Source organism: Chiloscyllium plagiosum, unplaced genomic scaffold, assembly GCF_037043375.1.
Source record: "Chiloscyllium plagiosum isolate Xiang-an unplaced genomic scaffold, Cpla_swu_hap1 HiC_scaffold_51, whole genome shotgun sequence".
In the NCBI taxonomy this organism is placed as follows: Eukaryota; Metazoa; Chordata; class Chondrichthyes; order Orectolobiformes; family Hemiscylliidae; genus Chiloscyllium; species Chiloscyllium plagiosum.
In genome coordinates this window covers 39,317,664-39,378,909 of record NW_028270189.1, presented here as the reverse complement: position 1 = coordinate 39,378,909, position 61,246 = coordinate 39,317,664, and the positions used below count along the sequence as shown (strand labels likewise).

Sequence of the window (61,246 nt, the reverse complement as noted above, 5' to 3'; positions counted from 1 at the left end):
TGTAGTTACCGCTTTCTGATCCTTCCACGAAAAGCAGTACCGCATTTGCATTCCTTGCGCACGCTGCTCGGTTCAAAGACAGGGAAGAAACTGATGCTCAGGTGTCACAGCGCACCACGAATTCCTGAACTTGTCTGCCTGTCAAATATACCCCAAGGTCGTCTCTGAAAGACCTCATTTGGAAGCTGTCTGTCCTTCTTCAACGTGCGAGAATTGGCACCAGAGGTCCTGAATCATGTTTTGGAGCAGTTCGCACGTCAGTGACTCATTCAATTAGCAACAGCAATGAAAGAAATTACACTCTCAGAGGAACCTCCGGACCTGTGCTTTCATAGCGTCGCTAGGATTAAGGTCCGCCCCGAGATCTAAGTCATGTTGGAACTGAAACAGAGGAATCGACAGAGAGGCTACAGAATGACATCGCATCCATTTGGTTTTCTTTAAAACACTGACGAGCAGGAAAATGTAAACGGGGAGGGCGAGTGGGGAAGTGAGGCAGTTGCAGCTCTGGTGAAATCCCTTCTTTGTGATTCACTCAGCAACCAGAGACGTGAAAGTGACTCAGGCGGGAGAGCTCTTCACATCGAGAACAAAAAACACTCAAGTGTAGTTAACACCTCTTCCGGAGTGGGGGTGGGGTGAGGTAATTACCTTTTGACTTCTGTTACTATGTTCAGAAACTGCATTTTAGATCGAAGTGAACAGAAAAATACATTTCTAAAAAGCACCATGGAATTTAGCAAAATTTATTGAGTCGCTTCTCGTCGATTCCCACACAGATTTCCAACTCAGTTGGTATCCATGTGGCTCATGTCCAGGAGTGAACATCTCTGCAGCAAATTGCACGGTTAAGGTAAAAGGCAAGGAAAGTGGCATCTCGAACTGGCTCCGAGGTCAGAGTATCCACACAATGTGATCTGTCGTTCTCGGATTGTAATGCTACCGCCGGTTTAAGGGTGGAGAACATTCTTTGGGACACTTATTCTGCAAAACAGACACAGTGACTGAAACTATGCTGCACGGTATGATGTAGAACACGGCCTGTTCAGCTTTGTGCATTTTCCCTGTCGTCCGGTGTGTTTCATGTTCCGTGTAAACGTGAAAGTCGCCCTGTTTCGAGCAATGGGTGAAATCATTGAGCAAAGCAAGAGTCGAAATTGCAGTAAGGTCAAGCAGATCATATTTACTTGACCAAATCATAAGCGAATATATATTCTCACGCCCTCACAGATACATTTGTAGCTGAAAAGGGTCTGAGAAGATAGACTCAGCTTACCATTGATTTTCGTCTGGATTGATGGGCTATCATTATCTGCTGCGAAAATGACATTGCAGCCGGGCACATCCCAGCAGCTGTGCGAGTCGGAGAGGGATCCCTTGGAACCCTTTTCATGTGACTTTGCATCTGTTGTTATGCAGCAGCACAATTGGAAATGCAATAAAATGGGAGCGCGCGGCCGGCTGGTCGTGTGGCCGAGCGGTCTAAGGCGCTGGATCCACGTTCCAGTCTCGGAAAGGTCGAGGGCTCGAATCCCACCACTGTCATTTCAGCTGATCAACTCCGACGCTGCAGCTCGGTAAAATGCGGTTTCCGTCCCCATTGTATATTAATGTTGAAAACGAAAGTAAAGTGGGTTTGCTTCCCAGGGAATTAACTGTGGTGTGGGATAGTGCCAAATATTTCAAAGTGTCTGTGCGGTCATGAGCATGTTCGCCTCCCGCGAGGAAAATCGCAAGCAGTTCTGCCGTTCCAGGCAAGTTGAGCTTTTACTGGAACCGAATGGAGACTGTTATTTCATCGGTGTTGTGATACAAAGTCCTACGGTCACTCTACTCGTCGTTATTTGGCTTTCTGGCTAATGGGAAAATCGTTCAAATGAATTGCGATGTGGTATGTTATTGAATTTCTCCCATTTCCTTCATTTCTGTCCTGGAGACATCGGAAGGGAAAGGTTACCTAATCGAGACTGTGATTGGTGAAATTCACTTTTTATGGCCAATTCTTATTATGTTCGTTCTTTCTCTCTTTTCAGCATTGTCTGGGAAGTGGTGGTGCATTAAGGCTGCAGTATGTTTGAAACAGGAGTTTGGAATTTCCCTGTTGTTAGTTGTGAGATTACTTTATGACTCATGCCCTCGGACTGTCTCACATTTAGTATTCATGCATCCCTGTGTCTAAAAATGCATTTGGTTTGCCAGTTTTGTTTGTTTTCCGTGTTAAATGCTTTCTGTTTTGCGATTCGCTCAATACATTTCGAGTTTAAAGGGTTTCTGAGGTAACTTCCAGCAGCAAAAATCCTCAACTGAGGATCTGGGCAAATTTCAAAGAGTATGGTCAGTCGGAGCAAAAGTGAGGAAGTCGTTCGTTTCTGCAGTGTTTCACAATACTACCTTTCCCGTGAGCAGTCGAACGGACTAAATGATTGTGCCACAGACTGCGACGGCAAACTCCGCTAAAAAGTGATCCTTTAAAGCCGGTGTAAGCAACACAATGTTATTGGGCACACCGCGTGGAAACAGATACTTCGGTGTATCTCGTCCATGCTCACCACATAGCCAAAATTAAACAAGTCCCGTTCCCCAGCATTTGGCCCCAATCCCTCTAAACCCATCCAATCCATAAACTCATCCGATTATCTTTGCAATTTTCTGAGTGTAATAGCCTCCTCCACTTCCTCTGGTAGCTCATTCCAAACACGCACAACTTTCTGCGTGGGAAATGTGCCTCAGATCCTTTGTCAATTTCAGTCCACTCACCTTAAACCTATGCTCTCGAGTTTACAACTCACACAAATTTGGGTAAAACACGTAAATACTCAGTTTACCACGCTTCCATAAGATCAAATCGCAGCCGTTACGCTGCAGGGAAAGTCGTCCCAGCCTATTCCACCTCGCCCTACGGATCCAAACATTGACGACATTCTTGTCTATATTTTGTCATCAATTTCACGTGTCTTTTTTTTTAATGTTTTCAAGATGTCAGTTACGCTGGACAACAACGAGCTCTGTGAAACAGAAAGGTGAAACGGAGAATGGCTTCAACTTTCAGTGCTGGATGCCACTGAGCCGCCGCGCGGGAACTAGTGGCTTGTTTCTGTAGTGTAGTGGTCATCACGTTCGCCTCACACGCGAAAGGTCCCCAGTTCGAAACTGGGCAGAAACTGCTTTGTTCTTCAACTGCTGCCTTTTCCATGGACAAGAACGGAGCTTCCTTGCTTGCTTTCCCATTTGCAAACCTGCCTTCGAATTTGCTGGAACAAATCTGTTCTCGTAGTGAAATGTAATGCAATTCCATTTCATGACTGTGCAGAGCATTGTCAAGTTTTTCTGCAACCTGGTTCTGATCATATGCCATTCTGTTTGAGAGTGTAGTTACCGCTTTCTGATCCTTCCACGAAAAGCAGTACCGCATTTGCATTCCTTGCGCACGCTGCTCGGTTCAAAGACAGGGAAGAAACTGATGCTCAGGTGTCACAGCGCACCACGAATTCCTGAACTTGTCTGCCTGTCAAATATACCCCAAGGTCGTCTCTGAAAGACCTCATTTGGAAGCTGTCTGTCCTTCTTCAACGTGCGAGAATTGGCACCAGAGGTCCTGAATCATGTTTTGGAGCAGTTCGCACGTCAGTGACTCATTCAATTAGCAACAGCAATGAAAGAAATTACACTCTCAGAGGAACCTCCGGACCTGTGCTTTCATAGCGTCGCTAGGATTAAGGTCCGCCCCGAGATCTAAGTCATGTTGGAACTGAAACAGAGGAATCGACAGAGAGGCTACAGAATGACATCGCATCCATTTGGTTTTCTTTAAAACACTGACGAGCAGGAAAATGTAAACGGGGAGGGCGAGTGGGGAAGTGAGGCAGTTGCAGCTCTGGTGAAATCCCTTCTTTGTGATTCACTCAGCAACCAGAGACGTGAAAGTGACTCAGGCGGGAGAGCTCTTCACATCGAGAACAAAAAACACTCAAGTGTAGTTAACACCTCTTCCGGAGTGGGGGTGGGGTGAGGTAATTACCTTTTGACTTCTGTTACTATGTTCAGAAACTGCATTTTAGATCGAAGTGAACAGAAAAATACATTTCTAAAAAGCACCATGGAATTTAGCAAAATTTATTGAGTCGCTTCTCGTCGATTCCCACACAGGTTTCCAACTCAGTTGGTATCCATGTGGCTCATGTCCAGGAGTGAACATCTCTGCAGCAAATTGCACGGTTAAGGTAAAAGGCAAGGAAAGTGGCATCTCGAACTGGCTCCGAGGTCAGAGTATCCACACAATGTGATCTGTCGTTCTCGGATTGTAATGCTACCGCCGGTTTAAGGGTGGAGAACATTCTTTGGGACACTTATTCTGCAAAACAGACACAGTGACTGAAACTATGCTGCACGGTATGATGTAGAACACGGCCTGTTCAGCTTTGTGCATTTTCCCTGTCGTCCGGTGTGTTTCATGTTCCGTGTAAACGTGAAAGTCGCCCTGTTTCGAGCAATGGGTGAAATCATTGAGCAAAGCAAGAGTCGAAATTGCAGTAAGGTCAAGCAGATCATATTTACTTGACCAAATCATAAGCGAATATATATTCCCACGCCCTCACAGATACATTTGTAGCTGAAAAGGGTCTGAGAAGATAGACTCAGCTTACCATTGATTTTCGTCTGGATTGATGGGCTATCATTATCTGCTGCGAAAATGACATTGCAGCCGGGCACATCCCAGCAGCTGTGCGAGTCGGAGAGGGATCCCTTGGAACCCTTTTCATGTGACTTTGCATCTGTTGTTATGCAGCAGCACAATTGGAAATGCAATAAAATGGGAGCGCGCGGCCGGCTGGTCGTGTGGCCGAGCGGTCTAAGGCGCTGGATCCACGTTCCAGTCTCGGAAAGGTCGAGGGCTCGAATCCCACCACTGTCATTTCAGCTGATCAACTCCGACGCTGCAGCTCGGTAAAATGCGGTTTCCGTCCCCATTGTATATTAATGTTGAAAACGAAAGTAAAGTGGGTTTGCTTCCCAGGGAATTAACTGTGGTGTGGGATAGTGCCAAATATTTCAAAGTGTCTGTGCGGTCATGAGCATGTTCGCCTCCCGCGAGGAAAATCGCAAGCAGTTCTGCCGTTCCAGGCAAGTTGAGCTTTTACTGGAACCGAATGGAGACTGTTATTTCATCGGTGTTGTGATACAAAGTCCTACGGTCACTCTACTCGTCGTTATTTGGCTTTCTGGCTAATGGGAAAATCGTTCAAATGAATTGCGATGTGGTATGTTATTGAATTTCTCCCATTTCCTTCATTTCTGTCCTGGAGACATCGGAAGGGAAAGGTTACCTAATCGAGACTGTGATTGGTGAAATTCACTTTTTATGGCCAATTCTTATTATGTTCGTTCTTTCTCTCTTTTCAGCATTGTCTGGGAAGTGGTGGTGCATTAAGGCTGCAGTATGTTTGAAACAGGAGTTTGGAATTTCCCTGTTGTTAGTTGTGAGATTACTTTATGACTCATGCCCTCGGACTGTCTCACATTTAGTATTCATGCATCCCTGTGTCTAAAAATGCATTTGGTTTGCCAGTTTTGTTTGTTTTCCGTGTTAAATGCTTTCTGTTTTGCGATTCGCTCAATACATTTCGAGTTTAAAGGGTTTCTGAGGTAACTTCCAGCAGCAAAAATCCTCAACTGAGGATCTGGGCAAATTTCAAAGAGTATGGTCAGTCGGAGCAAAAGTGAGGAAGTCGTTCGTTTCTGCAGTGTTTCACAATACTACCTTTCCCGTGAGCAGTCGAACGGACTAAATGATTGTGCCACAGACTGCGACGGCAAACTCCGCTAAAAAGTGATCCTTTAAAGCCGGTGTAAGCAACACAATGTTATTGGGCACACCGCGTGGAAACAGATACTTCGGTGTATCTCGTCCATGCTCACCACATAGCCAAAATTAAACAAGTCCCGTTCCCCAGCATTTGGCCCCAATCCCTCTAAACCCATCCAATCCATAAACTCATCCGATTATCTTTGCAATTTTCTGAGTGTAATAGCCTCCTCCACTTCCTCTGGTAGCTCATTCCAAACACGCACAACTTTCTGCGTGGGAAATGTGCCTCAGATCCTTTGTCAATTTCAGTCCACTCACCTTAAACCTATGCTCTCGAGTTTACAACTCACACAAATTTGGGTAAAACACGTAAATACTCAGTTTACCACGCTTCCATAAGATCAAATCGCAGCCGTTACGCTGCAGGGAAAGTCGTCCCAGCCTATTCCACCTCGCCCTACGGATCCAAACATTGACGACATTCTTGTCTATATTTTGTCATCAATTTCACGTGTCTTTTTTTTTAATGTTTTCAAGATGTCAGTTACGCTGGACAACAACGAGCTCTGTGAAACAGAAAGGTGAAACGGAGAATGGCTTCAACTTTCAGTGCTGGATGCCACTGAGCCGCCGCGCGGGAACTAGTGGCTTGTTTCTGTAGTGTAGTGGTCATCACGTTCGCCTCACACGCGAAAGGTCCCCAGTTCGAAACTGGGCAGAAACTGCTTTGTTCTTCAACTGCTGCCTTTTCCATGGACAAGAACGGAGCTTCCTTGCTTGCTTTCCCATTTGCAAACCTGCCTTCGAATTTGCTGGAACAAATCTGTTCTCGTAGTGAAATGTAATGCAATTCCATTTCATGACTGTGCAGAGCATTGTCAAGTTTTTCTGCAACCTGGTTCTGATCATATGCCATTCTGTTTGAGAGTGTAGTTACCGCTTTCTGATCCTTCCACGAAAAGCAGTACCGCATTTGCATTCCTTGCGCACGCTGCTCGGTTCAAAGACAGGGAAGAAACTGATGCTCAGGTGTCACAGCGCACCACGAATTCCTGAACTTGTCTGCCTGTCAAATATACCCCAAGGTCGTCTCTGAAAGACCTCATTTGGAAGCTGTCTGTCCTTCTTCAACGTGCGAGAATTGGCACCAGAGGTCCTGAATCATGTTTTGGAGCAGTTCGCACGTCAGTGACTCATTCAATTAGCAACAGCAATGAAAGAAATTACACTCTCAGAGGAACCTCCGGACCTGTGCTTTCATAGCGTCGCTAGGATTAAGGTCCGCCCCGAGATCTAAGTCATGTTGGAACTGAAACAGAGGAATCGACAGAGAGGCTACAGAATGACATCGCATCCATTTGGTTTTCTTTAAAACACTGACGAGCAGGAAAATGTAAACGGGGAGGGCGAGTGGGGAAGTGAGGCAGTTGCAGCTCTGGTGAAATCCCTTCTTTGTGATTCACTCAGCAACCAGAGACGTGAAAGTGACTCAGGCGGGAGAGCTCTTCACATCGAGAACAAAAAACACTCAAGTGTAGTTAACACCTCTTCCGGAGTGGGGGTGGGGTGAGGTAATTACCTTTTGACTTCTGTTACTATGTTCAGAAACTGCATTTTAGATCGAAGTGAACAGAAAAATACATTTCTAAAAAGCACCATGGAATTTAGCAAAATTTATTGAGTCGCTTCTCGTCGATTCCCACACAGGTTTCCAACTCAGTTGGTATCCATGTGGCTCATGTCCAGGAGTGAACATCTCTGCAGCAAATTGCACGGTTAAGGTAAAAGGCAAGGAAAGTGGCATCTCGAACTGGCTCCGAGGTCAGAGTATCCACACAATGTGATCTGTCGTTCTCGGATTGTAATGCTACCGCCGGTTTAAGGGTGGAGAACATTCTTTGGGACACTTATTCTGCAAAACAGACACAGTGACTGAAACTATGCTGCACGGTATGATGTAGAACACGGCCTGTTCAGCTTTGTGCATTTTCCCTGTCGTCCGGTGTGTTTCATGTTCCGTGTAAACGTGAAAGTCGCCCTGTTTCGAGCAATGGGTGAAATCATTGAGCAAAGCAAGAGTCGAAATTGCAGTAAGGTCAAGCAGATCATATTTACTTGACCAAATCATAAGCGAATATATATTCCCACGCCCTCACAGATACATTTGTAGCTGAAAAGGGTCTGAGAAGATAGACTCAGCTTACCATTGATTTTCGTCTGGATTGATGGGCTATCATTATCTGCTGCGAAAATGACATTGCAGCCGGGCACATCCCAGCAGCTGTGCGAGTCGGAGAGGGATCCCTTGGAACCCTTTTCATGTGACTTTGCATCTGTTGTTATGCAGCAGCACAATTGGAAATGCAATAAAATGGGAGCGCGCGGCCGGCTGGTCGTGTGGCCGAGCGGTCTAAGGCGCTGGATCCACGTTCCAGTCTCGGAAAGGTCGAGGGCTCGAATCCCACCACTGTCATTTCAGCTGATCAACTCCGACGCTGCAGCTCGGTAAAATGCGGTTTCCGTCCCCATTGTATATTAATGTTGAAAACGAAAGTAAAGTGGGTTTGCTTCCCAGGGAATTAACTGTGGTGTGGGATAGTGCCAAATATTTCAAAGTGTCTGTGCGGTCATGAGCATGTTCGCCTCCCGCGAGGAAAATCGCAAGCAGTTCTGCCGTTCCAGGCAAGTTGAGCTTTTACTGGAACCGAATGGAGACTGTTATTTCATCGGTGTTGTGATACAAAGTCCTACGGTCACTCTACTCGTCGTTATTTGGCTTTCTGGCTAATGGGAAAATCGTTCAAATGAATTGCGATGTGGTATGTTATTGAATTTCTCCCATTTCCTTCATTTCTGTCCTGGAGACATCGGAAGGGAAAGGTTACCTAATCGAGACTGTGATTGGTGAAATTCACTTTTTATGGCCAATTCTTATTATGTTCGTTCTTTCTCTCTTTTCAGCATTGTCTGGGAAGTGGTGGTGCATTAAGGCTGCAGTATGTTTGAAACAGGAGTTTGGAATTTCCCTGTTGTTAGTTGTGAGATTACTTTATGACTCATGCCCTCGGACTGTCTCACATTTAGTATTCATGCATCCCTGTGTCTAAAAATGCATTTGGTTTGCCAGTTTTGTTTGTTTTCCGTGTTAAATGCTTTCTGTTTTGCGATTCGCTCAATACATTTCGAGTTTAAAGGGTTTCTGAGGTAACTTCCAGCAGCAAAAATCCTCAACTGAGGATCTGGGCAAATTTCAAAGAGTATGGTCAGTCGGAGCAAAAGTGAGGAAGTCGTTCGTTTCTGCAGTGTTTCACAATACTACCTTTCCCGTGAGCAGTCGAACGGACTAAATGATTGTGCCACAGACTGCGACGGCAAACTCCGCTAAAAAGTGATCCTTTAAAGCCGGTGTAAGCAACACAATGTTATTGGGCACACCGCGTGGAAACAGATACTTCGGTGTATCTCGTCCATGCTCACCACATAGCCAAAATTAAACAAGTCCCGTTCCCCAGCATTTGGCCCCAATCCCTCTAAACCCATCCTATCCATAAACTCATCCGATTATCTTTGCAATTTTCTGAGTGTAATAGCCTCCTCCACTTCCTCTGGTAGCTCATTCCAAACACGCACAACTTTCTGCGTGGGAAATGTGCCTCAGATCCTTTGTCAATTTCAGTCCACTCACCTTAAACCTATGCTCTCGAGTTTACAACTCACACAAATTTGGGTAAAACACGTAAATACTCAGTTTACCACGCTTCCATAAGATCAAATCGCAGCCGTTACGCTGCAGGGAAAGTCGTCCCAGCCTATTCCACCTCGCCCTACGGATCCAAACATTGACGACATTCTTGTCTATATTTTGTCATCAATTTCACGTGTCTTTTTTTTTAATGTTTTCAAGATGTCAGTTACGCTGGACAACAACGAGCTCTGTGAAACAGAAAGGTGAAACGGAGAATGGCTTCAACTTTCAGTGCTGGATGCCACTGAGCCGCCGCGCGGGAACTAGTGGCTTGTTTCTGTAGTGTAGTGGTCATCACGTTCGCCTCACACGCGAAAGGTCCCCAGTTCGAAACTGGGCAGAAACTGCTTTGTTCTTCAACTGCTGCCTTTTCCATGGACAAGAACGGAGCTTCCTTGCTTGCTTTCCCATTTGCAAACCTGCCTTCGAATTTGCTGGAACAAATCTGTTCTCGTAGTGAAATGTAATGCAATTCCATTTCATGACTGTGCAGAGCATTGTCAAGTTTTTCTGCAACCTGGTTCTGATCATATGCCATTCTGTTTGAGAGTGTAGTTACCGCTTTCTGATCCTTCCACGAAAAGCAGTACCGCATTTGCATTCCTTGCGCACGCTGCTCGGTTCAAAGACAGGGAAGAAACTGATGCTCAGGTGTCACAGCGCACCACGAATTCCTGAACTTGTCTGCCTGTCAAATATACCCCAAGGTCGTCTCTGAAAGACCTCATTTGGAAGCTGTCTGTCCTTCTTCAACGTGCGAGAATTGGCACCAGAGGTCCTGAATCATGTTTTGGAGCAGTTCGCACGTCAGTGACTCATTCAATTAGCAACAGCAATGAAAGAAATTACACTCTCAGAGGAACCTCCGGACCTGTGCTTTCATAGCGTCGCTAGGATTAAGGTCCGCCCCGAGATCTAAGTCATGTTGGAACTGAAACAGAGGAATCGACAGAGAGGCTACAGAATGACATCGCATCCATTTGGTTTTCTTTAAAACACTGACGAGCAGGAAAATGTAAACGGGGAGGGCGAGTGGGGAAGTGAGGCAGTTGCAGCTCTGGTGAAATCCCTTCTTTGTGATTCACTCAGCAACCAGAGACGTGAAAGTGACTCAGGCGGGAGAGCTCTTCACATCGAGAATAAAAAACACTCAAGTGTAGTTAACACCTCTTCCGGAGTGGGGGTGGGGTGAGGTAATTACCTTTTGACTTCTGTTACTATGTTCAGAAACTGCATTTTAGATCGAAGTGAACAGAAAAATACATTTCTAAAAAGCACCATGGAATTTAGCAAAATTTATTGAGTCGCTTCTCGTCGATTCCCACACAGATTTCCAACTCAGTTGGTATCCATGTGGCTCATGTCCAGGAGTGAACATCTCTGCAGCAAATTGCACGGTTAAGGTAAAAGGCAAGGAAAGTGGCATCTCGAACTGGCTCCGAGGTCAGAGTATCCACACAATGTGATCTGTCGTTCTCGGATTGTAATGCTACCGCCGGTTTAAGGGTGGAGAACATTCTTTGGGACACTTATTCTGCAAAACAGACACAGTGACTGAAACTATGCTGCACGGTATGATGTAGAACACGGCCTGTTCAGCTTTGTGCATTTTCCCTGTCGTCCGGTGTGTTTCATGTTCCGTGTAAACGTGAAAGTCGCCCTGTTTCGAGCAATGGGTGAAATCATTGAGCAAAGCAAGAGTCGAAATTGCAGTAAGGTCAAGCAGATCATATTTACTTGACCAAATCATAAGCGAATATATATTCTCACGCCCTCACAGATACATTTGTAGCTGAAAAGGGTCTGAGAAGATAGACTCAGCTTACCATTGATTTTCGTCTGGATTGATGGGCTATCATTATCTGCTGCGAAAATGACATTGCAGCCGGGCACATCCCAGCAGCTGTGCGAGTCGGAGAGGGATCCCTTGGAACCCTTTTCATGTGACTTTGCATCTGTTGTTATGCAGCAGCACAATTGGAAATGCAATAAAATGGGAGCGCGCGGCCGGCTGGTCGTGTGGCCGAGCGGTCTAAGGCGCTGGATCCACGTTCCAGTCTCGGAAAGGTCGAGGGCTCGAATCCCACCACTGTCATTTCAGCTGATCAACTCCGACGCTGCAGCTCGGTAAAATGCGGTTTCCGTCCCCATTGTATATTAATGTTGAAAACGAAAGTAAAGTGGGTTTGCTTCCCAGGGAATTAACTGTGGTGTGGGATAGTGCCAAATATTTCAAAGTGTCTGTGCGGTCATGAGCATGTTCGCCTCCCGCGAGGAAAATCGCAAGCAGTTCTGCCGTTCCAGGCAAGTTGAGCTTTTACTGGAACCGAATGGAGACTGTTATTTCATCGGTGTTGTGATACAAAGTCCTACGGTCACTCTACTCGTCGTTATTTGGCTTTCTGGCTAATGGGAAAATCGTTCAAATGAATTGCGATGTGGTATGTTATTGAATTTCTCCCATTTCCTTCATTTCTGTCCTGGAGACATCGGAAGGGAAAGGTTACCTAATCGAGACTGTGATTGGTGAAATTCACTTTTTATGGCCAATTCTTATTATGTTCGTTCTTTCTCTCTTTTCAGCATTGTCTGGGAAGTGGTGGTGCATTAAGGCTGCAGTATGTTTGAAACAGGAGTTTGGAATTTCCCTGTTGTTAGTTGTGAGATTACTTTATGACTCATGCCCTCGGACTGTCTCACATTTAGTATTCATGCATCCCTGTGTCTAAAAATGCATTTGGTTTGCCAGTTTTGTTTGTTTTCCGTGTTAAATGCTTTCTGTTTTGCGATTCGCTCAATACATTTCGAGTTTAAAGGGTTTCTGAGGTAACTTCCAGCAGCAAAAATCCTCAACTGAGGATCTGGGCAAATTTCAAAGAGTATGGTCAGTCGGAGCAAAAGTGAGGAAGTCGTTCGTTTCTGCAGTGTTTCACAATACTACCTTTCCCGTGAGCAGTCGAACGGACTAAATGATTGTGCCACAGACTGCGACGGCAAACTCCGCTAAAAAGTGATCCTTTAAAGCCGGTGTAAGCAACACAATGTTATTGGGCACACCGCGTGGAAACAGATACTTCGGTGTATCTCGTCCATGCTCACCACATAGCCAAAATTAAACAAGTCCCGTTCCCCAGCATTTGGCCCCAATCCCTCTAAACCCATCCTATCCATAAACTCATCCGATTATCTTTGCAATTTTCTGAGTGTAATAGCCTCCTCCACTTCCTCTGGTAGCTCATTCCAAACACGCACAACTTTCTGCGTGGGAAATGTGCCTCAGATCCTTTGTCAATTTCAGTCCACTCACCTTAAACCTATGCTCTCGAGTTTACAACTCACACAAATTTGGGTAAAACACGTAAATACTCAGTTTACCACGCTTCCATAAGATCAAATCGCAGCCGTTACGCTGCAGGGAAAGTCGTCCCAGCCTATTCCACCTCGCCCTACGGATCCAAACATTGACGACATTCTTGTCTATATTTTGTCATCAATTTCACGTGTCTTTTTTTTTAATGTTTTCAAGATGTCAGTTACGCTGGACAACAACGAGCTCTGTGAAACAGAAAGGTGAAACGTAGAATGGCTTCAACTTTCAGTGCTGGATGCCACTGAGCCGCCGCGCGGGAACTAGTGGCTTGTTTCTGTAGTGTAGTGGTCATCACGTTCGCCTCACACGCGAAAGGTCCCCAGTTCGAAACTGGGCAGAAACTGCTTTGTTCTTCAACTGCTGCCTTTTCCATGGACAAGAACGGAGCTTCCTTGCTTGCTTTCCCATTTGCAAACCTGCCTTCGAATTTGCTGGAACAAATCTGTTCTCGTAGTGAAATGTAATGCAATTCCATTTCATGACTGTGCAGAGCATTGTCAAGTTTTTCTGCAACCTGGTTCTGATCATATGCCATTCTGTTTGAGAGTGTAGTTACCGCTTTCTGATCCTTCCACGAAAAGCAGTACCGCATTTGCATTCCTTGCGCACGCTGCTCGGTTCAAAGACAGGGAAGAAACTGATGCTCAGGTGTCACAGCGCACCACGAATTCCTGAACTTGTCTGCCTGTCAAATATACCCCAAGGTCGTCTCTGAAAGACCTCATTTGGAAGCTGTCTGTCCTTCTTCAACGTGCGAGAATTGGCACCAGAGGTCCTGAATCATGTTTTGGAGCAGTTCGCACGTCAGTGACTCATTCAATTAGCAACAGCAATGAAAGAAATTACACTCTCAGAGGAACCTCCGGACCTGTGCTTTCATAGCGTCGCTAGGATTAAGGTCCGCCCCGAGATCTAAGTCATGTTGGAACTGAAACAGAGGAATCGACAGAGAGGCTACAGAATGACATCGCATCCATTTGGTTTTCTTTAAAACACTGACGAGCAGGAAAATGTAAACGGGGAGGGCGAGTGGGGAAGTGAGGCAGTTGCAGCTCTGGTGAAATCCCTTCTTTGTGATTCACTCAGCAACCAGAGACGTGAAAGTGACTCAGGCGGGAGAGCTCTTCACATCGAGAACAAAAAACACTCAAGTGTAGTTAACACCTCTTCCGGAGTGGGGGTGGGGTGAGGTAATTACCTTTTGACTTCTGTTACTATGTTCAGAAACTGCATTTTAGATCGAAGTGAACAGAAAAATACATTTCTAAAAAGCACCATGGAATTTAGCAAAATTTATTGAGTCGCTTCTCGTCGATTCCCACACAGATTTCCAACTCAGTTGGTATCCATGTGGCTCATGTCCAGGAGTGAACATCTCTGCAGCAAATTGCACGGTTAAGGTAAAAGGCAAGGAAAGTGGCATCTCGAACTGGCTCCGAGGTCAGAGTATCCACACAATGTGATCTGTCGTTCTCGGATTGTAATGCTACCGCCGGTTTAAGGGTGGAGAACATTCTTTGGGACACTTATTCTGCAAAACAGACACAGTGACTGAAACTATGCTGCACGGTATGATGTAGAACACGGCCTGTTCAGCTTTGTGCATTTTCCCTGTCGTCCGGTGTGTTTCATGTTCCGTGTAAACGTGAAAGTCGCCCTGTTTCGAGCAATGGGTGAAATCATTGAGCAAAGCAAGAGTCGAAATTGCAGTAAGGTCAAGCAGATCATATTTACTTGACCAAATCATAAGCGAATATATATTCTCACGCCCTCACAGATACATTTGTAGCTGAAAAGGGTCTGAGAAGATAGACTCAGCTTACCATTGATTTTCGTCTGGATTGATGGGCTATCATTATCTGCTGCGAAAATGACATTGCAGCCGGGCACATCCCAGCAGCTGTGCGAGTCGGAGAGGGATCCCTTGGAACCCTTTTCATGTGACTTTGCATCTGTTGTTATGCAGCAGCACAATTGGAAATGCAATAAAATGGGAGCGCGCGGCCGGCTGGTCGTGTGGCCGAGCGGTCTAAGGCGCTGGATCCACGTTCCAGTCTCGGAAAGGTCGAGGGCTCGAATCCCACCACTGTCATTTCAGCTGATCAACTCCGACGCTGCAGCTCGGTAAAATGCGGTTTCCGTCCCCATTGTATATTAATGTTGAAAACGAAAGTAAAGTGGGTTTGCTTCCCAGGGAATTAACTGTGGTGTGGGATAGTGCCAAATATTTCAAAGTGTCTGTGCGGTCATGAGCATGTTCGCCTCCCGCGAGGAAAATCGCAAGCAGTTCTGCCGTTCCAGGCAAGTTGAGCTTTTACTGGAACCGAATGGAGACTGTTATTTCATCGGTGTTGTGATACAAAGTCCTACGGTCACTCTACTCGTCGTTATTTGGCTTTCTGGCTAATGGGAAAATCGTTCAAATGAATTGCGATGTGGTATGTTATTGAATTTCTCCCATTTCCTTCATTTCTGTCCTGGAGACATCGGAAGGGAAAGGTTACCTAATCGAGACTGTGATTGGTGAAATTCACTTTTTATGGCCAATTCTTATTATGTTCGTTCTTTCTCTCTTTTCAGCATTGTCTGGGAAGTGGTGGTGCATTAAGGCTGCAGTATGTTTGAAACAGGAGTTTGGAATTTCCCTGTTGTTAGTTGTGAGATTACTTTATGACTCATGCCCTCGGACTGTCTCACATTTAGTATTCATGCATCCCTGTGTCTAAAAATGCATTTGGTTTGCCAGTTTTGTTTGTTTTCCGTGTTAAATGCTTTCTGTTTTGCGATTCGCTCAATACATTTCGAGTTTAAAGGGTTTCTGAGGTAACTTCCAGCAGCAAAAATCCTCAACTGAGGATCTGGGCAAATTTCAAAGAGTATGGTCAGTCGGAGCAAAAGTGAGGAAGTCGTTCGTTTCTGCAGTGTTTCACAATACTACCTTTCCCGTGAGCAGTCGAACGGACTAAATGATTGTGCCACAGACTGCGACGGCAAACTCCGCTAAAAAGTGATCCTTTAAAGCCGGTGTAAGCAACACAATGTTATTGGGCACACCGCGTGGAAACAGATACTTCGGTGTATCTCGTCCATGCTCACCACATAGCCAAAATTAAACAAGTCCCGTTCCCCAGCATTTGGCCCCAATCCCTCTAAACCCATCCAATCCATAAACTCATCCGATTATCTTTGCAATTTTCTGAGTGTAATAGCCTCCTCCACTTCCTCTGGTAGCTCATTCCAAACACGCACAACTTTCTGCGTGGGAAATGTGCCTCAGATCCTTTGTCAATTTCAGTCCACTCACCTTAAACCTATGCTCTCGAGTTTACAACTCACACAAATTTGGGTAAAACACGTAAATACTCAGTTTACCACGCTTCCATAAGATCAAATCGCAGCCGTTACGCTGCAGGGAAAGTCGTCCCAGCCTATTCCACCTCGCCCTACGGATCCAAACATTGACGACATTCTTGTCTATATTTTGTCATCAATTTCACGTGTCTTTTTTTTTAATGTTTTCAAGATGTCAGTTACGCTGGACAACAACGAGCTCTGTGAAACAGAAAGGTGAAACGGAGAATGGCTTCAACTTTCAGTGCTGGATGCCACTGAGCCGCCGCGCGGGAACTAGTGGCTTGTTTCTGTAGTGTAGTGGTCATCACGTTCGCCTCACACGCGAAAGGTCCCCAGTTCGAAACTGGGCAGAAACTGCTTTGTTCTTCAACTGCTGCCTTTTCCATGGACAAGAACGGAGCTTCCTTGCTTGCTTTCCCATTTGCAAACCTGCCTTCGAATTTGCTGGAACAAATCTGTTCTCGTAGTGAAATGTAATGCAATTCCATTTCATGACTGTGCAGAGCATTGTCAAGTTTTTCTGCAACCTGGTTCTGATCATATGCCATTCTGTTTGAGAGTGTAGTTACCGCTTTCTGATCCTTCCACGAAAAGCAGTACCGCATTTGCATTCCTTGCGCACGCTGCTCGGTTCAAAGACAGGGAAGAAACTGATGCTCAGGTGTCACAGCGCACCACGAATTCCTGAACTTGTCTGCCTGTCAAATATACCCCAAGGTCGTCTCTGAAAGACCTCATTTGGAAGCTGTCTGTCCTTCTTCAACGTGCGAGAATTGGCACCAGAGGTCCTGAATCATGTTTTGGAGCAGTTCGCACGTCAGTGACTCATTCAATTAGCAACAGCAATGAAAGAAATTACACTCTCAGAGGAACCTCCGGACCTGTGCTTTCATAGCGTCGCTAGGATTAAGGTCCGCCCCGAGATCTAAGTCATGTTGGAACTGAAACAGAGGAATCGACAGAGAGGCTACAGAATGACATCGCATCCATTTGGTTTTCTTTAAAACACTGACGAGCAGGAAAATGTAAACGGGGAGGGCGAGTGGGGAAGTGAGGCAGTTGCAGCTCTGGTGAAATCCCTTCTTTGTGATTCACTCAGCAACCAGAGACGTGAAAGTGACTCAGGCGGGAGAGCTCTTCACATCGAGAACAAAAAACACTCAAGTGTAGTTAACACCTCTTCCGGAGTGGGGGTGGGGTGAGGTAATTACCTTTTGACTTCTGTTACTATGTTCAGAAACTGCATTTTAGATCGAAGTGAACAGAAAAATACATTTCTAAAAAGCACCATGGAATTTAGCAAAATTTATTGAGTCGCTTCTCGTCGATTCCCACACAGGTTTCCAACTCAGTTGGTATCCATGTGGCTCATGTCCAGGAGTGAACATCTCTGCAGCAAATTGCACGGTTAAGGTAAAAGGCAAGGAAAGTGGCATCTCGAACTGGCTCCGAGGTCAGAGTATCCACACAATGTGATCTGTCGTTCTCGGATTGTAATGCTACCGCCGGTTTAAGGGTGGAGAACATTCTTTGGGACACTTATTCTGCAAAACAGACACAGTGACTGAAACTATGCTGCACGGTATGATGTAGAACACGGCCTGTTCAGCTTTGTGCATTTTCCCTGTCGTCCGGTGTGTTTCATGTTCCGTGTAAACGTGAAAGTCGCCCTGTTTCGAGCAATGGGTGAAATCATTGAGCAAAGCAAGAGTCGAAATTGCAGTAAGGTCAAGCAGATCATATTTACTTGACCAAATCATAAGCGAATATATATTCCCACGCCCTCACAGATACATTTGTAGCTGAAAAGGGTCTGAGAAGATAGACTCAGCTTACCATTGATTTTCGTCTGGATTGATGGGCTATCATTATCTGCTGCGAAAATGACATTGCAGCCGGGCACATCCCAGCAGCTGTGCGAGTCGGAGAGGGATCCCTTGGAACCCTTTTCATGTGACTTTGCATCTGTTGTTATGCAGCAGCACAATTGGAAATGCAATAAAATGGGAGCGCGCGGCCGGCTGGTCGTGTGGCCGAGCGGTCTAAGGCGCTGGATCCACGTTCCAGTCTCGGAAAGGTCGAGGGCTCGAATCCCACCACTGTCATTTCAGCTGATCAACTCCGACGCTGCAGCTCGGTAAAATGCGGTTTCCGTCCCCATTGTATATTAATGTTGAAAACGAAAGTAAAGTGGGTTTGCTTCCCAGGGAATTAACTGTGGTGTGGGATAGTGCCAAATATTTCAAAGTGTCTGTGCGGTCATGAGCATGTTCGCCTCCCGCGAGGAAAATCGCAAGCAGTTCTGCCGTTCCAGGCAAGTTGAGCTTTTACTGGAACCGAATGGAGACTGTTATTTCATCGGTGTTGTGATACAAAGTCCTACGGTCACTCTACTCGTCGTTATTTGGCTTTCTGGCTAATGGGAAAATCGTTCAAATGAATTGCGATGTGGTATGTTATTGAATTTCTCCCATTTCCTTCATTTCTGTCCTGGAGACATCGGAAGGGAAAGGTTACCTAATCGAGACTGTGATTGGTGAAATTCACTTTTTATGGCCAATTCTTATTATGTTCGTTCTTTCTCTCTTTTCAGCATTGTCTGGGAAGTGGTGGTGCATTAAGGCTGCAGTATGTTTGAAACAGGAGTTTGGAATTTCCCTGTTGTTAGTTGTGAGATTACTTTATGACTCATGCCCTCGGACTGTCTCAGATTTAGTATTCATGCATCCCTGTGTCTAAAAATGCATTTGGTTTGCCAGTTTTGTTTGTTTTCCGTGTTAAATGCTTTCTGTTTTGCGATTCGCTCAATACATTTCGAGTTTAAAGGGTTTCTGAGGTAACTTCCAGCAGCAAAAATCCTCAACTGAGGATCTGGGCAAATTTCAAAGAGTATGGTCAGTCGGAGCAAAAGTGAGGAAGTCGTTCGTTTCTGCAGTGTTTCACAATACTACCTTTCCCGTGAGCAGTCGAACGGACTAAATGATTGTGCCACAGACTGCGACGGCAAACTCCGCTAAAAAGTGATCCTTTAAAGCCGGTGTAAGCAACACAATGTTATTGGGCACACCGCGTGGAAACAGATACTTCGGTGTATCTCGTCCATGCTCACCACATAGCCAAAATTAAACAAGTCCCGTTCCCCAGCATTTGGCCCCAATCCCTCTAAACCCATCCTATCCATAAACTCATCCGATTATCTTTGCAATTTTCTGAGTGTAATAGCCTCCTCCACTTCCTCTGGTAGCTCATTCCAAACACGCACAACTTTCTGCGTGGGAAATGTGCCTCAGATCCTTTGTCAATTTCAGTCCACTCACCTTAAACCTATGCTCTCGAGTTTACAACTCACACAAATTTGGGTAAAACACGTAAATACTCAGTTTACCACGCTTCCATAAGATCAAATCGCAGCCGTTACGCTGCAGGGAAAGTCGTCCCAGCCTATTCCACCTCGCCCTACGGATCCAAACATTGACGACATTCTTGTCTATATTTTGTCATCAATTTCACGTGTCTTTTTTTTTAATGTTTTCAAGATGTCAGTTACGCTGGACAACAACGAGCTCTGTGAAACAGAAAGGTGAAACGTAGAATGGCTTCAACTTTCAGTGCTGGATGCCACTGAGCCGCCGCGCGGGAACTAGTGGCTTGTTTCTGTAGTGTAGTGGTCATCACGTTCGCCTCACACGCGAAAGGTCCCCAGTTCGAAACTGGGCAGAAACTGCTTTGTTCTTCAACTGCTGCCTTTTCCATGGACAAGAACGGAGCTTCCTTGCTTGCTTTCCCATTTGCAAACCTGCCTTCGAATTTGCTGGAACAAATCTGTTCTCGTAGTGAAATGTAATGCAATTCCATTTCATGACTGTGCAGAGCATTGTCAAGTTTTTCTGCAACCTGGTTCTGATCATATGCCATTCTGTTTGAGAGTGTAGTTACCGCTTTCTGATCCTTCCACGAAAAGCAGTACCGCATTTGCATTCCTTGCGCACGCTGCTCGGTTCAAAGACAGGGAAGAAACTGATGCTCAGGTGTCACAGCGCACCACGAATTCCTGAACTTGTCTGCCTGTCAAATATACCCCAAGGTCGTCTCTGAAAGACCTCATTTGGAAGCTGTCTGTCCTTCTTCAACGTGCGAGAATTGGCACCAGAGGTCCTGAATCATGTTTTGGAGCAGTTCGCACGTCAGTGACTCATTCAATTAGCAACAGCAATGAAAGAAATTACACTCTCAGAGGAACCTCCGGACCTGTGCTTTCATAGCGTCGCTAGGATTAAGGTCCGCCCCGAGATCTAAGTCATGTTGGAACTGAAACAGAGGAATCGACAGAGAGGCTACAGAATGACATCGCATCCATTTGGTTTTCTTTAAAACACTGACGAGCAGGAAAATGTAAACGGGGAGGGCGAGTGGGGAAGTGAGGCAGTTGCAGCTCTGGTGAAATCCCTTCTTTGTGATTCACTCAGCAACCAGAGACGTGAAAGTGACTCAGGCGGGAGAGCTCTTCACATCGAGAACAAAAAACACTCAAGTGTAGTTAACACCTCTTCCGGAGTGGGGGTGGGGTGAGGTAATTACCTTTTGACTTCTGTTACTATGTTCAGAAACTGCATTTTAGATCGAAGTGAACAGAAAAATACATTTCTAAAAAGCACCATGGAATTTAGCAAAATTTATTGAGTCGCTTCTCGTCGATTCCCACACAGGTTTCCAACTCAGTTGGTATCCATGTGGCTCATGTCCAGGAGTGAACATCTCTGCAGCAAATTGCACGGTTAAGGTAAAAGGCAAGGAAAGTGGCATCTCGAACTGGCTCCGAGGTCAGAGTATCCACACAATGTGATCTGTCGTTCTCGGATTGTAATGCTACCGCCGGTTTAAGGGTGGAGAACATTCTTTGGGACACTTATTCTGCAAAACAGACACAGTGACTGAAACTATGCTGCACGGTATGATGTAGAACACGGCCTGTTCAGCTTTGTGCATTTTCCCTGTCGTCCGGTGTGTTTCATGTTCCGTGTAAACGTGAAAGTCGCCCTGTTTCGAGCAATGGGTGAAATCATTGAGCAAAGCAAGAGTCGAAATTGCAGTAAGGTCAAGCAGATCATATTTACTTGACCAAATCATAAGCGAATATATATTCTCACGCCCTCACAGATACATTTGTAGCTGAAAAGGGTCTGAGAAGATAGACTCAGCTTACCATTGATTTTCGTCTGGATTGATGGGCTATCATTATCTGCTGCGAAAATGACATTGCAGCCGGGCACATCCCAGCAGCTGTGCGAGTCGGAGAGGGATCCCTTGGAACCCTTTTCATGTGACTTTGCATCTGTTGTTATGCAGCAGCACAATTGGAAATGCAATAAAATGGGAGCGCGCGGCCGGCTGGTCGTGTGGCCGAGCGGTCTAAGGCGCTGGATCCACGTTCCAGTCTCGGAAAGGTCGAGGGCTCGAATCCCACCACTGTCATTTCAGCTGATCAACTCCGACGCTGCAGCTCGGTAAAATGCGGTTTCCGTCCCCATTGTATATTAATGTTGAAAACGAAAGTAAAGTGGGTTTGCTTCCCAGGGAATTAACTGTGGTGTGGGATAGTGCCAAATATTTCAAAGTGTCTGTGCGGTCATGAGCATGTTCGCCTCCCGCGAGGAAAATCGCAAGCAGTTCTGCCGTTCCAGGCAAGTTGAGCTTTTACTGGAACCGAATGGAGACTGTTATTTCATCGGTGTTGTGATACAAAGTCCTACGGTCACTCTACTCGTCGTTATTTGGCTTTCTGGCTAATGGGAAAATCGTTCAAATGAATTGCGATGTGGTATGTTATTGAATTTCTCCCATTTCCTTCATTTCTGTCCTGGAGACATCGGAAGGGAAAGGTTACCTAATCGAGACTGTGATTGGTGAAATTCACTTTTTATGGCCAATTCTTATTATGTTCGTTCTTTCTCTCTTTTCAGCATTGTCTGGGAAGTGGTGGTGCATTAAGGCTGCAGTATGTTTGAAACAGGAGTTTGGAATTTCCCTGTTGTTAGTTGTGAGATTACTTTATGACTCATGCCCTCGGACTGTCTCACATTTAGTATTCATGCATCCCTGTGTCTAAAAATGCATTTGGTTTGCCAGTTTTGTTTGTTTTCCGTGTTAAATGCTTTCTGTTTTGCGATTCGCTCAATACATTTCGAGTTTAAAGGGTTTCTGAGGTAACTTCCAGCAGCAAAAATCCTCAACTGAGGATCTGGGCAAATTTCAAAGAGTATGGTCAGTCGGAGCAAAAGTGAGGAAGTCGTTCGTTTCTGCAGTGTTTCACAATACTACCTTTCCCGTGAGCAGTCGAACGGACTAAATGATTGTGCCACAGACTGCGACGGCAAACTCCGCTAAAAAGTGATCCTTTAAAGCCGGTGTAAGCAACACAATGTTATTGGGCACACCGCGTGGAAACAGATACTTCGGTGTATCTCGTCCATGCTCACCACATAGCCAAAATTAAACAAGTCCCGTTCCCCAGCATTTGGCCCCAATCCCTCTAAACCCATCCTATCCATAAACTCATCCGATTATCTTTGCAATTTTCTGAGTGTAATAGCCTCCTCCACTTCCTCTGGTAGCTCATTCCAAACACGCACAACTTTCTGCGTGGGAAATGTGCCTCAGATCCTTTGTCAATTTCAGTCCACTCACCTTAAACCTATGCTCTCGAGTTTACAACTCACACAAATTTGGGTAAAACACGTAAATACTCAGTTTACCACGCTTCCATAAGATCAAATCGCAGCCGTTACGCTGCAGGGAAAGTCGTCCCAGCCTATTCCACCTCGCCCTACGGATCCAAACATTGACGACATTCTTGTCTATATTTTGTCATCAATTTCACGTGTCTTTTTTTTTAATGTTTTCAAGATGTCAGTTACGCTGGACAACAACGAGCTCTGTGAAACAGAAAGGTGAAACGTAGAATGGCTTCAACTTTCAGTGCTGGATGCCACTGAGCCGCCGCGCGGGAACTAGTGGCTTGTTTCTGTAGTGTAGTGGTCATCACGTTCGCCTCACACGCGAAAGGTCCCCAGTTCGAAACTGGGCAGAAACTGCTTTGTTCTTCAACTGCTGCCTTTTCCATGGACAAGAACGGAGCTTCCTTGCTTGCTTTCCCATTTGCAAACCTGCCTTCGAATTTGCTGGAACAAATCTGTTCTCGTAGTGAAATGTAATGCAATTCCATTTCATGACTGTGCAGAGCATTGTCAAGTTTTTCTGCAACCTGGTTCTGATCATATGCCATTCTGTTTGAGAGTGTAGTTACCGCTTTCTGATCCTTCCACGAAAAGCAGTACCGCATTTGCATTCCTTGCGCACGCTGCTCGGTTCAAAGACAGGGAAGAAACTGATGCTCAGGTGTCACAGCGCACCACGAATTCCTGAACTTGTCTGCCTGTCAAATATACCCCAAGGTCGTCTCTGAAAGACCTCATTTGGAAGCTGTCTGTCCTTCTTCAACGTGCGAGAATTGGCACCAGAGGTCCTGAATCATGTTTTGGAGCAGTTCGCACGTCAGTGACTCATTCAATTAGCAACAGCAATGAAAGAAATTACACTCTCAGAGGAACCTCCGGACCTGTGCTTTCATAGCGTCGCTAGGATTAAGGTCCGCCCCGAGATCTAAGTCATGTTGGAACTGAAACAGAGGAATCGACAGAGAGGCTACAGAATGACATCGCATCCATTTGGTTTTCTTTAAAACACTGACGAGCAGGAAAATGTAAACGGGGAGGGCGAGTGGGGAAGTGAGGCAGTTGCAGCTCTGGTGAAATCCCTTCTTTGTGATTCACTCAGCAACCAGAGACGTGAAAGTGACTCAGGCGGGAGAGCTCTTCACATCGAGAACAAAAAACACTCAAGTGTAGTTAACACCTCTTCCGGAGTGGGGGTGGGGTGAGGTAATTACCTTTTGACTTCTGTTACTATGTTCAGAAACTGCATTTTAGATCGAAGTGAACAGAAAAATACATTTCTAAAAAGCACCATGGAATTTAGCAAAATTTATTGAGTCGCTTCTCGTCGATTCCCACACAGATTTCCAACTCAGTTGGTATCCATGTGGCTCATGTCCAGGAGTGAACATCTCTGCAGCAAATTGCACGGTTAAGGTAAAAGGCAAGGAAAGTGGCATCTCGAACTGGCTCCGAGGTCAGAGTATCCACACAATGTGATCTGTCGTTCTCGGATTGTAATGCTACCGCCGGTTTAAGGGTGGAGAACATTCTTTGGGACACTTATTCTGCAAAACAGACACAGTGACTGAAACTATGCTGCACGGTATGATGTAGAACACGGCCTGTTCAGCTTTGTGCATTTTCCCTGTCGTCCGGTGTGTTTCATGTTCCGTGTAAACGTGAAAGTCGCCCTGTTTCGAGCAATGGGTGAAATCATTGAGCAAAGCAAGAGTCGAAATTGCAGTAAGGTCAAGCAGATCATATTTACTTGACCAAATCATAAGCGAATATATATTCTCACGCCCTCACAGATACATTTGTAGCTGAAAAGGGTCTGAGAAGATAGACTCAGCTTACCATTGATTTTCGTCTGGATTGATGGGCTATCATTATCTGCTGCGAAAATGACATTGCAGCCGGGCACATCCCAGCAGCTGTGCGAGTCGGAGAGGGATCCCTTGGAACCCTTTTCATGTGACTTTGCATCTGTTGTTATGCAGCAGCACAATTGGAAATGCAATAAAATGGGAGCGCGCGGCCGGCTGGTCGTGTGGCCGAGCGGTCTAAGGCGCTGGATCCACGTTCCAGTCTCGGAAAGGTCGAGGGCTCGAATCCCACCACTGTCATTTCAGCTGATCAACTCCGACGCTGCAGCTCGGTAAAATGCGGTTTCCGTCCCCATTGTATATTAATGTTGAAAACGAAAGTAAAGTGGGTTTGCTTCCCAGGGAATTAACTGTGGTGTGGGATAGTGCCAAATATTTCAAAGTGTCTGTGCGGTCATGAGCATGTTCGCCTCCCGCGAGGAAAATCGCAAGCAGTTCTGCCGTTCCAGGCAAGTTGAGCTTTTACTGGAACCGAATGGAGACTGTTATTTCATCGGTGTTGTGATACAAAGTCCTACGGTCACTCTACTCGTCGTTATTTGGCTTTTTGGCTAATGGGAAAATCGTTCAAATGAATTGCGATGTGGTATGTTATTGAATTTCTCCCATTTCCTTCATTTCTGTCCTGGAGACATCGGAAGGGAAAGGTTACCTAATCGAGACTGTGATTGGTGAAATTCACTTTTTATGGCCAATTCTTATTATGTTCGTTCTTTCTCTCTTTTCAGCATTGTCTGGGAAGTGGTGGTGCATTAAGGCTGCAGTATGTTTGAAACAGGAGTTTGGAATTTCCCTGTTGTTAGTTGTGAGATTACTTTATGACTCATGCCCTCGGACTGTCTCACATTTAGTATTCATGCATCCCTGTGTCTAAAAATGCATTTGGTTTGCCAGTTTTGTTTGTTTTCCGTGTTAAATGCTTTCTGTTTTGCGATTCGCTCAATACATTTCGAGTTTAAAGGGTTTCTGAGGTAACTTCCAGCAGCAAAAATCCTCAACTGAGGATCTGGGCAAATTTCAAAGAGTATGGTCAGTCGGAGCAAAAGTGAGGAAGTCGTTCGTTTCTGCAGTGTTTCACAATACTACCTTTCCCGTGAGCAGTCGAACGGACTAAATGATTGTGCCACAGACTGCGACGGCAAACTCCGCTAAAAAGTGATCCTTTAAAGCCGGTGTAAGCAACACAATGTTATTGGGCACACCGCGTGGAAACAGATACTTCGGTGTATCTCGTCCATGCTCACCACATAGCCAAAATTAAACAAGTCCCGTTCCCCAGCATTTGGCCCCAATCCCTCTAAACCCATCCTATCCATAAACTCATCCGATTATCTTTGCAATTTTCTGAGTGTAATAGCCTCCTCCACTTCCTCTGGTAGCTCATTCCAAACACGCACAACTTTCTGCGTGGGAAATGTGCCTCAGATCCTTTGTCAATTTCAGTCCACTCACCTTAAACCTATGCTCTCGAGTTTACAACTCACACAAATTTGGGTAAAACACGTAAATACTCAGTTTACCACGCTTCCATAAGATCAAATCGCAGCCGTTACGCTGCAGGGAAAGTCGTCCCAGCCTATTCCACCTCGCCCTACGGATCCAAACATTGACGACATTCTTGTCTATATTTTGTCATCAATTTCACGTGTCTTTTTTTTTAATGTTTTCAAGATGTCAGTTACGCTGGACAACAACGAGCTCTGTGAAACAGAAAGGTGAAACGTAGAATGGCTTCAACTTTCAGTGCTGGATGCCACTGAGCCGCCGCGCGGGAACTAGTGGCTTGTTTCTGTAGTGTAGTGGTCATCACGTTCGCCTCACACGCGAAAGGTCCCCAGTTCGAAACTGGGCAGAAACTGCTTTGTTCTTCAACTGCTGCCTTTTCCATGGACAAGAACGGAGCTTCCTTGCTTGCTTTCCCATTTGCAAACCTGCCTTCGAATTTGCTGGAACAAATCTGTTCTCGTAGTGAAATGTAATGCAATTCCATTTCATGACTGTGCAGAGCATTGTCAAGTTTTTCTGCAACCTGGTTCTGATCATATGCCATTCTGTTTGAGAGTGTAGTTACCGCTTTCTGATCCTTCCACGAAAAGCAGTACCGCATTTGCATTCCTTGCGCACGCTGCTCGGTTCAAAGACAGGGAAGAAACTGATGCTCAGGTGTCACAGCGCACCACGAATTCCTGAACTTGTCTGCCTGTCAAATATACCCCAAGGTCGTCTCTGAAAGACCTCATTTGGAAGCTGTCTGTCCTTCTTCAACGTGCGAGAATTGGCACCAGAGGTCCTGAATCATGTTTTGGAGCAGTTCGCACGTCAGTGACTCATTCAATTAGCAACAGCAATGAAAGAAATTACACTCTCAGAGGAACCTCCGGACCTGTGCTTTCATAGCGTCGCTAGGATTAAGGTCCGCCCCGAGATCTAAGTCATGTTGGAACTGAAACAGAGGAATCGACAGAGAGGCTACAGAATGACATCGCATCCATTTGGTTTTCTTTAAAACACTGACGAGCAGGAAAATGTAAACGGGGAGGGCGAGTGGGGAAGTGAGGCAGTTGCAGCTCTGGTGAAATCCCTTCTTTGTGATTCACTCAGCAACCAGAGACGTGAAAGTGACTCAGGCGGGAGAGCTCTTCACATCGAGAACAAAAAACACTCAAGTGTAGTTAACACCTCTTCCGGAGTGGGGGTGGGGTGAGGTAATTACCTTTTGACTTCTGTTACTATGTTCAGAAACTGCATTTTAGATCGAAGTGAACAGAAAAATACATTTCTAAAAAGCACCATGGAATTTAGCAAAATTTATTGAGTCGCTTCTCGTCGATTCCCACACAGATTTCCAACTCAGTTGGTATCCATGTGGCTCATGTCCAGGAGTGAACATCTCTGCAGCAAATTGCACGGTTAAGGTAAAAGGCAAGGAAAGTGGCATCTCGAACTGGCTCCGAGGTCAGAGTATCCACACAATGTGATCTGTCGTTCTCGGATTGTAATGCTACCGCCGGTTTAAGGGTGGAGAACATTCTTTGGGACACTTATTCTGCAAAACAGACACAGTGACTGAAACTATGCTGCACGGTATGATGTAGAACACGGCCTGTTCAGCTTTGTGCATTTTCCCTGTCGTCCGGTGTGTTTCATGTTCCGTGTAAACGTGAAAGTCGCCCTGTTTCGAGCAATGGGTGAAATCATTGAGCAAAGCAAGAGTCGAAATTGCAGTAAGGTCAAGCAGATCATATTTACTTGACCAAATCATAAGCGAATATATATTCTCACGCCCTCACAGATACATTTGTAGCTGAAAAGGGTCTGAGAAGATAGACTCAGCTTACCATTGATTTTCGTCTGGATTGATGGGCTATCATTATCTGCTGCGAAAATGACATTGCAGCCGGGCACATCCCAGCAGCTGTGCGAGTCGGAGAGGGATCCCTTGGAACCCTTTTCATGTGACTTTGCATCTGTTGTTATGCAGCAGCACAATTGGAAATGCAATAAAATGGGAGCGCGCGGCCGGCTGGTCGTGTGGCCGAGCGGTCTAAGGCGCTGGATCCACGTTCCAGTCTCGGAAAGGTCGAGGGCTCGAATCCCACCACTGTCATTTCAGCTGATCAACTCCGACGCTGCAGCTCGGTAAAATGCGGTTTCCGTCCCCATTGTATATTAATGTTGAAAACGAAAGTAAAGTGGGTTTGCTTCCCAGGGAATTAACTGTGGTGTGGGATAGTGCCAAATATTTCAAAGTGTCTGTGCGGTCATGAGCATGTTCGCCTCCCGCGAGGAAAATCGCAAGCAGTTCTGCCGTTCCAGGCAAGTTGAGCTTTTACTGGAACCGAATGGAGACTGTTATTTCATCGGTGTTGTGATACAAAGTCCTACGGTCACTCTACTCGTCGTTATTTGGCTTTCTGGCTAATGGGAAAATCGTTCAAATGAATTGCGATGTGGTATGTTATTGAATTTCTCCCATTTCCTTCATTTCTGTCCTGGAGACATCGGAAGGGAAAGGTTACCTAATCGAGACTGTGATTGGTGAAATTCACTTTTTATGGCCAATTCTTATTATGTTCGTTCTTTCTCTCTTTTCAGCATTGTCTGGGAAGTGGTGGTGCATTAAGGCTGCAGTATGTTTGAAACAGGAGTTTGGAATTTCCCTGTTGTTAGTTGTGAGATTACTTTATGACTCATGCCCTCGGACTGTCTCACATTTAGTATTCATGCATCCCTGTGTCTAAAAATGCATTTGGTTTGCCAGTTTTGTTTGTTTTCCGTGTTAAATGCTTTCTGTTTTGCGATTCGCTCAATACATTTCGAGTTTAAAGGGTTTCTGAGGTAACTTCCAGCAGCAAAAATCCTCAACTGAGGATCTGGGCAAATTTCAAAGAGTATGGTCAGTCGGAGCAAAAGTGAGGAAGTCGTTCGTTTCTGCAGTGTTTCACAATACTACCTTTCCCGTGAGCAGTCGAACGGACTAAATGATTGTGCCACAGACTGCGACGGCAAACTCCGCTAAAAAGTGATCCTTTAAAGCCGGTGTAAGCAACACAATGTTATTGGGCACACCGCGTGGAAACAGATACTTCGGTGTATCTCGTCCATGCTCACCACATAGCCAAAATTAAACAAGTCCCGTTCCCCAGCATTTGGCCCCAATCCCTCTAAACCCATCCAATCCATAAACTCATCCGATTATCTTTGCAATTTTCTGAGTGTAATAGCCTCCTCCACTTCCTCTGGTAGCTCATTCCAAACACGCACAACTTTCTGCGTGGGAAATGTGCCTCAGATCCTTTGTCAATTTCAGTCCACTCACCTTAAACCTATGCTCTCGAGTTTACAACTCACACAAATTTGGGTAAAACACGTAAATACTCAGTTTACCACGCTTCCATAAGATCAAATCGCAGCCGTTACGCTGCAGGGAAAGTCGTCCCAGCCTATTCCACCTCGCCCTACGGATCCAAACATTGACGACATTCTTGTCTATATTTTGTCATCAATTTCACGTGTCTTTTTTTTTAATGTTTTCAAGATGTCAGTTACGCTGGACAACAACGAGCTCTGTGAAACAGAAAGGTGAAACGGAGAATGGCTTCAACTTTCAGTGCTGGATGCCACTGAGCCGCCGCGCGGGAACTAGTGGCTTGTTTCTGTAGTGTAGTGGTCATCACGTTCGCCTCACACGCGAAAGGTCCCCAGTTCGAAACTGGGCAGAAACTGCTTTGTTCTTCAACTGCTGCCTTTTCCATGGACAAGAACGGAGCTTCCTTGCTTGCTTTCCCATTTGCAAACCTGCCTTCGAATTTGCTGGAACAAATCTGTTCTCGTAGTGAAATGTAATGCAATTCCATTTCATGACTGTGCAGAGCATTGTCAAGTTTTTCTGCAACCTGGTTCTGATCATATGCCATTCTGTTTGAGAGTGTAGTTACCGCTTTCTGATCCTTCCACGAAAAGCAGTACCGCATTTGCATTCCTTGCGCACGCTGCTCGGTTCAAAGACAGGGAAGAAACTGATGCTCAGGTGTCACAGCGCACCACGAATTCCTGAACTTGTCTGCCTGTCAAATATACCCCAAGGTCGTCTCTGAAAGACCTCATTTGGAAGCTGTCTGTCCTTCTTCAACGTGCGAGAATTGGCACCAGAGGTCCTGAATCATGTTTTGGAGCAGTTCGCACGTCAGTGACTCATTCAATTAGCAACAGCAATGAAAGAAATTACACTCTCAGAGGAACCTCCGGACCTGTGCTTTCATAGCGTCGCTAGGATTAAGGTCCGCCCCGAGATCTAAGTCATGTTGGAACTGAAACAGAGGAATCGACAGAGAGGCTACAGAATGACATCGCATCCATTTGGTTTTCTTTAAAACACTGACGAGCAGGAAAATGTAAACGGGGAGGGCGAGTGGGGAAGTGAGGCAGTTGCAGCTCTGGTGAAATCCCTTCTTTGTGATTCACTCAGCAACCAGAGACGTGAAAGTGACTCAGGCGGGAGAGCTCTTCACATCGAGAACAAAAAACACTCAAGTGTAGTTAACACCTCTTCCGGAGTGGGGGTGGGGTGAGGTAATTACCTTTTGACTTCTGTTACTATGTTCAGAAACTGCATTTTAGATCGAAGTGAACAGAAAAATACATTTCTAAAAAGCACCATGGAATTTAGCAAAATTTATTGAGTCGCTTCTCGTCGATTCCCACACAGGTTTCCAACTCAGTTGGTATCCATGTGGCTCATGTCCAGGAGTGAACATCTCTGCAGCAAATTGCACGGTTAAGGTAAAAGGCAAGGAAAGTGGCATCTCGAACTGGCTCCGAGGTCAGAGTATCCACACAATGTGATCTGTCGTTCTCGGATTGTAATGCTACCGCCGGTTTAAGGGTGGAGAACATTCTTTGGGACACTTATTCTGCAAAACAGACACAGTGACTGAAACTATGCTGCACGGTATGATGTAGAACACGGCCTGTTCAGCTTTGTGCATTTTCCCTGTCGTCCGGTGTGTTTCATGTTCCGTGTAAACGTGAAAGTCGCCCTGTTTCGAGCAATGGGTGAAATCATTGAGCAAAGCAAGAGTCGAAATTGCAGTAAGGTCAAGCAGATCATATTTACTTGACCAAATCATAAGCGAATATATATTCCCACGCCCTCACAGATACATTTGTAGCTGAAAAGGGTCTGAGAAGATAGACTCAGCTTACCATTGATTTTCGTCTGGATTGATGGGCTATCATTATCTGCTGCGAAAATGACATTGCAGCCGGGCACATCCCAGCAGCTGTGCGAGTCGGAGAGGGATCCCTTGGAACCCTTTTCATGTGACTTTGCATCTGTTGTTATGCAGCAGCACAATTGGAAATGCAATAAAATGGGAGCGCGCGGCCGGCTGGTCGTGTGGCCGAGCGGTCTAAGGCGCTGGATCCACGTTCCAGTCTCGGAAAGGTCGAGGGCTCGAATCCCACCACTGTCATTTCAGCTGATCAACTCCGACGCTGCAGCTCGGTAAAATGCGGTTTCCGTCCCCATTGTATATTAATGTTGAAAACGAAAGTAAAGTGGGTTTGCTTCCCAGGGAATTAACTGTGGTGTGGGATAGTGCCAAATATTTCAAAGTGTCTGTGCGGTCATGAGCATGTTCGCCTCCCGCGAGGAAAATCGCAAGCAGTTCTGCCGTTCCAGGCAAGTTGAGCTTTTACTGGAACCGAATGGAGACTGTTATTTCATCGGTGTTGTGATACAAAGTCCTACGGTCACTCTACTCGTCGTTATTTGGCTTTTTGGCTAATGGGAAAATCGTTCAAATGAATTGCGATGTGGTATGTTATTGAATTTCTCCCATTTCCTTCATTTCTGTCCTGGAGACATCGGAAGGGAAAGGTTACCTAATCGAGACTGTGATTGGTGAAATTCACTTTTTATGGCCAATTCTTATTATGTTCGTTCTTTCTCTCTTTTCAGCATTGTCTGGGAAGTGGTGGTGCATTAAGGCTGCAGTATGTTTGAAACAGGAGTTTGGAATTTCCCTGTTGTTAGTTGTGAGATTACTTTATGACTCATGCCCTCGGACTGTCTCACATTTAGTATTCATGCATCCCTGTGTCTAAAAATGCATTTGGTTTGCCAGTTTTGTTTGTTTTCCGTGTTAAATGCTTTCTGTTTTGCGATTCGCTCAATACATTTCGAGTTTAAAGGGTTTCTGAGGTAACTTCCAGCAGCAAAAATCCTCAACTGAGGATCTGGGCAAATTTCAAAGAGTATGGTCAGTCGGAGCAAAAGTGAGGAAGTCGTTCGTTTCTGCAGTGTTTCACAATACTACCTTTCCCGTGAGCAGTCGAACGGACTAAATGATTGTGCCACAGACTGCGACGGCAAACTCCGCTAAAAAGTGATCCTTTAAAGCCGGTGTAAGCAACACAATGTTATTGGGCACACCGCGTGGAAACAGATACTTCGGTGTATCTCGTCCATGCTCACCACATAGCCAAAATTAAACAAGTCCCGTTCCCCAGCATTTGGCCCCAATCCCTCTAAACCCATCCTATCCATAAACTCATCCGATTATCTTTGCAATTTTCTGAGTGTAATAGCCTCCTCCACTTCCTCTGGTAGCTCATTCCAAACACGCACAACTTTCTGCGTGGGAAATGTGCCTCAGATCCTTTGTCAATTTCAGTCCACTCACCTTAAACCTATGCTCTCGAGTTTACAACTCACACAAATTTGGGTAAAACACGTAAATACTCAGTTTACCACGCTTCCATAAGATCAAATCGCAGCCGTTACGCTGCAGGGAAAGTCGTCCCAGCCTATTCCACCTCGCCCTACGGATCCAAACATTGACGACATTCTTGTCTATATTTTGTCATCAATTTCACGTGTCTTTTTTTTTAATGTTTTCAAGATGTCAGTTACGCTGGACAACAACGAGCTCTGTGAAACAGAAAGGTGAAACGGAGAATGGCTTCAACTTTCAGTGCTGGATGCCACTGAGCCGCCGCGCGGGAACTAGTGGCTTGTTTCTGTAGTGTAGTGGTCATCACGTTCGCCTCACACGCGAAAGGTCCCCAGTTCGAAACTGGGCAGAAACTGCTTTGTTCTTCAACTGCTGCCTTTTCCATGGACAAGAACGGAGCTTCCTTGCTTGCTTTCCCATTTGCAAACCTGCCTTCGAATTTGCTGGAACAAATCTGTTCTCGTAGTGAAATGTAATGCAATTCCATTTCATGACTGTGCAGAGCATTGTCAAGTTTTTCTGCAACCTGGTTCTGATCATATGCCATTCTGTTTGAGAGTGTAGTTACCGCTTTCTGATCCTTCCACGAAAAGCAGTACCGCATTTGCATTCCTTGCGCACGCTGCTCGGTTCAAAGACAGGGAAGAAACTGATGCTCAGGTGTCACAGCGCACCACGAATTCCTGAACTTGTCTGCCTGTCAAATATACCCCAAGGTCGTCTCTGAAAGACCTCATTTGGAAGCTGTCTGTCCTTCTTCAACGTGCGAGAATTGGCACCAGAGGTCCTGAATCATGTTTTGGAGCAGTTCGCACGTCAGTGACTCATTCAATTAGCAACAGCAATGAAAGAAATTACACTCTCAGAGGAACCTCCGGACCTGTGCTTTCATAGCGTCGCTAGGATTAAGGTCCGCCCCGAGATCTAAGTCGTGTTGGAACTGAAACAGAGGAATCGACAGAGAGGCTACAGAATGACATCGCATCCATTTGGTTTTCTTTAAAACACTGACGAGCAGGAAAATGTAAACGGGGAGGGCGAGTGGGGAAGTGAGGCAGTTGCAGCTCTGGTGAAATCCCTTCTTTGTGATTCACTCAGCAACCAGAGACGTGAAACTGACTCAGGCGTGAGAGCTCTTCACATCGAGAACAAAAAGCACTCAAGTGCAGTTAGCACCTCTTCCGGAGTGGGGGTGGGGTGAGGTAATTACCTTTTGACTTCTGTTACTATGTTCAGAAACTGCATTTTAGATCGAAGTGAACAGAAAAATACATTTCTAAAAAGCACCATGGAATTTAGCAAAATTTTTTGAGTCGCTTCTCGTCGATTCCCACACAGGTTTCCAACTCAGTTGGTATCCATGTGGCTCATGTCCAGGAGTGAACATCTCTGCAGCAAATTGCACGGTTAAGGTAAAAGGCAAGGAAAGTGGCATCTCGAACTGGCTCCGAGGTCAGAGTATCCACACAATGTGATCTGTCGTTCTCGGATTGTAATGCTACCGCCGGTTTAAGGGTGGAGAACATTCTTTGGGACACTTATTCTGCAAAACAGACACAGTGACTGAAACTATGCTGCACGGTATGATGTAGAACACGGCCTGTTCAGCTTTGTGCATTTTCCCTGTCGTCCGGTGTGTTTCATGTTCCGTGAAAACGTGAAAGTCGCCCTGTTTCGAGCAATGGGTGAAATCATTGAGCAAAGCAAGAGTCGAAATTGCAGTAAGGTCAAGCAGATCATATTTACTTGACCAAATCATAAGCGAATATATATTCTCACGCCCTCACAGATACATTTGTAGCTGAAAAGGGTCTGAGAAGATAGACTCAGCTTACCATTGATTTTCGTCTGGATTGATGGGCTATCATTATCTGCTGCGAAAATGACATTGCAGCCGGGCACATCCCAGCAGCTGTGCGAGTCGGAGAGGGATCCCTTGGAACCCTTTTCATGTGACTTTGCATCTGTTGTTATGCAGCAGCACAATTGGAAATGCAATAAAATGGGAGCGCGCGGCCGGCTGGTCGTGTGGCCGAGCGGTCTAAGGCGCTGGATCCACGTTCCAGTCTCGGAAAGGTCGAGGGCTCGAATCCCACCACTGTCATTTCAGCTGATCAACTCCGACGCTGCAGCTCGGTAAAATGCGGTTTCCGTCCCCATTGTATATTAATGTTGAAAACGAAAGTAAAGTGGGTTTGCTTCCCAGGGAATTAACTGTGGTGTGGGATAGTGCCAAATATTTCAAAGTGTCTGTGCGGTCATGAGCATGTTCGCCTCCCGCGAGGAAAATCGCAAGCAGTTCTGCCGTTCCAGGCAAGTTGAGCTTTTACTGGAACCGAATGGAGACTGTTATTTCATCGGTGTTGTGATACAAAGTCCTACGGTCACTCTACTCGTCGTTATTTGGCTTTCTGGCTAATGGGAAAATCGTTCAAATGAATTGCGATGTGGTATGTTATTGAATTTCTCCCATTTCCTTCATTTCTGTCCTGGAGACATCGGAAGGGAAAGGTTACCTAATCGAGACTGTGATTGGTGAAATTCACTTTTTATGGCCAATTCTTATTATGTTCGTTCTTTCTCTCTTTTCAGCATTGTCTGGGAAGTGGTGGTGCATTAAGGCTGCAGTATGTTTGAAACAGGAGTTTGGAATTTCCCTGTTGTTAGTTGTGAGATTACTTTATGACTCATGCCCTCGGACTGTCTCACATTTAGTATTCATGCATCCCTGTGTCTAAAAATGCATTTGGTTTGCCAGTTTTGTTTGTTTTCCGTGTTAAATGCTTTCTGTTTTGCGATTCGCTCAATACATTTCGAGTTTAAAGGGTTTCTGAGGTAACTTCCAGCAGCAAAAATCCTCAACTGAGGATCTGGGCAAATTTCAAAGAGTATGGTCAGTCGGAGCAAAAGTGAGGAAGTCGTTCGTTTCTGCAGTGTTTCACAATACTACCTTTCCCGTGAGCAGTCGAACGGACTGAATGATTGTGCCACAGACTGCGACGGCAAACTCCGCTAAAAAGTGATCCTTTAAAGCCGGTGTAAGCAACACAATGTTATTGGGCACACCGCGTGGAAACAGATACTTCGGTGTATCTCGTCCATGCTCACCACATAGCCAAAATTAAACAAGTCCCGTTCCCCAGCATTTGGCCCCAATCCCTCTAAACCCATCCTATCCATAAACTCATCCGATTATCTTTGCAATTTTCTGAGTGTAATAGCCTCCTCCACTTCCTCTGGTAGCTCATTCCAAACACGCACAACTTTCTGCGTGGGAAATGTGCCTCAGATCCTTTGTCAATTTCAGTCCACTCACCTTAAACCTATGCTCTCGAGTTTACAACTCACACAAATTTGGGTAAAACACGTAAATACTCAGTTTACCACGCTTCCATAAGATCAAATCGCAGCCGTTACGCTGCAGGGAAAGTCGTCCCAGCCTATTCCACCTCGCCCTACGGATCCAAACATTGACGACATTCTTGTCTATATTTTGTCATCAATTTCACGTGTCTTTTTTTTTAATGTTTTCAAGATGTCAGTTACGCTGGACAACAACGAGCTCTGTGAAACAGAAAGGTGAAACGTAGAATGGCTTCAACTTTCAGTGCTGGATGCCACTGAGCCGCCGCGCGGGAACTAGTGGCTTGTTTCTGTAATGTAGTGGTCATCACGTTCGTCTCACACGCGAAAGGTCCCCAGTTCGAAACTGGGCAGAAACTGCTTTGTTCTTCAACTGCTGCCTTTTCCATGGACAAGAACGGAGCTTCCTTGCTTGCTTTCCCATTTGCAAACCTGCCTTCGAATTTGCTGGAACAAATCTGTTCTCGTAGTGAAATGTAATGCAATTCCATTTCATGACTGTGCAGAGCATTGTCAAGTTTTTCTGCAACCTGGTTCTGATCATATGCCATTCTGTTTGAGAGTGTAGTTACCGCTTTCTGATCCTTCCACGAAAAGCAGTACCGCATTTGCATTCCTTGCGCACGCTGCTCGGTTCAAAGACAGGGAAGAAACTGATGCTCAGGTGTCACAGCGCACCACGAATTCCTGAACTTGTCTGCCTGTCAAATATACCCCAAGGTCGTCTCTGAAAGACCTCATTTGGAAGCTGTCTGTCCTTCTTCAACGTGCGAGAATTGGCACCAGAGGTCCTGAATCATGTTTTGGAGCAGTTCGCACGTCAGTGACTCATTCAATTAGCAACAGCAATGAAAGAAATTACACTCTCAGAGGAACCTCCGGACCTGTGCTTTCATAGCGTCGCTAGGATTAAGGTCCGCCCCGAGATCTAAGTCATGTTGGAACTGAAACAGAGGAATCGACAGAGAGGCTACAGAATGACATCGCATCCATTTGGTTTTCTTTAAAACACTGACGAGCAGGAAAATGTAAACGGGGAGGGCGAGTGGGGAAGTGAGGCAGTTGCAGCTCTGGTGAAATCCCTTCTTTGTGATTCACTCAGCAACCAGAGACGTGAAAGTGACTCAGGCGGGAGAGCTCTTCACATCGAGAACAAAAAACACTCAAGTGTAGTTAACACCTCTTCCGGAGTGGGGGTGGGGTGAGGTAATTACCTTTTGACTTCTGTTACTATGTTCAGAAACTGCATTTTAGATCGAAGTGAACAGAAAAATACATTTCTAAAAAGCACCATGGAATTTAGCAAAATTTATTGAGTCGCTTCTCGTCGATTCCCACACAGATTTCCAACTCAGTTGGTATCCATGTGGCTCATGTCCAGGAGTGAACATCTCTGCAGCAAATTGCACGGTTAAGGTAAAAGGCAAGGAAAGTGGCATCTCGAACTGGCTCCGAGGTCAGAGTATCCACACAATGTGATCTGTCGTTCTCGGATTGTAATGCTACCGCCGGTTTAAGGGTGGAGAACATTCTTTGGGACACTTATTCTGCAAAACAGACACAGTGACTGAAACTATGCTGCACGGTATGATGTAGAACACGGCCTGTTCAGCTTTGTGCATTTTCCCTGTCGTCCGGTGTGTTTCATATTCCGTGTAAACGTGAAAGTCGCCCTGTTTCGAGCAATGGGTGAAATCATTGAGCAAAGCAAGAGTCGAAATTGCAGTAAGGTCAAGCAGATCATATTTACTTGACCAAATCATAAGCGAATATATATTCTCACGCCCTCACAGATACATTTGTAGCTGAAAAGGGTCTGAGAAGATAGACTCAGCTTACCATTGATTTTCGTCTGGATTGATGGGCTATCATTATCTGCTGCGAAAATGACATTGCAGCCGGGCACATCCCAGCAGCTGTGCGAGTCGGAGAGGGATCCCTTGGAACCCTTTTCATGTGACTTTGCATCTGTTGTTATGCAGCAGCACAATTGGAAATGCAATAAAATGGGAGCGCGCGGCCGGCTGGTCGTGTGGCCGAGCGGTCTAAGGCGCTGGATCCACGTTCCAGTCTCGGAAAGGTCGAGGGCTCGAATCCCACCACTGTCATTTCAGCTGATCAACTCCGACGCTGCAGCTCGGTAAAATGCGGTTTCCGTCCCCATTGTATATTAATGTTGAAAACGAAAGTAAAGTGGGTTTGCTTCCCAGGGAATTAACTGTGGTGTGGGATAGTGCCAAATATTTCAAAGTGTCTGTGCGGTCATGAGCATGTTCGCCTCCCGCGAGGAAAATCGCAAGCAGTTCTGCCGTTCCAGGCAAGTTGAGCTTTTACTGGAACCGAATGGAGACTGTTATTTCATCGGTGTTGTGATACAAAGTCCTACGGTCACTCTACTCGTCGTTATTTGGCTTTTTGGCTAATGGGAAAATCGTTCAAATGAATTGCGATGTGGTATGTTATTGAATTTCTCCCATTTCCTTCATTTCTGTCCTGGAGACATCGGAAGGGAAAGGTTACCTAATCGAGACTGTGATTGGTGAAATTCACTTTTTATGGCCAATTCTTATTATGTTCGTTCTTTCTCTCTTTTCAGCATTGTCTGGGAAGTGGTGGTGCATTAAGGCTGCAGTATGTTTGAAACAGGAGTTTGGAATTTCCCTGTTGTTAGTTGTGAGATTACTTTATGACTCATGCCCTCGGACTGTCTCACATTTAGTATTCATGCATCCCTGTGTCTAAAAATGCATTTGGTTTGCCAGTTTTGTTTGTTTTCCGTGTTAAATGCTTTCTGTTTTGCGATTCGCTCAATACATTTCGAGTTTAAAGGGTTTCTGAGGTAACTTCCAGCAGCAAAAATCCTCAACTGAGGATCTGGGCAAATTTCAAAGAGTATGGTCAGTCGGAGCAAAAGTGAGGAAGTCGTTCGTTTCTGCAGTGTTTCACAATACTACCTTTCCCGTGAGCAGTCGAACGGACTAAATGATTGTGCCACAGACTGCGACGGCAAACTCCGCTAAAAAGTGATCCTTTAAAGCCGGTGTAAGCAACACAATGTTATTGGGCACACCGCGTGGAAACAGATACTTCGGTGTATCTCGTCCATGCTCACCACATAGCCAAAATTAAACAAGTCCCGTTCCCCAGCATTTGGCCCCAATCCCTCTAAACCCATCCTATCCATAAACTCATCCGATTATCTTTGCAATTTTCTGAGTGTAATAGCCTCCTCCACTTCCTCTGGTAGCTCATTCCAAACACGCACAACTTTCTGCGTGGGAAATGTGCCTCAGATCCTTTGTCAATTTCAGTCCACTCACCTTAAACCTATGCTCTCGAGTTTACAACTCACACAAATTTGGGTAAAACACGTAAATACTCAGTTTACCACGCTTCCATAAGATCAAATCGCAGCCGTTACGCTGCAGGGAAAGTCGTCCCAGCCTATTCCACCTCGCCCTACGGATCCAAACATTGACGACATTCTTGTCTATATTTTGTCATCAATTTCACGTGTCTTTTTTTTTAATGTTTTCAAGATGTCAGTTACGCTGGACAACAACGAGCTCTGTGAAACAGAAAGGTGAAACGTAGAATGGCTTCAACTTTCAGTGCTGGATGCCACTGAGCCGCCGCGCGGGAACTAGTGGCTTGTTTCTGTAGTGTAGTGGTCATCACGTTCGCCTCACACGCGAAAGGTCCCCAGTTCGAAACTGGGCAGAAACTGCTTTGTTCTTCAACTGCTGCCTTTTCCATGGACAAGAACGGAGCTTCCTTGCTTGCTTTCCCATTTGCAAACCTGCCTTCGAATTTGCTGGAACAAATCTGTTCTCGTAGTGAAATGTAATGCAATTCCATTTCATGACTGTGCAGAGCATTGTCAAGTTTTTCTGCAACCTGGTTCTGATCATATGCCATTCTGTTTGAGAGTGTAGTTACCGCTTTCTGATCCTTCCACGAAAAGCAGTACCGCATTTGCATTCCTTGCGCACGCTGCTCGGTTCAAAGACAGGGAAGAAACTGATGCTCAGGTGTCACAGCGCACCACGAATTCCTGAACTTGTCTGCCTGTCAAATATACCCCAAGGTCGTCTCTGAAAGACCTCATTTGGAAGCTGTCTGTCCTTCTTCAACGTGCGAGAATTGGCACCAGAGGTCCTGAATCATGTTTTGGAGCAGTTCGCACGTCAGTGACTCATTCAATTAGCAACAGCAATGAAAGAAATTACACTCTCAGAGGAACCTCCGGACCTGTGCTTTCATAGCGTCGCTAGGATTAAGGTCCGCCCCGAGATCTAAGTCATGTTGGAACTGAAACAGAGGAATCGACAGAGAGGCTACAGAATGACATCGCATCCATTTGGTTTTCTTTAAAACACTGACGAGCAGGAAAATGTAAACGGGGAGGGCGAGTGGGGAAGTGAGGCAGTTGCAGCTCTGGTGAAATCCCTTCTTTGTGATTCACTCAGCAACCAGAGACGTGAAAGTGACTCAGGCGGGAGAGCTCTTCACATCGAGAACAAAAAACACTCAAGTGTAGTTAACACCTCTTCCGGAGTGGGGGTGGGGTGAGGTAATTACCTTTTGACTTCTGTTACTATGTTCAGAAACTGCATTTTAGATCGAAGTGAACAGAAAAATACATTTCTAAAAAGCACCATGGAATTTAGCAAAATTTATTGAGTCGCTTCTCGTCGATTCCCACACAGATTTCCAACTCAGTTGGTATCCATGTGGCTCATGTCCAGGAGTGAACATCTCTGCAGCAAATTGCACGGTTAAGGTAAAAGGCAAGGAAAGTGGCATCTCGAACTGGCTCCGAGGTCAGAGTATCCACACAATGTGATCTGTCGTTCTCGGATTGTAATGCTACCGCCGGTTTAAGGGTGGAGAACATTCTTTGGGACACTTATTCTGCAAAACAGACACAGTGACTGAAACTATGCTGCACGGTATGATGTAGAACACGGCCTGTTCAGCTTTGTGCATTTTCCCTGTCGTCCGGTGTGTTTCATGTTCCGTGTAAACGTGAAAGTCGCCCTGTTTCGAGCAATGGGTGAAATCATTGAGCAAAGCAAGAGTCGAAATTGCAGTAAGGTCAAGCAGATCATATTTACTTGACCAAATCATAAGCGAATATATATTCTCACGCCCTCACAGATACATTTGTAGCTGAAAAGGGTCTGAGAAGATAGACTCAGCTTACCATTGATTTTCGTCTGGATTGATGGGCTATCATTATCTGCTGCGAAAATGACATTGCAGCCGGGCACATCCCAGCAGCTGTGCGAGTCGGAGAGGGATCCCTTGGAACCCTTTTCATGTGACTTTGCATCTGTTGTTATGCAGCAGCACAATTGGAAATGCAATAAAATGGGAGCGCGCGGCCGGCTGGTCGTGTGGCCGAGCGGTCTAAGGCGCTGGATCCACGTTCCAGTCTCGGAAAGGTCGAGGGCTCGAATCCCACCACTGTCATTTCAGCTGATCAACTCCGACGCTGCAGCTCGGTAAAATGCGGTTTCCGTCCCCATTGTATATTAATGTTGAAAACGAAAGTAAAGTGGGTTTGCTTCCCAGGGAATTAACTGTGGTGTGGGATAGTGCCAAATATTTCAAAGTGTCTGTGCGGTCATGAGCATGTTCGCCTCCCGCGAGGAAAATCGCAAGCAGTTCTGCCGTTCCAGGCAAGTTGAGCTTTTACTGGAACCGAATGGAGACTGTTATTTCATCGGTGTTGTGATACAAAGTCCTACGGTCACTCTACTCGTCGTTATTTGGCTTTCTGGCTAATGGGAAAATCGTTCAAATGAATTGCGATGTGGTATGTTATTGAATTTCTCCCATTTCCTTCATTTCTGTCCTGGAGACATCGGAAGGGAAAGGTTACCTAATCGAGACTGTGATTGGTGAAATTCACTTTTTATGGCCAATTCTTATTATGTTCGTTCTTTCTCTCTTTTCAGCATTGTCTGGGAAGTGGTGGTGCATTAAGGCTGCAGTATGTTTGAAACAGGAGTTTGGAATTTCCCTGTTGTTAGTTGTGAGATTACTTTATGACTCATGCCCTCGGACTGTCTCACATTTAGTATTCATGCATCCCTGTGTCTAAAAATGCATTTGGTTTGCCAGTTTTGTTTGTTTTCCGTGTTAAATGCTTTCTGTTTTGCGATTCGCTCAATACATTTCGAGTTTAAAGGGTTTCTGAGGTAACTTCCAGCAGCAAAAATCCTCAACTGAGGATCTGGGCAAATTTCAAAGAGTATGGTCAGTCGGAGCAAAAGTGAGGAAGTCGTTCGTTTCTGCAGTGTTTCACAATACTACCTTTCCCGTGAGCAGTCGAACGGACTAAATGATTGTGCCACAGACTGCGACGGCAAACTCCGCTAAAAAGTGATCCTTTAAAGCCGGTGTAAGCAACACAATGTTATTGGGCACACCGCGTGGAAACAGATACTTCGGTGTATCTCGTCCATGCTCACCACATAGCCAAAATTAAACAAGACCCGTTCCCCAGCATTTGGCCCCAATCCCTCTAAACCCATCCTATCCATAAACTCATCCGATTATCTTTGCAATTTTCTGAGTGTAATAGCCTCCTCCACTTCCTCTGGTAGCTCATTCCAAACACGCACAACTTTCTGCGTGGGAAATGTGCCTCAGATCCTTTGTCAATTTCAGTCCACTCACCTTAAACCTATGCTCTCGAGTTTACAACTCACACAAATTTGGGTAAAACACGTAAATACTCAGTTTACCACGCTTCCATAAGATCAAATCGCAGCCGTTACGCTGCAGGGAAAGTCGTCCCAGCCTATTCCACCTCGCCCTACGGATCCAAACATTGACGACATTCTTGTCTATATTTTGTCATCAATTTCACGTGTCTTTTTTTTTAATGTTTTCAAGATGTCAGTTACGCTGGACAACAACGAGCTCTGTGAAACAGAAAGGTGAAACGTAGAATGGCTTCAACTTTCAGTGCTGGATGCCACTGAGCCGCCGCGCGGGAACTAGTGGCTTGTTTCTGTAGTGTAGTGGTCATCACGTTCGCCTCACACGCGAAAGGTCCCCAGTTCGAAACTGGGCAGAAACTGCTTTGTTCTTCAACTGCTGCCTTTTCCATGGACAAGAACGGAGCTTCCTTGCTTGCTTTCCCATTTGCAAACCTGCCTTCGAATTTGCTGGAACAAATCTGTTCTCGTAGTGAAATGTAATGCAATTCCATTTCATGACTGTGCAGAGCATTGTCAAGTTTTTCTGCAACCTGGTTCTGATCATATGCCATTCTGTTTGAGAGTGTAGTTACCGCTTTCTGATCCTTCCACGAAAAGCAGTACCGCATTTGCATTCCTTGCGCACGCTGCTCGGTTCAAAGACAGGGAAGAAACTGATGCTCAGGTGTCACAGCGCACCACGAATTCCTGAACTTGTCTGCCTGTCAAATATACCCCAAGGTCGTCTCTGAAAGACCTCATTTGGAAGCTGTCTGTCCTTCTTCAACGTGCGAGAATTGGCACCAGAGGTCCTGAATCATGTTTTGGAGCAGTTCGCACGTCAGTGACTCATTCAATTAGCAACAGCAATGAAAGAAATTACACTCTCAGAGGAACCTCCGGACCTGTGCTTTCATAGCGTCGCTAGGATTAAGGTCCGCCCCGAGATCTAAGTCATGTTGGAACTGAAACAGAGGAATCGACAGAGAGGCTACAGAATGACATCGCATCCATTTGGTTTTCTTTAAAACACTGACGAGCAGGAAAATGTAAACGGGGAGGGCGAGTGGGGAAGTGAGGCAGTTGCAGCTCTGGTGAAATCCCTTCTTTGTGATTCACTCAGCAACCAGAGACGTGAAAGTGACTCAGGCGGGAGAGCTCTTCACATCGAGAACAAAAAACACTCAAGTGTAGTTAACACCTCTTCCGGAGTGGGGGTGGGGTGAGGTAATTACCTTTTGACTTCTGTTACTATGTTCAGAAACTGCATTTTAGATCGAAGTGAACAGAAAAATACATTTCTAAAAAGCACCATGGAATTTAGCAAAATTTATTGAGTCGCTTCTCGTCGATTCCCACACAGGTTTCCAACTCAGTTGGTATCCATGTGGCTCATGTCCAGGAGTGAACATCTCTGCAGCAAATTGCACGGTTAAGGTAAAAGGCAAGGAAAGTGGCATCTCGAACTGGCTCCGAGGTCAGAGTATCCACACAATGTGATCTGTCGTTCTCGGATTGTAATGCTACCGCCGGTTTAAGGGTGGAGAACATTCTTTGGGACACTTATTCTGCAAAACAGACACAGTGACTGAAACTATGCTGCACGGTATGATGTAGAACACGGCCTGTTCAGCTTTGTGCATTTTCCCTGTCGTCCGGTGTGTTTCATGTTCCGTGTAAACGTGAAAGTCGCCCTGTTTCGAGCAATGGGTGAAATCATTGAGCAAAGCAAGAGTCGAAATTGCAGTAAGGTCAAGCAGATCATATTTACTTGACCAAATCATAAGCGAATATATATTCTCACGCCCTCACAGATACATTTGTAGCTGAAAAGGGTCTGAGAAGATAGACTCAGCTTACCATTGATTTTCGTCTGGATTGATGGGCTATCATTATCTGCTGCGAAAATGACATTGCAGCCGGGCACATCCCAGCAGCTGTGCGAGTCGGAGAGGGATCCCTTGGAACCCTTTTCATGTGACTTTGCATCTGTTGTTATGCAGCAGCACAATTGGAAATGCAATAAAATGGGAGCGCGCGGCCGGCTGGTCGTGTGGCCGAGCGGTCTAAGGCGCTGGATCCACGTTCCAGTCTCGGAAAGGTCGAGGGCTCGAATCCCACCACTGTCATTTCAGCTGATCAACTCCGACGCTGCAGCTCGGTAAAATGCGGTTTCCGTCCCCATTGTATATTAATGTTGAAAACGAAAGTAAAGTGGGTTTGCTTCCCAGGGAATTAACTGTGGTGTGGGATAGTGCCAAATATTTCAAAGTGTCTGTGCGGTCATGAGCATGTTCGCCTCCCGCGAGGAAAATCGCAAGCAGTTCTGCCGTTCCAGGCAAGTTGAGCTTTTACTGGAACCGAATGGAGACTGTTATTTCATCGGTGTTGTGATACAAAGTCCTACGGTCACTCTACTCGTCGTTATTTGGCTTTTTGGCTAATGGGAAAATCGTTCAAATGAATTGCGATGTGGTATGTTATTGAATTTCTCCCATTTCCTTCATTTCTGTCCTGGAGACATCGGAAGGGAAAGGTTACCTAATCGAGACTGTGATTGGTGAAATTCACTTTTTATGGCCAATTCTTATTATGTTCGTTCTTTCTCTCTTTTCAGCATTGTCTGGGAAGTGGTGGTGCATTAAGGCTGCAGTATGTTTGAAACAGGAGTTTGGAATTTCCCTGTTGTTAGTTGTGAGATTACTTTATGACTCATGCCCTCGGACTGTCTCACATTTAGTATTCATGCATCCCTGTGTCTAAAAATGCATTTGGTTTGCCAGTTTTGTTTGTTTTCCGTGTTAAATGCTTTCTGTTTTGCGATTCGCTCAATACATTTCGAGTTTAAAGGGTTTCTGAGGTAACTTCCAGCAGCAAAAATCCTCAACTGAGGATCTGGGCAAATTTCAAAGAGTATGGTCAGTCGGAGCAAAAGTGAGGAAGTCGTTCGTTTCTGCAGTGTTTCACAATACTACCTTTCCCGTGAGCAGTCGAACGGACTAAATGATTGTGCCACAGACTGCGACGGCAAACTCCGCTAAAAAGTGATCCTTTAAAGCCGGTGTAAGCAACACAATGTTATTGGGCACACCGCGTGGAAACAGATACTTCGGTGTATCTCGTCCATGCTCACCACATAGCCAAAATTAAACAAGTCCCGTTCCCCAGCATTTGGCCCCAATCCCTCTAAACCCATCCTATCCATAAACTCATCCGATTATCTTTGCAATTTTCTGAGTGTAATAGCCTCCTCCACTTCCTCTGGTAGCTCATTCCAAACACGCACAACTTTCTGCGTGGGAAATGTGCCTCAGATCCTTTGTCAATTTCAGTCCACTCACCTTAAACCTATGCTCTCGAGTTTACAACTCACACAAATTTGGGTAAAACACGTAAATACTCAGTTTACCACGCTTCCATAAGATCAAATCGCAGCCGTTACGCTGCAGGGAAAGTCGTCCCAGCCTATTCCACCTCGCCCTACGGATCCAAACATTGACGACATTCTTGTCTATATTTTGTCATCAATTTCACGTGTCTTTTTTTTTAATGTTTTCAAGATGTCAGTTACGCTGGACAACAACGAGCTCTGTGAAACAGAAAGGTGAAACGTAGAATGGCTTCAACTTTCAGTGCTGGATGCCACTGAGCCGCCGCGCGGGAACTAGTGGCTTGTTTCTGTAGTGTAGTGGTCATCACGTTCGCCTCACACGCGAAAGGTCCCCAGTTCGAAACTGGGCAGAAACTGCTTTGTTCTTCAACTGCTGCCTTTTCCATGGACAAGAACGGAGCTTCCTTGCTTGCTTTCCCATTTGCAAACCTGCCTTCGAATTTGCTGGAACAAATCTGTTCTCGTAGTGAAATGTAATGCAATTCCATTTCATGACTGTGCAGAGCATTGTCAAGTTTTTCTGCAACCTGGTTCTGATCATATGCCATTCTGTTTGAGAGTGTAGTTACCGCTTTCTGATCCTTCCACGAAAAGCAGTACCGCATTTGCATTCCTTGCGCACGCTGCTCGGTTCAAAGACAGGGAAGAAACTGATGCTCAGGTGTCACAGCGCACCACGAATTCCTGAACTTGTCTGCCTGTCAAATATACCCCAAGGTCGTCTCTGAAAGACCTCATTTGGAAGCTGTCTGTCCTTCTTCAACGTGCGAGAATTGGCACCAGAGGTCCTGAATCATGTTTTGGAGCAGTTCGCACGTCAGTGACTCATTCAATTAGCAACAGCAATGAAAGAAATTACACTCTCAGAGGAACCTCCGGACCTGTGCTTTCATAGCGTCGCTAGGATTAAGGTCCGCCCCGAGATCTAAGTCATGTTGGAACTGAAACAGAGGAATCGACAGAGAGGCTACAGAATGACATCGCATCCATTTGGTTTTCTTTAAAACACTGACGAGCAGGAAAATGTAAACGGGGAGGGCGAGTGGGGAAGTGAGGCAGTTGCAGCTCTGGTGAAATCCCTTCTTTGTGATTCACTCAGCAACCAGAGACGTGAAAGTGACTCAGGCGGGAGAGCTCTTCACATCGAGAACAAAAAACACTCAAGTGTAGTTAACACCTCTTCCGGAGTGGGGGTGGGGTGAGGTAATTACCTTTTGACTTCTGTTACTATGTTCAGAAACTGCATTTTAGATCGAAGTGAACAGAAAAATACATTTCTAAAAAGCACCATGGAATTTAGCAAAATTTATTGAGTCGCTTCTCGTCGATTCCCACACAGATTTCCAACTCAGTTGGTATCCATGTGGCTCATGTCCAGGAGTGAACATCTCTGCAGCAAATTGCACGGTTAAGGTAAAAGGCAAGGAAAGTGGCATCTCGAACTGGCTCCGAGGTCAGAGTATCCACACAATGTGATCTGTCGTTCTCGGATTGTAATGCTACCGCCGGTTTAAGGGTGGAGAACATTCTTTGGGACACTTATTCTGCAAAACAGACACAGTGACTGAAACTATGCTGCACGGTATGATGTAGAACACGGCCTGTTCAGCTTTGTGCATTTTCCCTGTCGTCCGGTGTGTTTCATGTTCCGTGTAAACGTGAAAGTCGCCCTGTTTCGAGCAATGGGTGAAATCATTGAGCAAAGCAAGAGTCGAAATTGCAGTAAGGTCAAGCAGATCATATTTACTTGACCAAATCATAAGCGAATATATATTCTCACGCCCTCACAGATACATTTGTAGCTGAAAAGGGTCTGAGAAGATAGACTCAGCTTACCATTGATTTTCGTCTGGATTGATGGGCTATCATTATCTGCTGCGAAAATGACATTGCAGCCGGGCACATCCCAGCAGCTGTGCGAGTCGGAGAGGGATCCCTTGGAACCCTTTTCATGTGACTTTGCATCTGTTGTTATGCAGCAGCACAATTGGAAATGCAATAAAATGGGAGCGCGCGGCCGGCTGGTCGTGTGGCCGAGCGGTCTAAGGCGCTGGATCCACGTTCCAGTCTCGGAAAGGTCGAGGGCTCGAATCCCACCACTGTCATTTCAGCTGATCAACTCCGACGCTGCAGCTCGGTAAAATGCGGTTTCCGTCCCCATTGTATATTAATGTTGAAAACGAAAGTAAAGTGGGTTTGCTTCCCAGGGAATTAACTGTGGTGTGGGATAGTGCCAAATATTTCAAAGTGTCTGTGCGGTCATGAGCATGTTCGCCTCCCGCGAGGAAAATCGCAAGCAGTTCTGCCGTTCCAGGCAAGTTGAGCTTTTACTGGAACCGAATGGAGACTGTTATTTCATCGGTGTTGTGATACAAAGTCCTACGGTCACTCTACTCGTCGTTATTTGGCTTTCTGGCTAATGGGAAAATCGTTCAAATGAATTGCGATGTGGTATGTTATTGAATTTCTCCCATTTCCTTCATTTCTGTCCTGGAGACATCGGAAGGGAAAGGTTACCTAATCGAGACTGTGATTGGTGAAATTCACTTTTTATGGCCAATTCTTATTATGTTCGTTCTTTCTCTCTTTTCAGCATTGTCTGGGAAGTGGTGGTGCATTAAGGCTGCAGTATGTTTGAAACAGGAGTTTGGAATTTCCCTGTTGTTAGTTGTGAGATTACTTTATGACTCATGCCCTCGGACTGTCTCACATTTAGTATTCATGCATCCCTGTGTCTAAAAATGCATTTGGTTTGCCAGTTTTGTTTGTTTTCCGTGTTAAATGCTTTCTGTTTTGCGATTCGCTCAATACATTTCGAGTTTAAAGGGTTTCTGAGGTAACTTCCAGCAGCAAAAATCCTCAACTGAGGATCTGGGCAAATTTCAAAGAGTATGGTCAGTCGGAGCAAAAGTGAGGAAGTCGTTCGTTTCTGCAGTGTTTCACAATACTACCTTTCCCGTGAGCAGTCGAACGGACTAAATGATTGTGCCACAGACTGCGACGGCAAACTCCGCTAAAAAGTGATCCTTTAAAGCCGGTGTAAGCAACACAATGTTATTGGGCACACCGCGTGGAAACAGATACTTCGGTGTATCTCGTCCATGCTCACCACATAGCCAAAATTAAACAAGTCCCGTTCCCCAGCATTTGGCCCCAATCCCTCTAAACCCATCCTATCCATAAACTCATCCGATTATCTTTGCAATTTTCTGAGTGTAATAGCCTCCTCCACTTCCTCTGGTAGCTCATTCCAAACACGCACAACTTTCTGCGTGGGAAATGTGCCTCAGATCCTTTGTCAATTTCAGTCCACTCACCTTAAACCTATGCTCTCGAGTTTACAACTCACACAAATTTGGGTAAAACACGTAAATACTCAGTTTACCACGCTTCCATAAGATCAAATCGCAGCCGTTACGCTGCAGGGAAAGTCGTCCCAGCCTATTCCACCTCGCCCTACGGATCCAAACATTGACGACATTCTTGTCTATATTTTGTCATCAATTTCACGTGTCTTTTTTTTTAATGTTTTCAAGATGTCAGTTACGCTGGACAACAACGAGCTCTGTGAAACAGAAAGGTGAAACGTAGAATGGCTTCAACTTTCAGTGCTGGATGCCACTGAGCCGCCGCGCGGGAACTAGTGGCTTGTTTCTGTAGTGTAGTGGTCATCACGTTCGCCTCACACGCGAAAGGTCCCCAGTTCGAAACTGGGCAGAAACTGCTTTGTTCTTCAACTGCTGCCTTTTCCATGGACAAGAACGGAGCTTCCTTGCTTGCTTTCCCATTTGCAAACCTGCCTTCGAATTTGCTGGAACAAATCTGTTCTCGTAGTGAAATGTAATGCAATTCCATTTCATGACTGTGCAGAGCATTGTCAAGTTTTTCTGCAACCTGGTTCTGATCATATGCCATTCTGTTTGAGAGTGTAGTTACCGCTTTCTGATCCTTCCACGAAAAGCAGTACCGCATTTGCATTCCTTGCGCACGCTGCTCGGTTCAAAGACAGGGAAGAAACTGATGCTCAGGTGTCACAGCGCACCACGAATTCCTGAACTTGTCTGCCTGTCAAATATACCCCAAGGTCGTCTCTGAAAGACCTCATTTGGAAGCTGTCTGTCCTTCTTCAACGTGCGAGAATTGGCACCAGAGGTCCTGAATCATGTTTTGGAGCAGTTCGCACGTCAGTGACTCATTCAATTAGCAACAGCAATGAAAGAAATTACACTCTCAGAGGAACCTCCGGACCTGTGCTTTCATAGCGTCGCTAGGATTAAGGTCCGCCCCGAGATCTAAGTCATGTTGGAACTGAAACAGAGGAATCGACAGAGAGGCTACAGAATGACATCGCATCCATTTGGTTTTCTTTAAAACACTGACGAGCAGGAAAATGTAAACGGGGAGGGCGAGTGGGGAAGTGAGGCAGTTGCAGCTCTGGTGAAATCCCTTCTTTGTGATTCACTCAGCAACCAGAGACGTGAAAGTGACTCAGGCGGGAGAGCTCTTCACATCGAGAACAAAAAACACTCAAGTGTAGTTAACACCTCTTCCGGAGTGGGGGTGGGGTGAGGTAATTACCTTTTGACTTCTGTTACTATGTTCAGAAACTGCATTTTAGATCGATGTGAACAGAAAAATACATTTCTAAAAAGCACCATGGAATTTAGCAAAATTTATTGAGTCGCTTCTCGTCGATTCCCACACAGGTTTCCAACTCAGTTGGTATCCATGTGGCTCATGTCCAGGAGTGAACATCTCTGCAGCAAATTGCACGGTTAAGGTAAAAGGCAAGGAAAGTGGCATCTCGAACTGGCTCCGAGGTCAGAGTATCCACACAATGTGATCTGTCGTTCTCGGATTGTAATGCTACCGCCGGTTTAAGGGTGGAGAACATTCTTTGGGACACTTATTCTGCAAAACAGACACAGTGACTGAAACTATGCTGCACGGTATGATGTAGAACACGGCCTGTTCAGCTTTGTGCATTTTCCCTGTCGTCCGGTGTGTTTCATGTTCCGTGTAAACGTGAAAGTCGCCCTGTTTCGAGCAATGGGTGAAATCATTGAGCAAAGCAAGAGTCGAAATTGCAGTAAGGTCAAGCAGATCATATTTACTTGACCAAATCATAAGCGAATATATATTCTCACGCCCTCACAGATACATTTGTAGCTGAAAAGGGTCTGAGAAGATAGACTCAGCTTACCATTGATTTTCGTCTGGATTGATGGGCTATCATTATCTGCTGCGAAAATGACATTGCAGCCGGGCACATCCCAGCAGCTGTGCGAGTCGGAGAGGGATCCCTTGGAACCCTTTTCATGTGACTTTGCATCTGTTGTTATGCAGCAGCACAATTGGAAATGCAATAAAATGGGAGCGCGCGGCCGGCTGGTCGTGTGGCCGAGCGGTCTAAGGCGCTGGATCCACGTTCCAGTCTCGGAAAGGTCGAGGGCTCGAATCCCACCACTGTCATTTCAGCTGATCAACTCCGACGCTGCAGCTCGGTAAAATGCGGTTTCCGTCCCCATTGTATATTAATGTTGAAAACGAAAGTAAAGTGGGTTTGCTTCCCAGGGAATTAACTGTGGTGTGGGATAGTGCCAAATATTTCAAAGTGTCTGTGCGGTCATGAGCATGTTCGCCTCCCGCGAGGAAAATCGCAAGCAGTTCTGCCGTTCCAGGCAAGTTGAGCTTTTACTGGAACCGAATGGAGACTGTTATTTCATCGGTGTTGTGATACAAAGTCCTACGGTCACTCTACTCGTCGTTATTTGGCTTTCTGGCTAATGGGAAAATCGTTCAAATGAATTGCGATGTGGTATGTTATTGAATTTCTCCCATTTCCTTCATTTCTGTCCTGGAGACATCGGAAGGGAAAGGTTACCTAATCGAGACTGTGATTGGTGAAATTCACTTTTTATGGCCAATTCTTATTATGTTCGTTCTTTCTCTCTTTTCAGCATTGTCTGGGAAGTGGTGGTGCATTAAGGCTGCAGTATGTTTGAAACAGGAGTTTGGAATTTCCCTGTTGTTAGTTGTGAGATTACTTTATGACTCATGCCCTCGGACTGTCTCACATTTAGTATTCATGCATCCCTGTGTCTAAAAATGCATTTGGTTTGCCAGTTTTGTTTGTTTTCCGTGTTAAATGCTTTCTGTTTTGCGATTCGCTCAATACATTTCGAGTTTAAAGGGTTTCTGAGGTAACTTCCAGCAGCAAAAATCCTCAACTGAGGATCTGGGCAAATTTCAAAGAGTATGGTCAGTCGGAGCAAAAGTGAGGAAGTCGTTCGTTTCTGCAGTGTTTCACAATACTACCTTTCCCGTGAGCAGTCGAACGGACTAAATGATTGTGCCACAGACTGCGACGGCAAACTCCGCTAAAAAGTGATCCTTTAAAGCCGGTGTAAGCAACACAATGTTATTGGGCACACCGCGTGGAAACAGATACTTCGGTGTATCTCGTCCATGCTCACCACATAGCCAAAATTAAACAAGTCCCGTTCCCCAGCATTTGGCCCCAATCCCTCTAAACCCATCCTATCCATAAACTCATCCGATTATCTTTGCAATTTTCTGAGTGTAATAGCCTCCTCCACTTCCTCTGGTAGCTCATTCCAAACACGCACAACTTTCTGCGTGGGAAATGTGCCTCAGATCCTTTGTCAATTTCAGTCCACTCACCTTAAACCTATGCTCTCGAGTTTACAACTCACACAAATTTGGGTAAAACACGTAAATACTCAGTTTACCACGCTTCCATAAGATCAAATCGCAGCCGTTACGCTGCAGGGAAAGTCGTCCCAGCCTATTCCACCTCGCCCTACGGATCCAAACATTGACGACATTCTTGTCTATATTTTGTCATCAATTTCACGTGTCTTTTTTTTAATGTTTTCAAGATGTCAGTTACGCTGGACAACAACGAGCTCTGTGAAACAGAAAGGTGAAACGGAGAATGGCTTCAACTTTCAGTGCTGGATGCCACTGAGCCGCCGCGCGGGAACTAGTGGCTTGTTTCTGTAGTGTAGTGGTCATCACGTTCGCCTCACACGCGAAAGGTCCCCAGTTCGAAACTGGGCAGAAACTGCTTTGTTCTTCAACTGCTGCCTTTTCCATGGACAAGAACGGAGCTTCCTTGCTTGCTTTCCCATTTGCAAACCTGCCTTCGAATTTGCTGGAACAAATCTGTTCTCGTAGTGAAATGTAATGCAATTCCATTTCATGACTGTGCAGAGCATTGTCAAGTTTTTCTGCAACCTGGTTCTGATCATATGCCATTCTGTTTGAGAGTGTAGTTACCGCTTTCTGATCCTTCCACGAAAAGCAGTACCGCATTTGCATTCCTTGCGCACGCTGCTCGGTTCAAAGACAGGGAAGAAACTGATGCTCAGGTGTCACAGCGCACCACGAATTCCTGAACTTGTCTGCCTGTCAAATATACCCCAAGGTCGTCTCTGAAAGACCTCATTTGGAAGCTGTCTGTCCTTCTTCAACGTGCGAGAATTGGCACCAGAGGTCCTGAATCATGTTTTGGAGCAGTTCGCACGTCAGTGACTCATTCAATTAGCAACAGCAATGAAAGAAATTACACTCTCAGAGGAACCTCCGGACCTGTGCTTTCATAGCGTCGCTAGGATTAAGGTCCGCCCCGAGATCTAAGTCATGTTGGAACTGAAACAGAGGAATCGACAGAGAGGCTACAGAATGACATCGCATCCATTTGGTTTTCTTTAAAACACTGACGAGCAGGAAAATGTAAACGGGGAGGGCGAGTGGGGAAGTGAGGCAGTTGCAGCTCTGGTGAAATCCCTTCTTTGTGATTCACTCAGCAACCAGAGACGTGAAACTGACTCAGGCGTGAGAGCTCTTCACATCGAGAACAAAAAGCACTCAAGTGCAGTTAGCACCTCTTCCGGAGTGGGGGTGGGGTGAGGTAATTACCTTTTGACTTCTGTGACTATGTTCAGAAACTGCATTTTAGATCGAGGTGAACAGAAAAAACATTTCTAAAAAGCACCATGGAATTTAGCAAAATTTATTGAGTCGCTTCTCGTCGATTCCCACACAGGTTTCCAACTCAGTTGGTATCCATGTGGCTCATGTCCAGGAGTGAACATCTCTGCAGCAAATTGCACGGTTAAGGTAAAAGGCAAGGAAAGTGGCATCTCGAACTGGCTCCGAGGTCAGAGTATCCACACAATGTGATCTGTCGTTCTCGGATTGTAATGCTACCGCCGGTTTAAGGGTGGAGAACATTCTTTGGGACACTTATTCTGCAAAACAGACACAGTGACTGAAACTATGCTGCACGGTATGATGTAGAACACGGCCTGTTCAGCTTTGTGCATTTTCCCTGTCGTCCGGTGTGTTTCATGTTCCGTGTAAACGTGAAAGTCGCCCTGTTTCGAGCAATGGGTGAAATCATTGAGCAAAGCAAGAGTCGAAATTGCAGTAAGGTCAAGCAGATCATATTTACTTGACCAAATCATAAGCGAATATATATTCTCACGCCCTCACAGATACATTTGTAGCTGAAAAGGGTCTGAGAAGATAGACTCAGCTTACCATTGATTTTCGTCTGGATTGATGGGCTATCATTATCTGCTGCGAAAATGACATTGCAGCCGGGCACATCCCAGCAGCTGTGCGAGTCGGAGAGGGATCCCTTGGAACCCTTTTCATGTGACTTTGCATCTGTTGTTATGCAGCAGCACAATTGGAAATGCAATAAAATGGGAGCGCGCGGCCGGCTGGTCGTGTGGCCGAGCGGTCTAAGGCGCTGGATCCACGTTCCAGTCTCGGAAAGGTCGAGGGCTCGAATCCCACCACTGTCATTTCAGCTGATCAACTCCGACGCTGCAGCTCGGTAAAATGCGGTTTCCGTCCCCATTGTATATTAATGTTGAAAACGAAAGTAAAGTGGGTTTGCTTCCCAGGGAATTAACTGTGGTGTGGGATAGTGCCAAATATTTCAAAGTGTCTGTGCGGTCATGAGCATGTTCGCCTCCCGCGAGGAAAATCGCAAGCAGTTCTGCCGTTCCAGGCAAGTTGAGCTTTTACTGGAACCGAATGGAGACTGTTATTTCATCGGTGTTGTGATACAAAGTCCTACGGTCACTCTACTCGTCGTTATTTGGCTTTCTGGCTAATGGGAAAATCGTTCAAATGAATTGCGATGTGGTATGTTATTGAATTTCTCCCATTTCCTTCATTTCTGTCCTGGAGACATCGGAAGGGAAAGGTTACCTAATCGAGACTGTGATTGGTGAAATTCACTTTTTATGGCCAATTCTTATTATGTTCGTTCTTTCTCTCTTTTCAGCATTGTCTGGGAAGTGGTGGTGCATTAAGGCTGCAGTATGTTTGAAACAGGAGTTTGGAATTTCCCTGTTGTTAGTTGTGAGATTACTTTATGACTCATGCCCTCGGACTGTCTCACATTTAGTATTCATGCATCCCTGTGTCTAAAAATGCATTTGGTTTGCCAGTTTTGTTTGTTTTCCGTGTTAAATGCTTTCTGTTTTGCGATTCGCTCAATACATTTCGAGTTTAAAGGGTTTCTGAGGTAACTTCCAGCAGCAAAAATCCTCAACTGAGGATCTGGGCAAATTTCAAAGAGTATGGTCAGTCGGAGCAAAAGTGAGGAAGTCGTTCGTTTCTGCAGTGTTTCACAATACTACCTTTCCCGTGAGCAGTCGAACGGACTAAATGATTGTGCCACAGACTGCGACGGCAAACTCCGCTAAAAAGTGATCCTTTAAAGCCGGTGTAAGCAACACAATGTTATTGGGCACACCGCGTGGAAACAGATACTTCGGTGTATCTCGTCCATGCTCACCACATAGCCAAAATTAAACAAGTCCCGTTCCCCAGCATTTGGCCCCAATCCCTCTAAACCCATCCTATCCATAAACTCATCCGATTATCTTTGCAATTTTCTGAGTGTAATAGCCTCCTCCACTTCCTCTGGTAGCTCATTCCAAACACGCACAACTTTCTGCGTGGGAAATGTGCCTCAGATCCTTTGTCAATTTCAGTCCACTCACCTTAAACCTATGCTCTCGAGTTTACAACTCACACAAATTTGGGTAAAACACGTAAATACTCAGTTTACCACGCTTCCATAAGATCAAATCGCAGCCGTTACGCTGCAGGGAAAGTCGTCCCAGCCTATTCCACCTCGCCCTACGGATCCAAACATTGACGACATTCTTGTCTATATTTTGTCATCAATTTCACGTGTCTTTTTTTTTAATGTTTTCAAGATGTCAGTTACGCTGGACAACAACGAGCTCTGTGAAACAGAAAGGTGAAACGGAGAATGGCTTCAACTTTCAGTGCTGGATGCCACTGAGCCGCCGCGCGGGAACTAGTGGCTTGTTTCTGTAGTGTAGTGGTCATCACGTTCGCCTCACACGCGAAAGGTCCCCAGTTCGAAACTGGGCAGAAACTGCTTTGTTCTTCAACTGCTGCCTTTTCCATGGACAAGAACGGAGCTTCCTTGCTTGCTTTCCCATTTGCAAACCTGCCTTCGAATTTGCTGGAACAAATCTGTTCTCGTAGTGAAATGTAATGCAATTCCATTTCATGACTGTGCAGAGCATTGTCAAGTTTTTCTGCAACCTGGTTCTGATCATATGCCATTCTGTTTGAGAGTGTAGTTACCGCTTTCTGATCCTTCCACGAAAAGCAGTACCGCATTTGCATTCCTTGCGCACGCTGCTCGGTTCAAAGACAGGGAAGAAACTGATGCTCAGGTGTCACAGCGCACCACGAATTCCTGAACTTGTCTGCCTGTCAAATATACCCCAAGGTCGTCTCTGAAAGACCTCATTTGGAAGCTGTCTGTCCTTCTTCAACGTGCGAGAATTGGCACCAGAGGTCCTGAATCATGTTTTGGAGCAGTTCGCACGTCAGTGACTCATTCACTTAGCAACAGCAATGAAAGAAATTACACTCTCAGAGGAACCTCCGGACCTGTGCTTTCATAGCGTCGCTAGGATTAAGGTCCGCCCCGAGATCTAAGTCATGTTGGAACTGAAACAGAGGAATCGACAGAGAGGCTACAGAATGACATCGCATCCATTTGGTTTTCTTTAAAACACTGACGAGCAGGAAAATGTAAACGGGGAGGGCGAGTGGGGAAGTGAGGCAGTTGCAGCTCTGGTGAAATCCCTTCTTTGTGATTCACTCAGCAACCAGAGACGTGAAACTGACTCAGGCGTGAGAGCTCTTCACATCGAGAACAAAAAGCACTCAAGTGCAGTTAGCACCTCTTCCGGAGTGGGGGTGGGGTGAGGTAATTACCTTTTGACTTCTGTGACTATGTTCAGAAACTGCATTTTAGATCGAGGTGAACAGAAAAAACATTTCTAAAAAGCACCATGGAATTTAGCAAAATTTATTGAGTCGCTTCTCGTCGATTCCCACACAGGTTTCCAACTCAGTTGGTATCCATGTGGCTCATGTCCAGGAGTGAACATCTCTGCAGCAAATTGCACGGTTAAGGTAAAAGGCAAGGAAAGTGGCATCTCGAACTGGCTCCGAGGTCAGAGTATCCACACAATGTGATCTGTCGTTCTCGGATTGTAATGCTACCGCCGGTTTAAGGGTGGAGAACATTCTTTGGGACACTTATTCTGCAAAACAGACACAGTGACTGAAACTATGCTGCACGGTATGATGTAGAACACGGCCTGTTCAGCTTTGTGCATTTTCCCTGTCGTCCGGTGTGTTTCATGTTCCGTGTAAACGTGAAAGTCGCCCTGTTTCGAGCAATGGGTGAAATCATTGAGCAAAGCAAGAGTCGAAATTGCAGTAAGGTCAAGCAGATCATATTTACTTGACCAAATCATAAGCGAATATATATTCTCACGCCCTCACAGATACATTTGTAGCTGAAAAGGGTCTGAGAAGATAGACTCAGCTTACCATTGATTTTCGTCTGGATTGATGGGCTATCATTATCTGCTGCGAAAATGACATTGCAGCCGGGCACATCCCAGCAGCTGTGCGAGTCGGAGAGGGATCCCTTGGAACCCTTTTCATGTGACTTTGCATCTGTTGTTATGCAGCAGCACAATTGGAAATGCAATAAAATGGGAGCGCGCGGCCGGCTGGTCGTGTGGCCGAGCGGTCTAAGGCGCTGGATCCACGTTCCAGTCTCGGAAAGGTCGAGGGCTCGAATCCCACCACTGTCATTTCAGCTGATCAACTCCGACGCTGCAGCTCGGTAAAATGCGGTTTCCGTCCCCATTGTATATTAATGTTGAAAACGAAAGTAAAGTGGGTTTGCTTCCCAGGGAATTAACTGTGGTGTGGGATAGTGCCAAATATTTCAAAGTGTCTGTGCGGTCATGAGCATGTTCGCCTCCCGCGAGGAAAATCGCAAGCAGTTCTGCCGTTCCAGGCAAGTTGAGCTTTTACTGGAACCGAATGGAGACTGTTATTTCATCGGTGTTGTGATACAAAGTCCTACGGTCACTCTACTCGTCGTTATTTGGCTTTCTGGCTAATGGGAAAATCGTTCAAATGAATTGCGATGTGGTATGTTATTGAATTTCTCCCATTTCCTTCATTTCTGTCCTGGAGACATCGGAAGGGAAAGGTTACCTAATCGAGACTGTGATTGGTGAAATTCACTTTTTATGGCCAATTCTTATTATGTTCGTTCTTTCTCTCTTTTCAGCATTGTCTGGGAAGTGGTGGTGCATTAAGGCTGCAGTATGTTTGAAACAGGAGTTTGGAATTTCCCTGTTGTTAGTTGTGAGATTACTTTATGACTCATGCCCTCGGACTGTCTCACATTTAGTATTCATGCATCCCTGTGTCTAAAAATGCATTTGGTTTGCCAGTTTTGTTTGTTTTCCGTGTTAAATGCTTTCTGTTTTGCGATTCGCTCAATACATTTCGAGTTTAAAGGGTTTCTGAGGTAACTTCCAGCAGCAAAAATCCTCAACTGAGGATCTGGGCAAATTTCAAAGAGTATGGTCAGTCGGAGCAAAAGTGAGGAAGTCGTTCGTTTCTGCAGTGTTTCACAATACTACCTTTCCCGTGAGCAGTCGAACGGACTAAATGATTGTGCCACAGACTGCGACGGCAAACTCCGCTAAAAAGTGATCCTTTAAAGCCGGTGTAAGCAACACAATGTTATTGGGCACACCGCGTGGAAACAGATACTTCGGTGTATCTCGTCCATGCTCACCACATAGCCAAAATTAAACAAGTCCCGTTCCCCAGCATTTGGCCCCAATCCCTCTAAACCCATCCTATCCATAAACTCATCCGATTATCTTTGCAATTTTCTGAGTGTAATAGCCTCCTCCACTTCCTCTGGTAGCTCATTCCAAACACGCACAACTTTCTGCGTGGGAAATGTGCCTCAGATCCTTTGTCAATTTCAGTCCACTCACCTTAAACCTATGCTCTCGAGTTTACAACTCACACAAATTTGGGTAAAACACGTAAATACTCAGTTTACCACGCTTCCATAAGATCAAATCGCAGCCGTTACGCTGCAGGGAAAGTCGTCCCAGCCTATTCCACCTCGCCCTACGGATCCAAACATTGACGACATTCTTGTCTATATTTTGTCATCAATTTCACGTGTCTTTTTTTTTAATGTTTTCAAGATGTCAGTTACGCTGGACAACAACGAGCTCTGTGAAACAGAAAGGTGAAACGGAGAATGGCTTCAACTTTCAGTGCTGGATGCCACTGAGCCGCCGCGCGGGAACTAGTGGCTTGTTTCTGTAGTGTAGTGGTCATCACGTTCGCCTCACACGCGAAAGGTCCCCAGTTCGAAACTGGGCAGAAACTGCTTTGTTCTTCAACTGCTGCCTTTTCCATGGACAAGAACGGAGCTTCCTTGCTTGCTTTCCCATTTGCAAACCTGCCTTCGAATTTGCTGGAACAAATCTGTTCTCGTAGTGAAATGTAATGCAATTCCATTTCATGACTGTGCAGAGCATTGTCAAGTTTTTCTGCAACCTGGTTCTGATCATATGCCATTCTGTTTGAGAGTGTAGTTACCGCTTTCTGATCCTTCCACGAAAAGCAGTACCGCATTTGCATTCCTTGCGCACGCTGCTCGGTTCAAAGACAGGGAAGAAACTGATGCTCAGGTGTCACAGCGCACCACGAATTCCTGAACTTGTCTGCCTGTCAAATATACCCCAAGGTCGTCTCTGAAAGACCTCATTTGGAAGCTGTCTGTCCTTCTTCAACGTGCGAGAATTGGCACCAGAGGTCCTGAATCATGTTTTGGAGCAGTTCGCACGTCAGTGACTCATTCACTTAGCAACAGCAATGAAAGAAATTACACTCTCAGAGGAACCTCCGGACCTGTGCTTTCATAGCGTCGCTAGGATTAAGGTCCGCCCCGAGATCTAAGTCATGTTGGAACTGAAACAGAGGAATCGACAGAGAGGCTACAGAATGACATCGCATCCATTTGGTTTTCTTTAAAACACTGACGAGCAGGAAAATGTAAACGGGGAGGGCGAGTGGGGAAGTGAGGCAGTTGCAGCTCTGGTGAAATCCCTTCTTTGTGATTCACTCAGCAACCAGAGACGTGAAACTGACTCAGGCGTGAGAGCTCTTCACATCGAGAACAAAAAGCACTCAAGTGCAGTTAGCACCTCTTCCGGAGTGGGGGTGGGGTGAG

At 45.6% G+C, this 61,246-nt stretch overlaps 17 non-coding genes across 17 annotated transcripts; all 17 read left to right on the top strand.

Moving 5' to 3' along the window:
- Positions 1-3,090: 3,090 nt before the first annotated feature.
- Positions 3,091-3,163, top strand: trnav-cac (transfer RNA valine (anticodon CAC)). The gene has a single exon. It is a non-coding gene; the product is annotated as a tRNA-Val (tRNA).
- A 3,294-nt stretch (positions 3,164-6,457) lies between these two features.
- trnav-cac (transfer RNA valine (anticodon CAC)) lies at positions 6,458-6,530 on the top strand. Its single transcript has one exon. It is a non-coding gene; the product is annotated as a tRNA-Val (tRNA).
- A 3,294-nt stretch (positions 6,531-9,824) lies between these two features.
- trnav-cac (transfer RNA valine (anticodon CAC)) lies at positions 9,825-9,897 on the top strand. Its single transcript has one exon. It is a non-coding gene; the product is annotated as a tRNA-Val (tRNA).
- Positions 9,898-13,191: 3,294 nt separating this feature from the next.
- Positions 13,192-13,264, top strand: trnav-cac (transfer RNA valine (anticodon CAC)). The gene has a single exon. It is a non-coding gene; the product is annotated as a tRNA-Val (tRNA).
- A 3,294-nt stretch (positions 13,265-16,558) lies between these two features.
- trnav-cac (transfer RNA valine (anticodon CAC)) lies at positions 16,559-16,631 on the top strand. Its single transcript has one exon. It is a non-coding gene; the product is annotated as a tRNA-Val (tRNA).
- Positions 16,632-19,925: 3,294 nt separating this feature from the next.
- On the top strand, positions 19,926-19,998 carry trnav-cac (transfer RNA valine (anticodon CAC)). Its single transcript has one exon. It is a non-coding gene; the product is annotated as a tRNA-Val (tRNA).
- Positions 19,999-23,292: 3,294 nt separating this feature from the next.
- Positions 23,293-23,365, top strand: trnav-cac (transfer RNA valine (anticodon CAC)). The gene has a single exon. It is a non-coding gene; the product is annotated as a tRNA-Val (tRNA).
- A 3,294-nt stretch (positions 23,366-26,659) lies between these two features.
- Positions 26,660-26,732, top strand: trnav-cac (transfer RNA valine (anticodon CAC)). Its single transcript has one exon. It is a non-coding gene; the product is annotated as a tRNA-Val (tRNA).
- A 3,294-nt stretch (positions 26,733-30,026) lies between these two features.
- On the top strand, positions 30,027-30,099 carry trnav-cac (transfer RNA valine (anticodon CAC)). Its single transcript has one exon. It is a non-coding gene; the product is annotated as a tRNA-Val (tRNA).
- A 3,294-nt stretch (positions 30,100-33,393) lies between these two features.
- Positions 33,394-33,466, top strand: trnav-cac (transfer RNA valine (anticodon CAC)). Its single transcript has one exon. It is a non-coding gene; the product is annotated as a tRNA-Val (tRNA).
- A 6,661-nt stretch (positions 33,467-40,127) lies between these two features.
- On the top strand, positions 40,128-40,200 carry trnav-cac (transfer RNA valine (anticodon CAC)). Its single transcript has one exon. It is a non-coding gene; the product is annotated as a tRNA-Val (tRNA).
- A 3,294-nt stretch (positions 40,201-43,494) lies between these two features.
- On the top strand, positions 43,495-43,567 carry trnav-cac (transfer RNA valine (anticodon CAC)). The gene has a single exon. It is a non-coding gene; the product is annotated as a tRNA-Val (tRNA).
- A 3,294-nt stretch (positions 43,568-46,861) lies between these two features.
- trnav-cac (transfer RNA valine (anticodon CAC)) lies at positions 46,862-46,934 on the top strand. The gene has a single exon. It is a non-coding gene; the product is annotated as a tRNA-Val (tRNA).
- A 3,294-nt stretch (positions 46,935-50,228) lies between these two features.
- On the top strand, positions 50,229-50,301 carry trnav-cac (transfer RNA valine (anticodon CAC)). Its single transcript has one exon. It is a non-coding gene; the product is annotated as a tRNA-Val (tRNA).
- Positions 50,302-53,594: 3,293 nt separating this feature from the next.
- On the top strand, positions 53,595-53,667 carry trnav-cac (transfer RNA valine (anticodon CAC)). Its single transcript has one exon. It is a non-coding gene; the product is annotated as a tRNA-Val (tRNA).
- Positions 53,668-56,960: 3,293 nt separating this feature from the next.
- On the top strand, positions 56,961-57,033 carry trnav-cac (transfer RNA valine (anticodon CAC)). The gene has a single exon. It is a non-coding gene; the product is annotated as a tRNA-Val (tRNA).
- Positions 57,034-60,326: 3,293 nt separating this feature from the next.
- trnav-cac (transfer RNA valine (anticodon CAC)) lies at positions 60,327-60,399 on the top strand. Its single transcript has one exon. It is a non-coding gene; the product is annotated as a tRNA-Val (tRNA).
- Positions 60,400-61,246: the final 847 nt, after the last annotated feature.